This window comes from Pinus tabuliformis, chromosome 6 (assembly GCF_031772625.1).
Source record: "Pinus tabuliformis cultivar Carrire ecotype Pingquan chromosome 6, CPIR1, whole genome shotgun sequence".
Lineage (NCBI taxonomy): Eukaryota > Viridiplantae > Streptophyta > Pinopsida > Pinales > Pinaceae > Pinus > Pinus tabuliformis.
The window spans coordinates 872,078,965-872,151,053 of record NC_142292.1 but is presented as its reverse complement, the minus strand read 5'-3'; the positions used below and the strand labels follow the sequence as shown (position 1 = coordinate 872,151,053).

Genomic DNA, 72,089 nt, shown 5'->3' with positions numbered 1-72,089 from the left:
CGAGGGAGCGATATCCACCAAATTCTTATTTAGAAGCTCCAGCTTTATGCTATCAGCAAGCGAGTCCTTTTTCTTACAGCTTCCCCAGCATTCATCCGAGCTCAATGTTACATTTAAGTCGCCTGCAATTATCAGATGTTCGATATCAAACATATCTGAGGCAAAAAACTTTTCCCAAAAAGGAGCTCTATTTTTATAAGGCGCATAAATGTTTAAAATGTTTATAGGGAAATCTTTGCCCCTAATGGAGGCCGAAATGATGATCCCGACGAAGCACCTGTATGCTTTGGCTCTGATCCGATGAGGATCCCATAGAGTTGCTAAACCCCCTGACAGACCTCTTGCCTCTGTGGCCACCATATACCATGATGGGAACATTTTCCTAAAGTAAGAAATGGAGGCCTGGCAACTGTGCATAGTTTCTTGGATTAGAATTATTCCCGGCCGGGAAGAGTAGAAAAAATTCTTCAGCGTTAGGAATTTAGGGTCAACGCCGAGACCCCTGATATTCATAGAAATAATAAAAGTCATTTGGAAGATTCACCAGCCGCGCTTGCTCTAAGAGGCTGAGAATCCGGCATGCCATAAATAGGAACATCGACCAGAGAAAGGTTCCTAACCCCACTGTCTGTAACAATAGTCCTTCCTCTAAAATGCCTGCTACCTCCTCTACTCTTTTTTCTTACAGTTATATTCTTTGCAGAGTCCGGGCTTATGAAGGGAGAGGCAGGATTCCTAGGTTTGTGGATAGTTAATGGCTCCAATTCGAGAGACTTTCTGCTGAGAAGAAAATCCAGATCACTGTCATATGGATTAATTGGGGATGAAGCAGGGGAATTAACAGGGGTGACAGACACACATGGTTCTTTTCCTTTTATTTGTGATAAAAGATTTTTATCAGGAGTTGGTGAAGAAGACGATATAGGGATGGGAAGAGATCCCAAGGAAAAGTCCTTTACCTGCATGGGAACAGGGGAGGGGACGGCTTTATCATCTCTTGGTTCCCGAATGGGAGAGCAGTGAAAAGCTGTAGGACTACTGATCAAAGGGCCATCAATCTTAACTGGACTGCCAGGTCTGGTTTCTGGAATCTGAGAGAGGTCCTATGACAATATCCGCGAAGGTGTTGATACTTTGGGATGTTGTTCATCCAGCAACTCTGTAGAAGATAAACTGGCCGACGAGAAATGTCTCCTCTCCTTTCGATGAATAAACCTGTTTTTAGGAATCATATGCTGAGGACAATTTTTTATAAGATGGCCGGTTTTATGGCAAGCTGTGCATCTGAACGGGATGCCCCAGAAATCCAATCTTTGCTTGATTATCTGATCTCTCCAGGCAATCTCGATGTGATCTGGATATCCCCCCCTATAGGACTTTTCTATGAGAATCCAAGCTATTCTCTTATCCTTTTCTCCCAAACACCATGGATCTACATAGACAAATCTGCCAATTGAATTGCCTATCTCCTCGAGGGTTTCCTTGGACCACAGCTCCAAAGGAAGATTTGGAAGTTTTACCCAAATGAGATTATTAGAGGGCGTGTTTTTCAGCAGATCATACCCAATGTACCATCTATAAAGAGCGAGGAAACTCCTTCTAAAAACCCACGGACCTTTGAGGATAGCATCAACATCAGCAGCATTTAGAAAGTGAAAGCAATACCATTCCTTCATAAGGTTTGATATAATAGGAGTATATCCTATCACTGGTTTCCAATGGATTGCAAGCCATTTCCTCATCTCAGCGTCATTCATTTCGGGAAATGCCATCTACCTATGAGGGCAAGATTCTGTAAACTTTCAATCCTTTCAGTCAAGTGAACACTATCAAGCTTGATTGCAGAAGGCGGAGCAGTGGTTTTAACAGGATTTTGTGACTTGTTATAGCGGTTCAGGTGCTCGTGTAAGTCCTTTTTCTTCTGTTCCACGCAATCTCCTTTTCGGGATAAATGACGTTCCCTTTCCCTGTCAGCACCCTGGAAAGACGGTTTTACGACCACGTCATCCAAGGTTGATTGCCATCCCCCAGATAGCGTGGCGTTCTCCCAAGCCCTCTCAGCCTCCATGGTGGCCCGGATCAGAGCCTCCGTGGCAGATGCATCGGACCCACCGTCCATGCGCCTCCAAGAAATCTTTCCTTGGATTTCAGTGGGATTTTAGTCAGATATTCGATCCGGATTAGTACAGAAGAATAAAAGCCCTCTGGCTTCTGTCAGAAGGAGGAACCTGGATAATATAAATGCCGGGAGAGGAAAAATGTGGGGATGGAACTATTCTGACACAAGGATAGGCATATAGAATAATCGAGAGATCGATGAGGACGCTGGAAGGACACCTCCAGAAATCAATGCATGTACTAGCTCAGGGAGATCCAGCGAAAAGGTTCAGAATCTTACTTATTGATGACGACAACAGACCGTCAATTAGTCCACAAGAGGGATGATCCTAGAAATTTGTGGATACTCAGGTACATGACAGGTCATTAAAGGACAACACTTTCCAATCCCAATGAAATTTTGAAATTTCATGAGAAAAACCGAAAAAGAAACTGGCCACCGAAAAAATTTTCCGGCGTTGGGAGAAGAGACTGTTCCACACCAAGAGAGATTGAGAGAATTCGAAGCTGAGACTTCTGAGGATAAGCTTAGAATGATGGAGAATCATTGCATGCAAAACAACAACAGTATACCTTGATAATGCACCACCATTCTCCTATTCTGAACCTAATGTCTATGCATGGTTTGTAGACTACTATGAACTTCCTGAGTTTTTGTAAGAAATTCTTAAACATCTTGAAAGTGGTTTCAAGGGATGATACAGACTAAAAAAACCTTCAGGTTTTATAGATTCCTAAACGTAATTGACCAGAGAGAAAGATATACGATTCTAAATATGAACATTCATGGAAATAAAACCATAAAAGTCAATGATTTCTATGATTCCATAATAAGAGGCTTGATACGTGTTCAGGAAGTGGAAACTTACATATTAGGAAGCAGGGTACTAACCTTTACAGAGAGCTTCCACCACGAGCGAGAGCGCCGAAGACCGCATGCGACGAGCATCACCATTCCATCAGCAAGCGGGGAGGAACACTTAGTCTAACATTATGCAGAAGGACAATATTCAGACTAAAGGCAGGATTACAAGCGAGAACCTCCCCTGATCAGAAGCAGGGAGGAAGAAAGGCTGGAGGGGCAGAAGTCGTGCGTGACTGAAAACGGGGCAGTTTTATAAGAGTTGAATGCCCTTATGGGACAGACACAATATCAACCATTTGTCCTCCCTACCAAGCATATGCATGCATGGTCTTTCTGCGTGTGACATGAAGCAAAGCCTCAATGTGGAGCATGGGCCATAATTCCTCCATGCAGAGGCGAAAGGCTGGTGATAGGTGTGGATATAGGTTGATGATGGGTGAGGCCTGAAACGTGGCAGATTCTTCAGGTTGACGAGGCGATGAGAGAAGGATGGTTTAAGGAGCCGAGAAGTCGACCATCATTTGTCGGGAATTCCTGCTGGTGGATGCTGGTTCGCCTCTCTCCAGGCGCTCAGTCAACTGTCATTGGGCAGACATTCCTGCTAGTGGACGCTGGTTCGCTCTCGCTGCCAAACTCAACCTTAAATTTGGATTTTATTAATGTATTGACTTGAAATTCTTTAAAATATAAGGTTTTACCTTTTTAAAATTGTTTTTATTTAAATATAATTAATTTCTAATTTTTAAATGTGTTAGTTTTGGTGTAAAGTTAATAGATATAATATATTTATGTAATGTAATGTATTTAAGAATTGGATTTTACCAAAAAAATAATAATAATTCAATTTTTGTTTTTTTTATTGTTATTTAGATTTATTTAATTATAGAGTGATTGGTCGAAGTATCATTATGTGTTGTTTACTACTTTCCATTTTTATTAGTTATAAATTTTTTGTTTTTAGTTTTATTTCCAATTTATTTAACTTTTTTATTTTTTGTTATTTTTTTCCTATTTTCATGAATTATAATGACTTATTATTATATTAAAAAATGAATTATTATAATATTAAAAACATATTTTAATCGATTTAATTATAAACAATTATGTATATTAATAAAAATAAAAAATACACATAAATATATGTATGCTAATATAAACAATATTTTTTTTTTCTAGGTAAAACTGATCTATTAATAAAGACATAATATACAAAGAGGCTCCAGCCTCAATGGTACTGGGTCAGTTATATGACCATTTTGAACATCAAGCCAGGAAATCGCGACTGCCCCAGTTGGGGAAACCAGTCTGAGAACGAGATTAGGAAAGTTCATTTTACCCTCGCAGGGGTTACAGTTCCAAAATTCAAAAATTGTTACCAAAAGACTGTAAATTTCAGTAATACATCCGTAGTGAAATCCACAGTTTAGCTCAAAATTCTCCACAAAAGCCAGCTCATGAGAACCAATGTTTGTAATCCGAGCTGGAAACAAAATTCAAAAATTGATCCGACATGAAACAAAATTCAAAATTGAGCTGGAAACGTAAAAAGACAAAACCGGACTCAGGACCAGACATGTGACCTGGCATGCAGCTGCAAGGTGGCTTCTGTTGGCTCTTCCTCCACGATCGGACACCAGTCATATTCTTTTGAATCAGTATTCTCTGCATGTCCGCCACCAACAGTGTCCTCCATTTGAATTCCTTTGTCCTTGCGGGTGTCTTCGCCTCCCAGAGTCTTCTGTTGGCTGCTGGACAGGGGCTCCCCTTGAAAGATGTCGGTTTGAGGAGAATCCTGGTTGAGCTTCAGTTCGGGACAGGAGGCAGAGACCTCTCTAAAATCCATTGTGACAGTGGCTATTATGAGCGGCTTGTGCATGGAGCAACGAAACTAGAATAGTGCTTGCTGGGAGGAGCCAGTGGTAGTGGAGTGCTGGGAAAATCCCCTTGAACGTCGAACCTCACTGGTGCCCAATCTGCCACGGCTGCTACTGGTGTCTAGGATTCTGCCAAGGAAGCGGGAATTGGAGGGGCTGGGCAGAGGGGAGGCAGACGGGTAGGTGGATACAAAAGGGGGTAGGGATGAAAGGCGAGGGGCGCCACCCCGACTACCACCGCGCCTGCTCCTCATTCTATGTCGACGTCGCATGATTATGCATCTAGAAAGCTGCAGTGAGCGGTGAATTGCAGAGTCAGGAGGCGGGCCAAGAGTGGCAGAGGGGATGTTCTGGGGATTAGGGGAGCTCAAATCCAGACCAGAGGAAGGGGCCGAGACCCCAAAACAGAGGTGGCAGAGATAGGACTGAGAAAAATGGTGACCATTGCCCAAGTCGATGCAGTAGAGAAGTCTACAACATCTTCCCGTGGCAGTGCGAAGGCTCGGCTCTACTGCAGAGGGATGGCAAGAGCAATTGAGAGGCCAAATAGGGGAATGCGAGGGGCTTTGTTCCATATTTCTGAATTTGCATAGAATTTCTCGAGTTTCCAAACTGATTAATGACGTTGGCCAAAGAGTTAGAACTTGCCATAATTCCCCACAGGGAAAGGCACAGGTTGCCATACGGATTAGCCACCTGCATGTCCAGCTGCCCATGCACATTAATGATTTATCTAACACCTGCATCCAGGAATATAAACAATATTAATTAATCATATTTTTTAATTTTTGTTAATTACATTTAACAATACAATATTTTATTTGTTGTTTCATTTTTGTGATAAATTTTCTATCTTTGTTATTTTTCTATATATTTAATTAAATTATATTTAAGCTAAGCCACAAGTATTAGCTATTATGTAACCTTTGTTATCTATTATATTGAAATTCTTTAAAGCACTAAATTTTTCAATTTTTTATAAATTTTAAAAAGTTTTAAAATTATATTATCTATTGAATTAGAATTTTTTAAAATACAAAATTTCTTTTTTTAAAATTTTAGAAAATCATTCCTCTGAGAAAAAAATAATATCTAACTTTTATATATCTCAATTTTTGTGCAAAATCAATAAATACAATCTATTCTTTTTAATTGCTTTATTGAACTAATCCCCTCACCAATACATGGGATATCTGTACTTAAAATTTGTTTTAAATATAAAAATATATATCTACATATAATTTATATTATAATATTTAAAATATTTTATTTAAAGTATAATTTAAAATATTTTATTTAAAGTGTAATTTCAAATATTTTATTTGTATCTATATTAAAATATATTTTATTATTTATATTTTCTAAATTTTATTTATTAATTTTATATTAAATATGAATAAATTTATATAATATTTCCATTAAAATTATAAAATATATATGTATATAAAATTAAAAATAAATTACTTAAAATAAAATTATATTTTATCGAATAAAAGTTCTACCATACAAAACTTATATTTTCGATTAAACTTTCGAAATGAAAATTATATACAAAATTTGAAGATTATTAACTAACAAACTAAATTTAACGATTTTAAAATACAAATACTTATATTGCACAGTACACTCGTGGCATGCATTTACAAAAGCAGAATGGTCATGGCATGCATTCTAGGTCATCTTCTAGGTTCTACTTACTAAGTGAAAGAGAACAAGCATCCACACGTATGAATAACGCCTAACTAGCCATTATGAGATATTTGACTACATCATCATCTCCTCTATTTCGATGTGCTCACTGGATTTGTAACTCAGCATCCGTTTGTTTTTCCTCCTCGTGAGTGTATTGTGGAATGTGAAGCTAAACTAGACATGTTAGGATTGTATATCATAGTGATCAAATTCCGTTGAACTGAAATTCAAAAAACTTGATTCGATGGGTGAATTATTTCGTTCTAATAGATTTTATTTGTATTTTTTTTATTTATCTATTGTATGGCTAAGGGTATTTTGAAAAAAATATAATTTTTCTAGTCGACTTTGCATTGATATATATATGTTTTTAAATAAAAATAAAATGTAATTTGAAAAAATTATAAATTTTCTAGTATATTTTGAATTGATATATAATTTTTTTAAATAAAAATAAAATGTAATTGGAATAAAGTGCATCGTTAGTTATATATATACAATATTATAAAACATCTTTATATAGACATTTAAGTTTTTTACCATGTTTTATTTATTACTTTATGTTTTTATTTTGTCATCAAATACTTGACACAGAATATTAAAGAACTATAGCCAAAAGGCCACATAATATTTTACTATTTGATTAATAAGTAATTAAGAGTTAAAGTATTTTGACAAGAACTGGAAGAAATAGTTGTTAACCTCCTGAGACAGTTAAAAGTGGTTACTCCTCCTCAAAGGAGGAATTCGAAGAAGGCCTAGGGCGCTGGAGAAGACAGAGAGAAAAGAATATCATATGGATGAAGGGAGCATGACAATGCTACCCTAAATTTTTTAGCTGGGTGGAATAAACAAGTGGGAAAACATTGAGTATGATCTAAAAGGTATGCGACTTGAGGCTAGACTATGAGTCATAATTCCAAAGATACCTGATAGCTCATTTTATTGTTTGGAGGAGGAAGAGCTTGGGGGAGAGTCTAGAAATTAATTCCCAAGATACCTGATTGCAACAGATTCATTTTATTATTTGGAGGAGAAGAGCTCGGGGGAGAGTCTGGATGTAATTTCCAGACTCACGGCTAGGTGGTAAGACCTTTGTGGAAAGGAACCACACAACCATAAGGACGTAAACAGATAAGTAATCAAACCCTTTAACTGAGTGACCATTGAAGGAAATGAATCCATATTGATTGATGGATAAAAATGAGGATTGTGCTTATGCTAGTTAAACCGAAACTGTTATGTATTTCAAGCTAGTAAGGAATAGCTTATAATATTTAACCAGAGATTTATTGTTGGTATGAAGGTAGAACAACGTATGTATTTAAGGAGAACATTAAGCTATATCTAAATAGAGAATTGTTCCTATTACACAGAGAAAAACAAATATTTAAACAAAGAACTGTTAACAATATGTTCAACCAAGAATAGCCTAAATGCTGAGGCGTATTTTTGTTAATATTATGCATATGCATTGGCCTAATGTATGTTTTACACGTTTATAAAATAAATGATAACCTTAAGTAACAACTCAACACAATTATTTCCTAACAGTCATAAAAAGGAGAATTAAATTACATATATGGAGACTGTCAAATGCTAAGAACACAGTTCTTCTAAATTTATTAATTGTAGGGAGAACACTCTTTATCAAATGCAAGGGCTCGAAGTAATACTCGGTTAATTCCAAAAAAATGAGTTAACTCAGTCTATAAATAAAATCATATCTTAACCAGACAAAAATAACAAATCCATGTATAGGCTTCATAAAGTCCACTGAAAACGAAACGACAAGCTTTGATATCGGAAGCCAAACAATTAAAAGAGCTTAAACCATGAAAATTTAACTGCGCTCTCGACACTGTGTTCAAACCCTTGATATATTTACAAACCAAAATCACAGACCTTTCGAGCTAAATTCAAACCCTCGGCAAGGCCAGAGCTACATATGATTACGTTGTGGAGAATTTGTAACAACTCAGTTCACTGAGTAACCAAAACCCTTTTTATACAAAGTATTAAAATGCAAAACTATGGCCGACTCGTAGCCTCTGCCTAAATACACGTTTTCACCCAGAAAATCCAGGATAGCATCTAATGGAGAGATTACAACCATAACCACTATGTACACGAAAATATTTGAGAAATACAAACCATCATTGGGTTCAACAATGAGACCAACTTGAAATGAAGAAGATGGTTACCATGAGTAATGAGGAAGCATTTGAACCCAGCACGTCCACAAGTGGAAGGTTTCGACAAAGTTTAGTACTTGTAAATGCATAAAGATTAATATTAAAAGGAAACCCTTAATATTGAACTTAAATTAGTGCTCAAAAGAATTGTAAGATATCTGAGACATGCCAGTACTGAAATGTCAAAGGCCACTTATGCCAGAAACCCATATATTGAGTTAGCAGCTACTCGAATCAGAGAAAATGGAAAATAGAAAACAAACCCTACTACAACAATTTTTACCTCCTTGAGCTTGATAATATCGCGATTCATCTTCAACTAGATAGGTAAGAAATTTCCCTGCACAGTGGAGCCAATGAACAGAGTAACTTGTCTTGGTACCTTCGAAATAGAGTAGGAAGGTGGAGGCAAGTACCCAAATCAAGGAGGAAAGAAAAAGTCGCAGGGTACCTACAGCGTAGGGTTTGGCGCTGCTCCCCATCGAAATAGGAATGGGGAGACTCAAACCCTCCCTATTGTAGTGAAGGCTTGGTCCAGTTGCAAAGCAGAGAACCGAAGAAAGCACGCAACCGAAATGAAACCACTTGCGACAGGATGTTGAGGGAGAAGTTACAATGTTAAACCGTCGGTGTCGAGGGTCGTTAGTTCACCAAACACGGATCAGAGGGAGCAAGCCAAGCCAGGTGTCTCAATCTACCATATCCTTTTCGTGCTAAACACCATAATATTAAACATATGAGAAACATGTGTTATGTGTTATATTGCCGACTTTATTGGACCCTTTAAAATGACATTAAAGCTATAGTGTGGAGACTACCAAGTCTGATTATAACTTCAATGAATACACGAAAAATAATATCTAAAGGTGTGGTACATATTATCGCATGGTAAAATTATTATATATCATCGCATGATAATATTGTTATCTATTATTGTATGGTAAGTTTGTTACATGTTATCGCATGGTAAAGGTTTGGTAACTGTAAAGTTTTTTTTATAGGTTAATATCTGTTAATGTAATTATGTGTTACAAGTGGGATGAAAGCCCATGTTCGCACACTGAGGCTTCTGGGAGATAGATATAGATATATATATATATATATATATATATATATATATATATATAAAGAACTAGGTAAATGTGAATGTGAACACATATATCAGCACTAAGGAGCAGAACACAGAGGGGCCCCAGAACATCGAACTAGCTAGAAGAAACTTGTGTAGGGGCCAACCCTAACATATGGACACAATTGGGAGAGGAATCTCGACAAGCCAATGCTTCCCCACTCGAAATTATTCAACAGTTACGTACTGAAATGATAAACTTGAGGAGAAATAATGAACGGTTGCGGCAAGAGCAAGAGAGAATCATTAAAGTTTGTCTGACCAACATAATCAACGGGGAGGAGACCCTAGTGTTGGTAATGGGGAGGAAACCATGATGGTACATGAAGGGGAAGATAATACTGAGTCGGGAGAAAGACATGAGGAAGATGAATAAGGACATTCTGATAATGTTTCCAACCAACGGAAAACAAAAAGACATAAATTGGAATTAAAGGGAATTCAAAAATACAAAACCATCACTCTTTGAAGGAGAATCTAAAGAAGCAGTGGAAGCATGGTTAATTGATATGAGCAAATAATTTCATATTTATAACTACAACGATAAACTTAAGGCACGGTTGGAAGTTTATTAATTAAGCGGTGAGGCCACCCTTTGGTGGGAGGAAGTCAAAACTGTGAGAAAAATTGACGAAGAGCAAGTTACATGGAAAGAATTTTAAAATCATTTTAAGGATAAATAGTTAATTGAGCATTATTATGATGAAAAAGCAAAGGAGTTCCATGATTTAAGGTTGGAAGCCTTGACCATGGATGAATATGTGAAACGATTTACCTCCCTATTATGGTATGAATCATATATGCAGGAAAAGAAGGCCAAAATTCAACATTTTATGAGTAGGCTACACAACTTTATGAAGGAAAAGCTGGAATTTGATTACCCAAGAACAATGGATGATGTGGTGTGAAAAGGTTGTATTTGTTATCAACAAATGAAACAGAAGAGTGAAGGATCAAAAGGAGGATTGGGTCGAAGGGGGAGAAATTTGCCCCGAAACAATCAGACAAAAGCTACCAATGGAAGGAATGTACAACAAAGACCTTTTAGTAAATTTCCAGCAAGGAATCAATCAAAGGTCCCAGCATCCACTAAAAATAGACAGTTGGAGGGGACTAAGAAACCTGGTAATGATCAACAACATAAACAATCCCTACAATCTTGGGGATGTGGAGAACCCCATTATTACAAAAACTACTCGCTTAGGTCGAGAACTAAACAAATTTCGAACATGAAAGAAGCTTCCACGGTTGAGGAGGTGGAAAGGAGTATACCAAAAATTAATGTTGCACTTGACCACCATCAAGCAGAGTACCATCCCACCATGATTGAGTGTGAAGGTAGGATCACTAATCAACTGTCACTGTTTTGTTTTATCTGGGTTCTAGCCAAAGCTCTCTTAGTCCTAAGGTTGTAGAGAGATGTCAACTACAAAGTAATAGGTTTCAAAAACCTTGGTTAGTTCAACTAACCACAGGGGCAACGGGAAGGGTAACTGCAAAAATAGAGCATTGTCCTATAACTATTTCAGGACAATTGATTTATGTTTATCTAAATATACTCCCTTTGGGTTCGTAAAATGTACTGATAGGGATGGATTGGTTGGAAGGATGTTGGTCCTTAGTTGATTGCAAGGAAAAATATGTTAGTTACTTAAATGAGTTAGGGCATAGAAAGGAAATACGAGGAATCAAGAAAAATATTAAGTTTCATCCTATTATTGTTAGCTAGCTGGGGAAATGCATCAGAAAGGGTTGTCAAATTTATGTTGTACAAGTACGATACACAAATTCCAAGAGTAAAATGACCACCTTGGAAAATATTCCATTCATTCAATAATGTGTTGATGTGTTTTATGAATCCATTCCTAGATTACCACCTAAACATGATATTGATTTTACGATTGACCTAGTCCCTAGAGTAGATCCTATTTCCAGAACTCCTTATCGCATGAGCATACCTGAGTTATTAGAACTAAAAATGCAGCTTTAAGAACTATTAGATAAAGGTTACATTCGTTCCAATGTGTCCCCCTTGAGAGCGCCCACACTGTCTGTAAGGAAAAAGGGAAAAACTTTGAGGCTATGCATTGATTATCCTCGGTTGAATAGACTGACTATAAAAAATAAAAACCGTTTACCACACATTGATGATTTATTCGATCAAGTTAAAAGAGCGAGTGTGTTCTCAAAAAATGATCTAAGGTATGGCTACCATCAAATAAGGATAAAGGAAGAAGATATTTGTAAAACTATGTTTCGAACTCGTTATGGTCATTATGAGTTCGTAGTATTACCCTTCATTCTTACAAATGCCCCAACTACTTTTATGAGTCTGATGCATGGTATTTTTCAGCCATATTTAGATAAGTTTGTGCTGATTTTTATTGACGACATATTAATTTACTCTAAGAATCAGGTGGAACATGAAAATCATTTGAGAATGGTGTTGCAGACTCTGTGGGACAATCAGTTATATGCTAAGTATAGAAAGTGTGACTTCTACAAAATCCAAATACAGTATCTCGATCATGTCATATCAGCAAAGGGTATAATGGTGGATAAGGAAAAGATTAAAACTATTATGGAATGGGCAACCCTGAAAAATGTTGCTGATATTAGATCATTATTGGGCTTACCTGGTTATTACCGTTGCTTCATTGAAGGATTCTCGAAAATTGCCTTTCCTGTGACCTCGTTACAGAAAAAAGGGGAACTTTCCAATGCAAAACTGAATGGCCCCAAAGCTTTTAACGATTAAAACAATTACTTACTACTTCACTAATAATAAAAGTGGCAGACCAAGAAAATTCTTTCTTGGTTTGCACAAATGCAAGTAAGGAAGGTGTTGGGAGAGTGTTGATGCAAGAAAGGAAAGTTATAGCTTATGAATCCCACAAATTGAAAGAATATGAGAAATGTTATTCTACCTATGATCTTGAATTAACGGTAGTAGTGCATGCACTTAAAATGTGGCGACACTACTTATTGGGAAAGAAATTTATGTTATTAACAGAACATAGTAGTCTTACAAATTTCTTTAACCAATCCAACTTAAACACCTAGCAGGCTAGATGGACATCATTTTGAGTGAATTTGACTTTGAAATGAAGCACGTTAAGGGAAGAGGAAATTGGGTAGCCAACACATTAAGCATAAAATTGCATTATATTTATGAAGTGCAATTCACCTAGGTACAATCAAACCTACTTGATATAATTAAGGATGCATCCCTTAAAGATCCATAGTATGCTTTTCTTTGGCAGTGGGCAATTGAGGCCTAAAGGAAGAGGGAAAATCTGAATATGGTATAAATCTAGATAAAATGTTAGCTTTCAGAAACCAAATTTATGTTTCTAATCAAAATTATATCGAACAATTGATATTGGATGAATTTCATAGGAAAACTTATGTTGCCCACCCAGAGTACCAAAAATTACTTTCCACAATTAGCAAAGGTTACTTTTAGCCAAGTTTAAGAAAAGATATCACCAAGTACCTATCAAAATGTTTGGAGTGTCAGTTGGTGAAGGCACAACATTAGCACCACGATGGGCTATTGTAACCAGTGCCCATTCCTGAGTGGAAATTTGAGATAACTACTCTAGACTTCATCACTAGTTTACCTCGCATGAAGAAGTAACACGACCCAATTATGGTGGTGGTTGACAAGCTAAGAAAAACCTCTCATCTCATACTGGTAAAATCCACTTACAAAACTGTGGAAATTGTAGCCATATTTATGAGGGAAATTTTGCGATTGCACAGAATACCTAAGGTGGTGATTTCTGACACAAATGTAAAATTTGCGTCCACTTTTTGGAAAACACTCTTTTCTGGATTGGGTACTCAAATTCAATTTAGTACCTCTTACCACCCGCAGACGGATGGTCACATGGAGCGAGTGAATCAAATTCTAGAGGATATGCTAAGAATGTTTGTGATGCAACAATCACATAAGTGGGAATATTACCTCCATTTAGTGGAGGTTTCTTATAATAACGAATACCACAAGTGACTGGGCATGAGCCCCTTTGAGGTGTTGTATGGAATAAAGTGCAGGGTTCCCATAGATTGGAATAGTCTTGTCAATACACTAACATTGGGTCCTGATATGTTACCAAAATGGAAGAGAGAGATAAGAAAAACTGTCAGAATTTAAAATCTACTGCAGATAGAAAAAGGGTTTATGCAGATAAAAGAAGAACATATAGATAACTCTATGTAGGAGATCACGTGTACTTGAGAGTAAAGTATTGAAAAAGTACTTTGCAATGGAGGGGTTGTGCTAAGTTAGCACCCCAGTACTATGGACCTTTTCAACTTTTGGAACGCATTGGACCTGTACCGTACAAACTTGCATTACCAAGCCATATCCAAGTTCACAATGTCTTCCATGTCTCCTTGTTAAAAAAATATATGTACAACCCTCAACATATTATTAATTAAGAAAATGTATAGGTAATAGGTTAATAGAACAAATAATGTATAATTTGTTATTTTGAAAAGTTTCTGAGAGCAGGTTGTAAAATACGCATGTCAAATCGGAAGGAGAATTTTTAGCGAAACCTTTTCATATTCTTGATCGGAGAGAAACCACCTTGCGGAAATGAGCCATCACCCAGGTTAAAGTGTAATGGGATCACTTTGTCCGAGAAGAGGCCACATTGGAAGACGAGGATTTTATGTGGAAATCTTATCCAGCATTATTTTCATAAATCAGGAAGAACACCAGGGACATTGTTCCTCACAAGGGGGGAGGATGTAACACCCCACGTTACATAGACACTTAATTTGGCTACCATGTTTTACTCATTACTTTATATTTTTATTTTTTGATCAAATACTTGACACGGAATATTAAAGAACTATAGGTGGAAGGCCAGAACCTATTTTACTATTTCACTTATAAATAATTAAGGGTTAAAGTATTTTGACAAGAACTGAAGGAAACAATTGTTAACTTCCTGAGATAGTTAAAAGTGGTTACTCATCTGTCTCCTCAAAAGATGAATTCAAGGAAGGCCTAGGGGGATGGAGAACATAGAAAGAAAAGAATATCAGATGGGTGAAGGGAGGAGGACAATGCTACCCAAAATTCCTTGAGCTTGGTGGAATAAACCAGTGGGAAAAACTTGAGTACAATTTGAGAGGTATGTGACTTGAGGCTGGACTGTGAGTCCTCATGCCTAAGATACCCGACTGCAATAGACTCATTTTACTATTTCGAGGAGGAAGAGCTCAGGGGAGAGTCTGGACACAATTGCCAGACTCACAGTTGGGTGGTGAAACCTTCCTAAAAAGGAACTACATAACTATAAGGCGGTAAACATATAAGTAATCAAACCCTTTAACTCAGTGATCATTGAAGGAAATGATTCTATATTTATTGATGGATAAAAATCAAGATTGTCCTTATGCTAGTTAAACAAAAGCTTTATGTTATGTATTCTCAGCTAGTAAGAAATAGCCTGTAATATTTAATAAGAGATTTATTGTTGGTCTGAATGTAGAACACCTTATGTATTTAAGCAGAACATTAAGCTATATCTAAATACATAATTGTTCCTATTACACAGAGAACAAAGAGTAAATATAAAAAATATTTAAACAAAGAACTGTTAGCAATATGTTCAACCAAGAATAGCCTAAATGTTGAGACGTAACATTTTTAATATTATGCATATGCATTGGCATACTATATGATGTACACCTTTATAAAATAGATGATAACCTTAAGTAACAACCCGCCATAATTCTTTCCTGACAATCATAAAAAGGAGAACTAAAATTACATATATGGAAATTGTCAAATGCTAAGAACACAATTAGTTCTTCTAAATTTATTAACTGTAGGGAGAATTATCACTATAAAATTCAAAGGCTTGAAGTACTACTTGGTCAATTCTAGAAAAACGAGTTGACTCAATTCATAAACAAAATCATAACTTAACCAAACAAAAATAATAAATCCATGTACATGCTCTGTAGAATCCATTGAAAATCAAATGACAAGCTTCGATATCAGAAGCCGAATAATTAAAAGAACTTAAACCATGAAAAGTTAATTGCACTCTCGACACTGTATGCAAACCCTCGAAATATTTATAAACCAAAATCACAAACCTTTCGAAAATAAACTAAAGTCAAAGCCTCGACAAGGCCATAACTACATATGATTATGTTGTGAAGAATTTGGAACAACTCGGTTTGTCGAGTACCTAAAACCCTTTTTATACAAATTATTCAAATGAAAAACTATGGTAGGCTCGTAGCCTCTACCTAGATACATGCTTTCACCAAGAGAAACCAGGATAACGTCTAATGGAGAGATTACAAGTGTAACCACTATGTACATGAAAATATTTGAGAAATACAAACTATCGTTGGGTTCAACAATGAGACCAACCTGAAACCAAGAAGACGGTAACCATGAGTAATGAGGAAGCATTTGTACCTAGCACATACACAAGTGGATGGTTTCGGAAAAGTTTGATATCTGTAAATGCACAGAGTGTAAGATTAAAAGGACACCCGTAATATTGAATTCAAATTAGTGCTCAGAAGAACTGTAAGATACCTGAGACATGGTAGTATTGAAATGCTGAAGGTTTCCTATGCCAGAAACCCATATATCGAGTTAGCATATGACCGAATCAGAGAAAATGGAAAACCAAAAATAAAATCCGCTACAACAATTTTTACCTCCTCCAGCTCAATAATCTCTAGATTAATATTCAATTGGATGGGCAAGCTAGTGGAAATGTGCATTCCCTGCAAAGTGGACCGAATGAGCAAAGTAACTTGTCTGGGTACCTTCGAAATAGAGTTGGAAGCTAGAAGCAAGTACCCAAATCAAGGAGGAAAGAAAAAATTGCAGGGTACCTGCAAGATAGGGTTTGATGCTGCTCTCCATTGAAATAAGAATGGGGAGACTCAAACCCTCCCTATTGTAGTGAAGGCTTGGTCCAGTTGCAGAGTAGAGAACGAGAAAAATCACACAACCGAAATGAAACTGCTTACAGTAGGATGTTGAGGGAGCAGTTACAACATTAAAACCTCAACATCGAAGGTTGTCAGATCACCAAACCTAGATCGGATGGAGCAAGCCAAGCCAGGTGTCCCGAGCTACAAGATTCTTCTGGTGTCAAACACCATAACATTAAACATATGAGCAACATGTGTTATGTGTTGTATTGTCGACTTTATTTCCCTTAAAAACAACATTAAAGCTCTAGTGTGGAGACTATGAGGTTCGGTTATAACTTCAATGCTGACACGAAAATAATATTTGAAGGTGTGATACATATTATTGTAAAAGTCTTAACTTACAGCCCAAAGATCATCAATACCGAATATTTCACAAACAGAACTTTATATGAGATGACATACCTTGATCAACAGCGGAAGATGTAATGGCTGCCATCTACTTTGATCTGACTCCTGACTGTTCCTCTTCTTCAGAATTCGGTTTCTCTCCTCTTGCCCTCACTTTCTTTATGTGCTTCTTGATGGAGAAGAATGCAACTCTTGTGTGTGGGAGAGAGAGGACCCAATCCTTTATATATTATTTAACTCTAATCTGGTACGTCCATCATATACCAATTCAACGCTTAAGATCTAATGCTTTAGATTAGAAATTGCTTTAGGATAAAATCTAAATGCTTTAAGATTAGATCGGGTCACATTAAGATTAGAAACTGCTTTAACGTTAAAAAGCAATGAGCCTTTTGCTGTTTCTAATAGCAGTTTCTAACATTCTCCCACTTGACCCGACTATTCATAATATTAAGTGTTGAACATCATACTATGATAAATTGCTGAGAGTTATGGCGGTTGTGCACTATTAATTCAATGCATTCCCTTCCATATACTACAATATCAGCAATCCATCAATTCATACTCATAATTTATATAAAACAGCATAATGGTCCACATAATGTCTTATATCATAATGATTAAACATAATATCTTTATAAGACTCTTTCTTGTTTAAAATTACATAAAATACGTATTACTACATTAAAACAAGAAACACATGATTGTATATCAGAAACACATAAAAGAGCTCAGAATGTCACACATCAATTATCATTAATACAACCAAGACCCATTCTTTGAACATGTTCCTTAAATTGTCTTGGTTGTAACCCTTTCGTCAAAGGGTCTGTAATCATAAGTTCTGTCCTGATGTGCATGATTGACATTCTTTGTTTCTGAACCTCATCTTTCACAACAAGATACTTCAGTTCCATATGTTTGGCACCTTTAGAGTACTTGTCGTTCTTTGAGAAAAATACTGCTGCGGAGTTATCACAATAAATTTTCAGCGGTTTGCTAATGGTGTCGACAACCGCAAGTCCTGAAATAAAGTTCCGCAACCATAATGCATGAATTGTGGCTTCAAAACATGCCACAAATTCTGCCTCCATAGTGGATGAAGCAACGATAGTCTGTTTCGCACTTTTCCATGATATGGCACCTTGAGCAAACATAAACAGGTAACCAAAAGTCGATTTTCTAGTATCGATGCATCTAGCAAAATCTGAATCGCTATATCCAATCACTTCCAATTCATTGGATGAGCATGTAATCTTTCGTTGAGAGAAATTCCTTAGTCTCATGCAATATACTTAAATTATTTGCAGCAAGCAAGACGTCATCAACATAAAGGACCAGATAAATAAACTTGCTCCCACTGATCTTTCGGTATATACAGTGATCAACCGTATTTTCCTTAAAACCAAAAGATGTAATAATGGTATTGAACTTAATATACCACTGCCGGGATCCTTGTTTAAGCCCATATATTGACTTCTTAAGTTTACACACCAATTGTTCTTTACTTTCTACAGAAAAACCCTCAGGTTGATCCATATAAACATCCTCATCAAGATCTCCATTTAGAAAAGTTGTTTTCACATCCATTGGATGCAACTCCAAATCATAATGAGCTACTAATGTCATTATTATTCTTAGTGAGTCCTTTTTCGAAACAGGAGAAAATGTCTCCTTGTAATCAACACCATCTTTCTTAGTGTAACCCTCAGCAACAAGTCTAGCTTTATACCGTTCGATATTACCACTAGAGTCGTGTTTGGTTTTAAAAACCCATTTGCTTCCGACTCTTTTACAGCCATGTGGTAACTCAACGAGATCCCAAACTTCATTCTGTTGCATGGATTTCAGTTCTTCTTTCATGGCATTAATCCATTCCTTTGACTCTTTACTTTCTATAGCATGTGAAAACGAAACTGGATCCTTATTGATTCCAATATCATAATCTGATTCTTGCATATAAACCACATAATCATTAGAAATAGCTGACCTACGATTTCTTTGAGGTCTTCTTAATGCTACTTGTTGTGGTTCATGTATATCAGCATTATGTATGTCATTTCCTTCATGAAGTACTTCTTCATTTATATGTTGTTCATTATCATCATGCTATTCTACAACAGCTGGAACAACATTTGGAGTAATAGTAGATGGAGGAACTATTCTAGGCAATGTAACATTTACCCTTGTTTCCTTTATTTCTACTATTTCTCTTCGAGTACTCCCACTGACTTCACCATTCTCAATGAATCTTGCATTACCAGTTTCTACAATTCTTGGACTATGATTAGGACAGTAAAACACGTACCCTTTAGATTTCTCAGGGTATCCTAAAAATACCCACTGATCGTTCGAGAATCTAATTTCTTTTCATGTGGATTATAAATTCTCGCTTCCGCTGGACAACCCCAAACATGCAGGTGTCTTAAGCTAGGTTTCCTATTAGTCCATAACTCAAAAGGAGTCTTTTGAACAGCTTTACTAGGAACCCTATTCAATAAATAGTTAGCGGTTTTGAGAGCATACGACCACAAATTCTTAGGTAGTGTAGAATCTGACATCATACTCCTAATCATATCCATTAACGTCCTATTGCGCCTTTCTGCTACACCATTTTTCTTTGGTGTACCTGGCATTGTCTATTGCGCACATATGCCATGACTTTCGAGGAATTTTGCAAATGGACCTGGACACTGGCCTGACTCATTATATTTACCATAATATTCACCACCTCTATCAGACCTTATGATTTTCACCTTTTTATCTAATTGCCTCTCAACTTCCTTTACAAACGTCTCAAGGACATTCACAGATTGAGATTTTTCATGAAACAAATAGACATAACCATAACGGGAAAAATCGTCAATGAAAGTGATGAAATACTTTTCTCCATTAAAGGCTGGAGTGTCCATAGGTCCGCAAATATCAGTGTGTATTATTTCAAGAAGCTGGCTGCTTCTAGTGGCTCCTTTCTTATTATGTTTGGTTTGTTTACCTTTAATACAATCCACACATAATTCTAGATCACTAAAGTCCAAATTTGACAAAATTTCATTACTTACTAATCTCATCATTCTTTCTTTGGATATATGACCTAGTCGTTTATGCCACAAGAAAGCAGAATTTTCATTCAACCTGCTACGTTTACATCCAACATTATTTACTACATTCAACAAGGAATTCACATAAGTGTCATTCAGTTTCAATTTATATAAACCATCAATTAGAATACCAGAACCAACATTATCAGTATTCTTATATAAATTAAAACAACCAGATCCAAACATACATCTAAAACCAGAATTATCCAACTTACTTACGGAAATAAGGTTTCTAGATAATTAAGGTACATAAAGGGTACTGTATAAGTCTAATACGTATTCACTTTCCAGAATTAGACGATAAGTCCCAATGCCTTCAATTGAAGATTTCATTCCGTTTCCCATAAAGAGAAAACGATCTTCATTTGGATTTATAGTTTGGATCGTAAGAAATCCCTGCATATTGTTGGAAACATGAGTTGTAGCACCAGTATCAAGCCACCATGTATTAATGGGAACTTCAACTAAATTTGATTCAAAACATATGAAAGAATCATGTGTATTCATGGGAACTCCTTGATTAAAAAATGAAATAACTATAAGCTCATAACTAACGCGATTCAGATGTAGACATAATAGTATAATATAGCACTCCTTTGGGTAGATACTATCTTATACTTAACATAATTAAATACCAAAACATAAGTAGGTAATAAATATATTCAATTAAATAGAACTGACATCTTTGGATGATCAATATTTATTTAATCAAAATATCTATCAAACCTCATCATGTCAACTAGTTATAGAACAAGACTTTCCTTTGGGTAAGTTCTAAGGTTCTATCATTAGTGACGCTAGTTCTTAATTGGTATTATTATAACTGGCAATTTCTATCAATAATCATTATGTCACTTATGCACTAAATGATTATTCTGATTTTGACCACTTTGGTGATTAACAAAATCATAAATCTCATGTGCATAAATAACTTATAACACATATCTTATGCAAAACAACATTCTGATTTTGACCATTTTGGTGATTAACAAAATCATAAATTTCATATGCATAAACAATCATTAATGTATGCAAAACAATCAGTCACAGAAGGAGACCTTCAATAGCCGTCCACAAATGCTATTATAAAGTCATTATTTCTATGTTAGAGATTTCGTCATAAAATCTAAACGCATGACATAAGTCACCGTAACAATCATATTAAATGCGATTGCTATATGTGTCATGAACGACGTCTTAACTAGGCCATCTTAAAATAAACTTGTTCAACAGTCTACAATCCCCGAAAATAAAAGGGAAATGGAACCTATTTATTCTACTTTGGAGGCTATCGTTATGAAATGCAACATTAAGCTTTGCAAACTATAGTAGAAGAGGCGCCGGCGTTCAGAAAGTTTGCATACAAGATGTCATTCATGTCATTACTGTATTTTCATGGGCATCGCAAGAGGGCTTGGCCTAATCGGAATGAGAGGAGTGGGAAAGAATACCGCTGTCCAAAATCGTAAGAAAAGAGAGTACTCTATGGCTACGCATTGTTCTGCGTTGATAGCTGATCTGGTCGGTTGGGGGGACTATACAATGTTAGAAAGGATCACGAATCTTAACCCACGATGGGCTCAGAAATGCACATAACAACCCCAGCCTCCCGAGGTATCAAGGCTTGGCCGTGAAGGCCATGCGAATGGTCAGACATGCACATAACAACCAAAATTTTTCCTTAGATAAGATTCGTAACAACAACGTGAGGCATGTGCAGGATTTGACTCGAGTCATCAGCAACGTTATGTGCGAGTCTAATGATTCCATGGATCAAAACTCATCCACGATGCATGCTTCAGATATTGGAATGAAGTCCGACTCAAATTGCCCCAAGTACACAAAAACTCAGGAAGCAATGATCACTTAAAAAAAATACCCATTATTCCCAGAACTCTGTTAGTGACGCCAAATGGGAATGTCGTAGATGAGAAATATGAGCTCTTTGAAAAAAGATTAATCTCGATCAGTAGAAAACAATCCAACAAAGCATGATTATATAGCCAGCAAGAGGGATTTAATCTTGAAAACAGAGTATAAGCAAAGGGCAATCACTCTCAACATCATGAGTAAAGCACAGAACAGATCAATTGCAATCATAGGAAATATTCAGTTATTGATTGGTGGCTCTGATACCAAATGTAAAAGTCTTAACTTACAGCCCAAAGATCATCAATACCGAATATTTCACAAACAGAACTTTATATGAGATGACATACCTTGATCAACAGCGGAAGATGTAATGGCTGCCATCTACTTTGATCTGACTCCTGACTGTTCCTCTTCTTCAGAATTCGGTTTCTCTCCTCTTGCCCTCACTTTCTTTATGTGCTTCTTGATGGAGAAGAATGCAACTCTTGTGTGTGGGAGAGAGAGGACCCAATCCTTTATATATTATTTAACTCTAATCTGGTACGTCCATCATATAGCAATTCAACGCTTAAGATCTAATGCTTTAGATTAGAAACTGCTTTAGGATAAAATCTAAATGCTTTAAGATTAGATCGGGTCACATTAAGATTAGAAACTGCTTTAACGTTAAAAAGCAATGAGCCTTTTGCTGTTTCTAATAGCAGTTTCTAACAATTATCACATGGTAATATTATTATATATCATCGCATGGTAAAATTGTTATGTATTATTGTATTGTAAGTTTGTTACATGTTATCTCCTGGTAAAGGTTTGGTAATCGTAAAGTTTTTATATAGGTTAATATTTGTTAATGTAATTACGTGTTACACATTCTAATATAATTTAAAAATAATTTGAAAATATTTTAATGTCTATGTTAAGTAACATAATTTTATATCAATTTTAGAGAACTAAAATAATTAAAAATTAAGAGAAAAAACATATTGTATTTTGTTTATAAATATTTGAATATATGTCTCAATATTTGTTTAAATATATATATATATATATATATATATATATATAAATATAATTGTGTTTTTTATGTGTTTATCATAGTAAAATATATTAATGTCTAAAAATAAAAAGTAATGAGAAGTAATAATTAAAAGCAAAATGGCACAGTTACATCTTAATAAATAATAAATAAGAGGAAGATGTGTAATTCATTCAAAAAATTCATATTCAATTATTGATATAATTTTGATATATATTATTCAAAAAAATACTAATTTTAAAAAATATTCACTATAGATTATAAATAAAAAATATTAAATAATAAAGATCACAAATAAAATATTAAATGATAGAGACTTGGATTAAAGACTTGGATTTAATTTTTTTTTTAAGCAAATATAAATTTACATTTAAAAATGTATTAATCATACAAAATAACATTTTAACACCCCCGATACTGTAAATATTTATGAGTTATGAGTTACTTAATTTTTTTTTAAGCAAATATAGATTTACATTTAAAAATGTATTAATCATACAAAATAACATTTTAACACCCCCGATACTATAAATATTTATGAGTTATATTTTTCACAGTTGTGGACTCAGTAACTTATTAAGTAGAGGAAACGATAGATTATGAAATGGTTTGGAAATGATTCACTATACAAAACTAAGCGATATGGACTTGCATTTAAAAATGTCTTGTAAGCAATATGCACTTGCATTTAAAAAGTCATAAAAAATAACATTCTCACACCCCAGATACTGTAAATATTTGAGTTATTTTCTACTGTTGTGGCTTAGTAACTTATTAAGTAGAGGAAATGATAGATTATGAAATGGTTTGGAAATGATAATGAGTTATTTTTCTGTTATCAGAAATTATTCTCTCTATGTGAAGTCCTAGGATTTAGGGGAGGAGCTTGAGTATCAGTTATTGGAGGAGCTTGAGTATCAGTTATTAATTTAGGGGAGGAGCTTGAGTATCAGTTATTTTTTAGTTATTTTCTACTATTGTGGCTTAGTAACTTATTAAGTAGAGGAAATGATAGATTATGAAATGGTTTGGAAATGATAATGAGTTATTTTTCTGTTATCAGAAATTATTCTCTCTATGTGAAGTCCTAGAATTTAGGGGAGGAGCTTGAGTATGAGTTATTAATTTAGGGGAGGAGCTTGAGTATCAGTTATTTTTTATGTCAAGTCCTAGAATTTAGTGGAGGAGCTTGAGTATCAGTTATTTTTTAATGTGGTGGAGGAGCTTGAGTATCAGTTATTTTTTAATGTGGTGGAGGAGCTTGAGTATCAGTTATTAATTTAGGGAAGGAGCTTGAGTATCAGTTATTTTTTAATCTGGTGGAGGAGCTTGAGTATCAGTTATTAATTTAGGGGAGGAGGGGAGGAGCTTGATTATCAGTTATTAATTTAGGGGAGAAGCTTGAGTATCAGTTATTTTTTAATGTGGTGGACTGAGTGACTAAGTAGAGGAAATGATAGATTATGAAATGGTTTGGAAATGATAATTAGTTTTTTTTAAGAAATTATTATCTCTATGTAAAGTCTTAGAATTTGGGGGAGGATCTTCAGTAATTCTCTTTTATTCAGAGAGTTAAAGCAGTTAAGAGCACTTATGGAGAGCAGAAATTATTCTCTCTATGTGAAGTCCTAGAGAGCAGAAATTATTCTCTCTATGTGAAGTCCTAGAATTTAGGGGAGGAGCTGAAATTATTCTCTCTATGTGAAGTCCTAGAATTTAGGGGAGGAGCTTGAGTATCAGTTATTTTTTAATGTGGTGGACTCAGTGACTTATTAAGTAGAGGAAATGATAGATTATGAAATGGTTTGGAAATGATAATTAGTGTTTTTTAAAGAAATTATTATCTCTATGTAAAGTCCTAGAATTTGGGGGAGGAACTTGAGTAATTCTCTTTTACTCAGAGAGTTAAAGCTGTTAGGAGTACTTATCGAGAGAGTTAAGCAGTTAGGAGCATTTATCTCTTTATCTTTCATTCCTCTATGTAAAGTCCTAGAATTGGGGGAGGAACTTGAATAATTCTCTTTTACTCAGAGAGTCGGAGAGTTAAAGCTGTTAGGAGCACTTATCGAGAGAGTTAAAGCTGTTAGGAGCACTTATCGAGAGAGTTAAGCAGTTAGGAGCATTTATCTCTTTATCTTTCATTCCTCCAAAATGATGAAATGAAAGGAAAGGGAGGGAAATTTGGAGGAAAGGGAAAAGAAAGGAAAGGGAGGGAAAAGATACTTGCAAAAATAAGAGGAATAATTCCTTGAGTTGGACTAGAGAGCCAGTGGGAAACGACGAATAATTCCTTGAGTTGGACCAGAGAGCCAGTGGGAAACGACTTCTGAGATAGATCTATATTCTACTCAGTGTATAGGAGTGAAATTCTAGGCTGGACTTGGAGGTCGAATTGAGTGAAGTGTAGGTCTTGATTCCATCGAATTGAGTTAAGGGTATAGAAGTGAAATTCTAGGCTGGACTTGGAGGTCTTAATGCCAGAGATTTCACTGAAGTGAATAGGAGTGAAATTCTAGGGTAGACTTGGAAGTTTTGATGCTAGTGAATTGAGTGAAGTATATAGGAGTGAAATTCTACGCTGGAGATGGAAGTCTTGATGCCAGTGAATTTAAAGACTGCTGACTAAGTTACTGTACTAAAATTGTGGAGCACGGGGTGGAATTGTGGAGTTGGAGGTCTTAATGCCAGTGGTTTGAGTGAAGTGTATAGGAGTGAAATTCTAGGCTGGAGGTTTTGATGCCAGTGAATTGAGTGACTTCGAGGTCTTATGCCAGTGAATTTAGACGTAATGGCCAACTTCTCATTGTTTGGGTGGTGTGGACCTGGTTGTAGAGTCTGGAACTTCACTATAGCAGATAAGAGTCTAAACAATTAGACTACATGTTCTTGTTTTCTTAAAGAATATATATAATTACATATATATGTTGAGTGTATATATATATAATATATGTATATGTTGAGTAGAGATGCTGCAAAGTACTTTGATATGAATTAAAGTCTTATGTTGTTAAAAGTCAGGTAGGGAATGTTGTAAGGTAGGTTACAGAAGGACTTCAACACTGTTAATCGCAAAACTGGTTTTTCTGTGGAAATTGATTTTGTATTTTGCGGTTAATTAACTTCATCCAAGGTATTAGAAACAGAGGAAAAGAGGCAAATGTAATCGATTTGTGGTTACAAATGTTTTGGAAAATTTCTGGGTATCAACTTGGGAATGACAACACTCTGTACCATCATTCTAACTCTGAGAAGACAATCCTGTTGCTACTACAATAACTACACCGAATATGCTGTATTAAAAATAAGGAATTTCTAAAGCACAATTTTTTATTTTTTTTCTCCTAAAGAAAAATTAGATCATTTAACAAGGTAAGGACTGTTAATGTCTATAGCAGTGTCTCGACCTAGATATACTACTCATGGCCGGTCATTAAATGACAACCGAGAAGCGGTTCTGGGGTGGGAAATCCTGTTGGGTATTCTTTTAAGTGTGACTACGGTTCTTACCTCTTCTGCGAACAAACATAAAAATTCTTAGTAAAGATTTGTTGAACAAGCGACTTCTCTTCTCAGCAAAAAGGAAGAAAACGAAAACAAAATCCATTTCAATAAAATCCTATGAACAAAGCAAGGAAGGGGCCGCATGCATAACAGTAGAGACATAGTTAACATACAAATCAAGACCTTCCTGCTGGCAATTTGGATTACTGTATTATTTAAACAAAACGAGATTCTGTTCATAATTCCAAAACTAAACAACAAGATAAAAGACCCTTCGTCGGTAAGGATTTCATGGGCAAATAGGGACCCAGAGGAATTGAAACCAGGAAGAAAATCACCAAATTGTTAAGATAACAAAATATAGTCCATCTTTACAAACACATCAAAAGGAAAAGAGTCGTAGTTAGTTAACCGAGCAGGGCTCGAAATAAATAAACACAGCTATATTTTCTGTGGTGGTGGTATAAACCCAATTCCTCAAAACATCATGGTATCCCTTGAGAAAGGAGTTAAAGCCGAGTGCACTTGTAAAGCAAGCAACCCAGGTAGTTCGGGTAGGCGCATGTTGGAACCAGCTAAATTACGCCTCAGGGGATCAGGAGGCCGACTAATAATTCTACCCGCCTCACTTATTTAACCCTGCAATGAGTAGATCTCTAACTTAGTGCAAGGAAAAGCTATTCCATAAATAAAGGAAATGTACGAGAGCAAGGGTTTTCGAACCAATTACCTGTTAAAGTTAGCTGAGAACGTCGTATGTTGTTCCTGTAATCGCAGAGAAGCGGAAGATTAGTTGAATGAAGAATGAACCATAATATAAAAACAAAAACAATTATGAAACAACAGTCGCTCTCGCCCATTACCTTGTTTCAAACTACTTGCTCACGCTCGATGCTTAGCCAAGGACTGGACAGATATCACAGTGAGGAACCAGTGGATCATGATAGCCAGGGAAGGAGGAGCCATCGTGCTTTTCCGATGTGTTTTGCATAAACCCTAGAGGAGCTAGGGTTTGGCGGAGCTGTAATCCTCCCTTTCCCCAACCTCCAAATGACTGACAGAGGCAAGGACAAAACTGCTTGGTTACCCATAACCCCCAGGAAACCCCGAGCACACCTGGATGCAAGAGACCGACGATCAACGGATGAGGCAGCTCCAGGTGGTGTTTCGACCGTTCTGGAACCCGGGCAGCTGGCGGAAAAATAAGACATCCAAACTCCACTTCCATTTTAATTTGACCTTTCCAATGTCTAAAGTATAAGAGTCAATCAACCTTTGTAGTAAAACCTTAGATGAGTTCACATATGTGTTATGTGTGCCCATCCAAGGCTACAACAAGTAATAAGAAACATTAAACCAAGGAGTGGTTATTGATTAATATCCTTAGAGATGCTACACTTAGAATTAAAGCAAAACATAAGATGGAAAGTGAAAACCTTCCTATGTAATTTTTTTTTTGTTGTAGTAGTGTCGGTCTCATCATGTTATTCATAAATAACGTATTTCAATATTCATATTAAATAAGAAAATCTAATATAATATTTCATGTATATAGGAATATAATATAAATTAAATAATTTTTTTTTATGGTTAAAATGTTATAAAACATTTTAAGTAATGTTACTATTTTACATTTTGGGTATAATTTTTGGTTTTTTTAATTTATTAACAATTTATTGGAATTATAAATTTATATATAATTTTTTTTTTTAAATCTATTTATATATTCAAATATATAATTTAAAAAAATAAATTATATATATATACTAGTCATAGTATAAAAAATTATTTATTTATTAATTTTATTAATAATTTTAATATTGTAGAAATGTGATAAGTCTATAGTAAAAATAACTTATACTAATATTGTAGAAATTTGATAAATCTGTGATAAAAATAAATTATATTAATATTGTAGAAATTTGAATCATTCGTAAAAATGAATTATACTAATATTGTAGAAATTTGAATCATTTCAATTTAAATAATGTTATTTTCAATGAAGTGTTTTGAAATATGGTTTGATATGTTTCTGGACTTTCTTTCCAACGGATTTATTTATGCAAGAATACTTCGATGGATTTTTGGCCACATATGGCTAAATCTAAACGTCTTTGTGTATGGATCCACAACGCTAAAATAAGTCATCCTAACTGGGATGGGATGTGTAACGCCCTGCGGCTCTGCCTAGGCACGCGCTCCTCCAACTCGTGAAAACAGCTAAGTGTGGGTGCGAGCGATCCATGAAACGCGATGAACGTATGTGAAATATGCGCGTAGTAATGGAGGAGCTCGTCTACTTATAAGGCAGCTTGCCTTATGTTTAAAGCCGACCATGAAAGCAAGTCAAGCCGACGGTTGATGGAGCGAATGGTGGCGAGTTATTACACTTTGTAGCGTCAGCTAGGAGGAGATATGCACAACTTGGAGGCGTATAAGTTCAGGCGACTTGCGGTTCATTTGGACATCGGTCAATCGATCAACAAGCTCTTCGCTCTCATCGCACTAAGGAGTAGTGCGCACTTGGACAAGCGTAGCTAGTCGCAGCGGATGAGCCCGCTGAGCTGGGCGAAGGACGGGCGAAGGACGAGTTGATGTTTTCGGTGGTGCGCCCAGCACCCGCATTCGGTATCGCACTTAGACCGGGTTGCGGCTGGGTAGGGTCGTGCATGGTGTGCCCGCTCGCCCAACGCCGAGTTGGTGTGGTGATTATCTCGGGTGTGTTGACAGAGGGTTCGTGCACGGGCATGCCCGCCCGTCCAAACAACACAGCTGTATATTATATCGGTTCGCACTTAGTTTTGGGTTGAGGCGGAGGCGAGGTCGTGCACGGGGTGCGCCTGCCCGCCCAACGCCTAGTTTGTGCGGTTGTGTATTGTATTGACTCGTTGTGTGTTGGCGGTGGGCTCGTGCACGGTGCGCCCGCCTGCCCGACGACACAAGAGTTGGGTACTATATGTTGTAACTTGGTTTCGGTGGAGATTTGGCAAGACCGCCGTGCGGTCGTGCACGGGCGGGCGCCCTCCCGACTTTGTAAACATTACAAATATAATAAAAGAAGATTATTATTATGTTGTCGTGTTGATTATTATTGTTGTGTTGAATTATTATTGTGTATTCTGCACGTTAATAATATAATTGTTATGAATTGTTAAGGCGTAGTCCGCAAAGTCTATTAACGATGGAACATCTTAATAACTTAGGCGGTGCCGCACCCGCCCAATTAAACAAAAAAAGAATTGGGGGCGTGACAGGTGGTATCAGAGCAAAGGTTGCTCGTGACAAAGATGATATGATGAAGCCTGATAGAGCAGGGTTGCTCAAGACAGGTGAAGCTGATAAGGTTATGGAGAAATCATGGATGAACCGTCTAGGTTTCGTGGACTTGATGGTTCATGGCAAGACCATTCAAGCTCTGGTAGACACGGGTGCCACACATAACTTTATGACGACACGGTTAGCAAAAGAGGCTGGGCTGATGATCACCCCATCGAATATGGAGGTCAAGGCAGTGAACTCTAGAGCTAAGGTGGCCGGTTTGGTACACGATGTACCTGTGTAGATAAAAGACTGGAAAGGTCAGTTGGACTTCACGGTGATGGAGATGAATGACTTTGATATGATACTCGGACAGGATTTCTTGAAAGGCAACAAGGCTATTGTTGTCCCTTTCTGTGATGAGGTGGTGCTGGTTGGACAGTCACAAACTTGGACTTTGCCCACTCATGGGCAAAGGAGGGAAGTCAAGGTGTAGCATGTTTCGGCACTAAGTTTGGAGAAGGCTATGTAGGACTCAAATATGGAGACATATGCGGTGATGTTCAAGGATGTTGAAGGTGATGGAGTAGGGACGCCTGTTCCAGCTGAAATATCTGAGGTGCTTACCAAGTATGCGGATTTGATGCCTGATGAGCTTCCGAAGAAACTTCCACCGAGGCGTGCAGTGGACCATAGCATTGATCTTGAGCCAGGGAAGCAGCCCCCGGCCAAAGCAGCTTATCAATTGTCGGGACCTGAATTGGAGGAATTGAAACGCCAGTTAAAAGAGTTAACTGAGGCAGGTTTCATTAGACCTTCGAGGTCCCCTTATGGAGCTCTGGTATTGTTCCAGCAGAAGAAGGATTCGAATGAACTACGGATGTGTTGTGATTACTGTGCATTGAACAAGGAGACGGTAAGGAACAAGTATCCGTTGCCATTGGCTGCTGATTGCTTCGACAAGCTTGCGAAAGCCCGAGTGTTTTCCAAGCTGGACTTGAGGCACGGATATTATCAGGTGCGGATAGCTGAAGGAGACGAGAAGAAGACCGCGATAGTAACAAGGTATGGTAGCTTTGAGTTCCTTGTTATGCCATTCGGTTTGTGCAATGCTCCTGCTACGTTTTGCACTTTGATGAATGATGTCCTACGACCATACTTGGATTCATTCGTAGTAGTATACTTGGACGATATAGTGGTGTTCAGTGACAACATGGAGGATCATAAGAAACACTTAGCTATGGTATTCAAGGCACTGAGGACAAATCAGTTGTTCTTGAAGAAGTCTAAGTGTGTTTTCGCTCAGACTGAGATTCCGTTCCTTGGGCATATTGTTGGTCAAGGGTACATACGGATGGAGCCAAGCAGAGTGAAGGCGATTGAGGACTGGGTCGAACCAAAGAATGTCCATGAGATGAGGGTGTTTTTGGGCATGACCAACTACCAACGGAAGTTCGTAGAAGGGTACTCCAAGGTGACATCGGCACTGACAGACCTATTGAAGAAAGACAAGAGGTGGAGTTGGATGAGCAAATGTCAAGAGGCATTTGATGACTTGAAAAAGAGGATGGTTACAGCACCAGTACTGAAGTTGCCTGACTTCGAGAGACCGTTTGAGGTACACACTGATGCTTCAGATTTTGCCATAGGAGGGGTTCTTATGCAGGATGGGCATCTGGTGGCGTATGAGAGTCGGAAGTTGCAGGATAGAGAACAAAGGTATCCGGTTCATGAGAAGGAGATGACTGCCATCATCCATTGTCTTGATGTGTGGAGACATTACCTGATTGGGAAGCCGTTTGTTGTCAAGACTGACAACGTTGCAGCAAGTTATTTTGCATCACAACCGAAGCTTTCTGCGAAGCAAGCTCGTTGGCAGGACTTCTTGGCAGAATTCGACATGACTATCAAGTATAGGCCGGGTGGACACAATGCGGTAGCAGATGCCCTTAGCAAGAAAGGACAACTTGCAGCATTGCAGGAGGAAGAAGACCGGGCGGCAAGGAGTAGGAGTCGAGTTCAAATGTCAGAAGAGATGCAGAATAAGATCAAGGAAAGTGTTGAAACCGACACTTTGGCACAAAATATAGTGAAGCAGGTAAGGGAAGGGAAGATACGAAAGTTCTTTCTACGAGACAGGTTCTTATTCTTTGGGAACCGACTCTATGTTCCAAAGTCATCTGGACTCAGGAGACACCTCTTAAAGGAGTGCCACGACTCTCCGTGGGCTGGTCACCCAGGGCAGCGTCGTTCTTTGGCCTTGTTGGAGAGAGGATTCTTTTGGGAGAAGATGAGAGAGGATGTGGAGGAGTATGTGCATATGTGCATCATTTGTCAGTAGGACAAATCGGATACTCAGAGACAGGGAGGACTGTTGCAGCCTTTACCGATTCCAGAGAGACCGTGGATGAGTGTCTCGATGGACTTCATCACTCAGCTACCACAGGTTCAGGGGTATAATGGGATTATGGTCGTGGTTGACCGTTTTTCCAAGTATGCTGTCTTTGTTCCTACAAAGATACCTTGTGGAGCCGAGCGGACAGCAGAGTTGTTCTTTAAGAACATAGTGAAGTATTGGGGGATGCCATTGAGTATTGTGTAAGATAGGGATCTGCGATTTACAGGGAGATTTTGGACCACATTGTTCAAGTTGGTCGGGACAGAGTTGTTGATGAGTTTGAGTTACCATCCGCAGACAGATGGGCAGACTGAGAGGATCAACGCATTGCTGGAAGACTACTTGCGACATTATGTGACGGTTGATCAGAAGAATTGGCCCGAACTCTTGGATATTGCTCAGTTTAGCTACAATATTCAAAAGAGTTCTGCAACAGGGTATAGTCCATTTGAGTTGGTAAATGGGCAGATGTCAGTTGCACCACATACCGTAGTGACGAGAGGCTTCTTGAGAAGCCCTCATGCGAAGAGGTTCATGAAGGCTTGGGAGGAGACCTTGGAGTGAGCACGGTTACGCTTGCATGAAGCTGCAAGGAGGATGAAAAAGTATGCTGATCGTGGAAGACGGGAAGCACACTTCGATATAGGGGATATGGTGTTTCTCAGGATTACCGGAGAGCAGTTTCAGCCAGCCAAGGGGACGACGAGCAAACTGACACGGAAGTATGAGGGACCATTCCGAGTGAAGAAGAGAGTGGGGGAAGCTGCTTACGAGCTGGAGCTTCCACGCCATATGAACATGAAACACCCAGTTTTTCATGTGAGTCAGTTGAAGAGATGTCGACTTGATTCAGACCATCCAGAGAGAGTCGAACCGACGAGAGGACCAGCTGGGATTGTGGATAGACCAGGACTAGAGTTGGAGAAGATTGTGAGTCTCAGAACTACAGGTGTTGATTGCCACCAACGACGGGAATTTCTTTGCAGATGGAAGGATGCACCGGAGGAAGAGAGCTGGGAAACAGAAGATTCACTTTGGAGATGGAAGGACAAGATCGCGAAGTATGACAGGAAGTTGAAGAGGAGAGCAAGAATTGTCAGGATGACAATGACTTCGGGTGGGGGAGGATGTAATGCCCTGCTGCTTTGCCCAGGCGCGCGCTCCTCCAACTCGTGAAAACAGCTAAGTGTGGGTGCGAGCGATCCATGAAACGCGATGAACGTATGTGAAATATGCGCGTAGTAATGGGGGAGCTCGTCTACTTATAAGGCAGCTTGCCTTATGTTTAAAGCCGACCATGAAAGCGAGTCAAGCCGACGGTTGATGGAGCGAATGGTGGCGAGTTATTACACTTTGTAGCGTCGGCCAGGAGGAGATACGCACAGCTTGGAGGCGTATAAGTTCAGGTGACCTGCGGTTCATTTGGACATCGGTCAATCGATCAACAAGCTCTTCGCTCTCATCGCACTAAGGAGTAGTGCGCACTTGGACAGGCGTAGCTAGTCGCAGCGGATGAGCCCGCCGAGCCGGGCGAAGGACGGGCGAAGGACGAGTTGATGTTTTCAGTGGTGCGCCCAGCACCCGCGTTCGGTATCGTACTTAGACCGGGTTGTGGCTGGGTAGGGTCGTGCACGGTGTGCCCGCCCGCCCAATGCCAAGTTGGTGTGGTGATTATCTCGGGTGTGTTGACGGAGGGTTCGTGCACGGGCACGCCCGCCCGTCCAAACAACATGGCTGTATATTATATCGGTTCGCACTTAGTTTTGGGTTGAGGCGGAGGCGTGGTCGTGCACGGGGTGTGCCCGCCCGCCCAACGCCTAGTTCGTGCGGTTGTGTATTGTATTGACTCGTTGTGTGTTGGCGGTGGGCTCGTGCACGGTGCGCCCGCCTGCCCAACGACACAAGAGTTGGATACTATATGTTGTAACTTGGTTTCGGTGGAGATTTGGCAAGACCGCCGTGCGGTCGTGCACGGGCGGGCGCCCTCCCGACTTTGTAAACATTACGAATATAATAAAAGAAGATTATTATTATGTTGTCGTGTTGATTATTATTGTTGTGTTGAATTATTATTGTGTATTCTGCACGTTAATAATATAATTGTTATGAATTGTTAAGGCGTAGTTCGCAGAGTCTATTAACGATGGAATATCTTAATAACTTAGGCGGTGCCGCACCCGCCCAATTAAACAAAAAAAGAATTGGGGGCGTGATAGGATGGGTCCGATGGGTAGTGTGGAACGGAATGTCCGATAGAAATGGTCAAATTTGATTTATTTTTATTTTTTTACTTATAAAAGTAAAATTCATTTACCAATTTTGCAAATTTACCTTATGGACTTTAACTAGTGTCTCTTCCAGCACTGCACCCTCTTAATGCATATGTCTACATAGGCAATGATGCTTGATCTGTACTCACTATCTAGTTGATAGAGATGTTTATCCGTGATATTTCAATTTTATTCCTTACTCACCAACTCAGACACAAGCAGATCTGACTGCATCATTGCTAGAGGTACATGTAGGTCATCTTAGTAGGGCTGGATTTTTTCATTGTCATATGAGGTAGAGGGATCATAACTTTTCTAGAAGTCAAATTCGTATATGTAGCATTATGCGGGAAAGTCCATAGAATTATAAAAACATATAATTTTTAAAGCGGAAAAATATGCTGAGGCTTTGATAAATATGGACAAATTTCACATACAAATTTTAATGCAAGACAAATAATATGAAAGTATGATAAGTATTGACCGATTTTAGTTAAAGTGTGATGGTAAATTTTTTTTCCAATTTTTAATGAAAATTTTCGTATGTTATATTTCATATAATTTGAATTTGTATTACAGACTATTAATATTTTTATATTTCTATTTGATCTCTTTATCTACTTTGTGTTTGGAGGTAAATCAAAGTATAGCTAGCTTAACTCTCAATCGACATATAAAATGCTAACGTATGTGAAAACTTCTATGCGCAATCCATGGAAAAGGACAAAGGCATCAAATATGCTAAATTTCGATTTGTACTTGCTGGTAAGAAAAACGGAATATGATACGAAACATATCAAAACATAAAAAAAGCAAGAAGAAGTTAAACTAGATATTAAATTTATTGCAATATAGTTATATTTAAAATTATCAAATTACTATTATGTTATATTTATGGCAATCTCTCTGCATTATAACACTCGCTAGGGGTGACTGAATTCGCTTTTGCCGGGGTTGAGTGTTGATAAAGATCAATTGAACAAAGATTATTTTTGTTGTTGTAATATGTTCTCCATGTAACCATTAAGGGAGGGTGTTTGAAGTAATGCTTCCATGTGTTGTTCTGAGTCTTTAGGTGTGATTCTAGAAGTAGTTATTTCCCTATGTGTGTGAGTTGTCTATGAGCCATAGATCCACCTTCTTCGGATCATATCATCTAGAACTGGGTGATCTAATTCTTATATATGTAATTGTTTTATGTGATCAATAATGAGGGTGTGTCTTGTGTTGTGTGTAATCACTCTTTGATCTCTCTCTATTTTATAACATGGTATCAGAGCCTGTTCTAGCTTGACTCCCTCAAGAGAGGGTCAGGAAGATGACAGATCCTTGAATTTTATTCCTCTGTAAATAAATTAGGGTAGGAGACTATATTGTGTGGAGCATTTATGGGGGTAATTTTTTTTTTTATTTGTAGATCTACTCACTATGTTTAATCATTCTCTCACTCTCTTCAAGTTTTTAATAACTTCTTCTTCACAAAAATAAAAAAGGGAATGTCAATGGCTACAATGTACCAAGAAGGGAAAGGTGAGTTAGCAACTCCAAACTTAACCATGATACAAGCTAGCGGCAAAACAATTGATGTTGTCAATATAGACAAGGCAACGGAAGCAGATTTTAACATGGAAAAATTAGAATCGAGTAAGAACTCTGTGGAGAAAGAGAGAGATTCAAAACAATTGTGAAATGAAACATCTAATCCATAGAGGGGGAGAAAATGGAGATGGGAAAGTGGGTCTCGGAAATAGGATAGACAAGGAAGAAATCTCATATATAGCTCCTTCCTCACACCAAAAATGGAAACTCGAGCACATGACGTGTCCACTCTGTGTTTAAAATGCCACTCGACTATTCTCGATTTCACGACAATTCTTTATCACCTTCTCTATCATTCTTCTTCAACGAAAGACATAGGTGACTCCACTATAAGTCCCAGCATGTTATAGATTTGATCTGAAAATATAAGACAATGCAAATAAACCCAAGAAATAAGAAGATAGAAATAGATAGAAATGCTTCTTTATTAATTCAACCCTTAAGATAGGGCAACACCATACATTCACTCCTAGAGGAAGGAGAACACTCCACAAGCCATATGCCTGTTCATACAATAATCCTTCACACCTTTCAACGGGGAGTCTCTAGCCTCTATATAGGCCTCATACATCCAATACCATCGGTCATTACCATGGTTCCCTCAATACCATCTATCTAATACCATGGGCTTATTACATAATTGTTAAATACTTTTGGTCCCTTACACGATATGGGTTAACCACCTTATTTATTACTATGGCACATTCCATTATTACATTATTCCCTTGGGTACCTCCCTTTGTACCCCGTATTATCCCCCCAGGTATACTATATTCCACCCCCCTTAACATGTTTGGTCCCCAAAACATGGGAAGAACACAAATAATAAGATCTACTCAATAGAGCAGTCCACTAGTACCATGCACGTGCATCTAGCCATCTAAGAGATAGGTGAACCCTTGATCCAGCTGGGGCCTCGCTCGCTTGATATGGAAGTTGACCCTAGCGGCTCTTTTGTGTTGATGTGTAGTAGGTGGATCATCGCTCCTCTCGATCTGTCATGCGGTGGTTGTTGTCCTTATCGCTGATTTGTTGCCATCTTGTTGGTTGCTTTCTTGCCTAGTGATGTGGGTCATGATATGCTGAAATTTTAGCCCACGGTGTCTTTTTCTTTAATTCACCACCTAATGGATCTTGATTGGTAGCTGGTACATGTTGTGGCGTCTTTTGTTGTTGTTTATTTTCCAATATTACTTCAACCACTGAGTCATCATCTGATGTATCAGTACCTGTAACCTTTTCTACTTCAACCTCTGTTTGTGTTAGATTGTTGATCATCAAAGGCTCATCATCTGATGTGTAAGTGTCATTAGAGCTTTATGCTTCTACCTCCACAGTCTCTGCTTGGTTCTTAATGGAAATATTTTGCAATGTAATTTTCTTCTTTTTATACCAGAGCTTCATGAATTTCTTTTGCCCATTAATATCTATAGTACCCACTGATTCCATCCATGGGTATCTCAAAACAACATCCTCATTAGCCATATTTGAAGCATAAAAATTAGAATGCAATACATACTTGTCCATAGAAATCTTCAAATCTTTATAAACTTGCACCTGCTCCATGTGTTTCGTTGGAACTTGCAATTTTTTTGCCAAATTGACATTTATAAGATTTTGTTTGCAACTAGGATTTATAGACATATTGACTTTCTCATTCTGAATACATCCATGAACCTACAATAAGGAGATATCAGTAGAAAATAACCCCTTACATGTCTCATTCCTCTGTTTTCTAACATGAGAGCATTTGTCCAAAAGAAGTTTTTCAAATTCTTTATCTGAAAGTTCCGACAACTGTTTGTTGTAAATTGAGTTCCACCATATGTAAGCCTCATCTTGGAAACCAAGCGATAATAAAATTTCCATTGTTTCCCATATGTGAACTTTTGACTCTGTATGAATTTTTCAATAGTAGGGCTATCATCTTTTCCTGTAAAAAACATCTTGTTAGAGGGCACGAAAAAATTCACTCACTTGGTGAAAATTTAGAGTGGTCGCAGTTTAGTCAATATTTCTCAGAATCTTTATTACGATGTGTTTTAAAAAATGGAATGACGATTCTGCATCTTCCCATGTGATAGAATTCCCGATCGAGGCACTGGAATTTCAGATCCGCGCTGCAACTCTCTTGTCGTCACCAAAAATTCTGAAAAAAGAGTTGATTTTAAAGCAGCGATATCTCCCTCATCTGAACTCCGATTCGATTGATTTTTTTTCTTGAATTTGGGTATTTTTTCACAAGCAATCCAGATATACAATTAGATTTCACAGATTTTCCACAAATCATACAAATCTGATTTGCAAACACGTCTCCCCGAAAAATGTCTGCAATACCACTGATTTTTAAATAAGCAATATCTCCTTCATTTGGACTCCAATTTGGCTGATTTTTTTTTGTACTTGGGTATTATTTTACAAAGATTCTAGATCTATAATTAGATTGTGCATATTTTTCCCCAAATAATATAGATCTAATCTGCGAATTCGTTGCCCCGAAAAGTGTTTGCAACACCATTGATTTTTAAATCAGTGATATCTCCTCCATCCGGACTCTGATTTCGCTGATTTTTTTTTTTTTTGAACTTGGGTATTTTTTCACAAATAATCTAGATCTGCAATTAAATTTTGTATATTTTGCCACAAAATGTACATATCGGATCTGTAAACTCACCGACACAAAAAATTCCTGCAAAAAATAAAAAAAATTCTCCCCTTTTGCCCAAGAAAGTGCTCTGATACCACTTGTTATAGATTTGATCTGAAAATATAAGACAATGCAAATAAACCCAAGAAATAAGAATATAGAAATAAATAGAAATGCTTCTTTATTAATTCAACCCTTAAGGTAGGGCAACACCATACATTCACTCCTTAAGGAAGGAGAACACTCCATAAGCCATATGTCTGTTCATACAATAATCTTTCACATCTCTCAACGGGGAGTCTCTAGCTGCTATATAGGCCTCATACATACAATACCATGGGTCATTACCATGGTTCCCTCAATACTATCTATCTAATACCATGGGCATATTACATTATTGTTAACTACTTGTGGTCCCTTACATGATATGGGTTAACCACCTTATTTATTACTATGGCCCATCTCATTATTACATTATTCCCTTGGGTACCTCCCTTTGTACCACATATTATCCCCCCTAAGTATACTACACAACATTTGATAATGCCCTCGTTACCCACCTTCTCCATCTTTTTTGTTGAATGAAAGATATAGGCGACTCCACTAATAGTTCTAGAATTTGACAATCTCCCCATTACCCATCAGAGTTTTCATTAGTATGTGGATTTATAGGAGAAGACAACAGTTACTGAGATGTATTGTAAGGAGAGGATCGATGGATTTATGAATTTTCTTATTTTATTTTTACCTATATGACTATACAAAGTGTAGTTTTCTATATTTTGATAGATGGGATTTTATCCATAGGATGGTCTAGTATTGAGGTTGCGCGTACTCTAACGAGGCAGAGGAGTTTCTTGGAAAGTTATGGAAATTTCGGTCATATTTAGAGAAAATATGGTAAGGATTTTTGTAAATCCAATTTATAGTTGTTAAACTTTAAAATTTTAGGTGTCGTACATGTTTTTGATGTTGCTAAATCCATTTCCACCATAAAAAAGCGATTCAAACACTGCCTTTACAAGATTTTTTGAAATTTTTTTACCCAGATTCTAGCCACTTTTGGCCGTCTGGGCAATTCCTCTGCCTCGTTAGATGAATCCTTGAGGTTGTCCCTTGGGAGAATGAGAAGTGTCAATTATATAAAGTTCATCAAATATGGTTAGAGGTGTTTATGTTTTAAATGGAGGTCAAGTGACAACTCAAAGATGTGGTGGTGAAAGAGCAGTGTTAATGAAGACCAGTGAGACAAAGATTATTCTTGTTGTGGTAATATGTTTTGCATGCAAGCATTAAGGGAAGGTGTTGGAAGTAATGCTTCCATGTGTTGTTGTAAGTTGTCATTGTGAGTCTCTAGGTATTATTGTAGAAGTAGTTATTCCCCTATGTGTGTGAGTTGTCTATGAGTCGTACATTCACCTTCTTTGGATCTTTTCATCTAGAAGTCGGTGATCTAATTCTTATTTATGTAACTGCTTTATGTGATCAGTAATGGTGGTGTGTTTTACGCTTTGTGTAAACCCTCTTTTATCTCTCTCTATTTTCTAACATGGTATCAGAGCTTGTTCTAGCTTAGCTCCCTCAAGGGAAGGCTAGGAAGATGAGAGATCCTTGAATTTTATTCGTATGTAAATAAATTAGGGCAGGAGATTTTTTTGTGTGGAGTGTTTGTGGGACTAATTTTTTTATTTATTTGTAGATCCAGTCACTGTGTTTAATCAATATCTCACTCTCTTCAAGTTTTTAATACCTCATTATTCAGAAAACTCAAAGACGGAATATCAGTGGTTGCAACGTACCAAGAAGGGAAAGATGTGGCAATAACTCCAAACTTAGCCACGATACAAGTTAGTAGAAACATAACAGAACTGATGTTGTTAACATAGAGGAGGCAACTGAAGAATATTGTAACATGCAATAATTAGAATCAAGTGAGAATACTTTGGAGAAAGAGAGAGATTCAAAATGGTGGTGAAATGAAACATTCAGTCCATATGGGGGGAGAAAACGAATATGGGAAAGTGGGTCTCAAAAAGAAGAGAGTTGAGGAAGGAATCTCATATATGGCTCCTTTCTCACACCAAAAGTGGAAACTCGAGTACAAGACGTGTTAGTTTTCTGTTTAAAAAGTCATTCCACTATTCTCAATTTTTCGAAAACTATCCGTCAACATCTCCATCTTTATTCTTCAACAAAAGGTATAGGTGACTACACTACCAATTGCATAATTCAACAATCTCCCGATTACTCATCATAGTTCTCATTAGTTTTTGGATCTATAGGAGAATGCAATGGTTACTAAGAAGTATAGTAAGCAGAGGCTTGATTTCTTTGTGAGAAACATACAATTCACCTATATGACTATCAAAAGTGTAACTTGCTTCATTTTGATAGATGGGAGTTTGTCCATAGGATGGTAGAGTATTGAGGTTGTCCTTTAAGAGAACGAGAAGTGTCAATTATATAAAGTTTGTCAAATATGGTCATAGGTATTTATTTTTTAAATGGAGGTCCATTGATAGGTTGAAGATGTGGTGCGGAAAGGGTGGTGCTTGTGAGATTCTAGAGTGGATGTGAGTGTTGATTAAGACCAGTTAGAAAATGATTATTCTTTTTGTTTATCATAACTTTTCCATGTAAGCATTAAGGGAGGGTGTTGGAAGTAATGCTTCCATTTGTTTTTGTGAGTTGCCATTGTGAGTCTCTAGGTGTGATTCTAGAAGTAGTAATTTCCCTATGTGTGTGATTTGTCTATGAGTCATAGATCCACCTCCTTCGGATCTTATCATCTAGAAATGGTGATGCAATTCTTATATATGTCATTTCTTTATGTTATCATTAATGACAGTTTGTTTTGTGTTGTTTGTATTTTCTCTTTGATCTCTCTCTATTTTCTAACACCTAGTACGATCTCTCAAGGTCATGGTTCCACCAAAGGTATGTCAAAATTTGATATGCAATTTTCATGCTCATGAAACTTTGACATACATTTCGTGGAACTATGAACTGACATCTCCCCTTTAAGATGAATCTATCAAAATTTTATATCCAATGTTCATGCTCATGAAACCTTGACATACCTTTCACGGAACTATGAACTGACATCTCCCTTTTAAGATGAATCTATCAAAAGTTCACATGCAATGTTCATGATCATGAAATCTTGACATACCTTTGGCGGAACTATGAACTAACATCTCCCTTTTAAAGAAAATCTGTATAATATATTCACCTTGACTGATATTTATGGCATGATGGTATATAAAGAGATTGAGAGATTGTGTGTGTTGACCGTAATTATAGGAGATCTGTAGGTAGTTAGGAAACAACCTAGAATTGGAGAACTCATAGAGTTTGGTTGTGTTGAAGAAGAAAATCAAGGCCACTTCCGCATCATACACGATTAACAACTTTGATGCGCTATTTGAAAAGTTGACCTTGCCACATCTAGAAAAGTCACTTACGATTACAAGTACTTTCAATCTCTTTTTCTGTCACTCTCTCTCACTGAGAGAAGGCACAAATAGGTCTCTAAAGTGACACTTTACACATGCAGTAATGTCGTATGTGCCCTTTTCAATCTTGATCATCCTACTGGGTATTTCTATGACGAATAACAAACTAAGGTATGTAGTGTTTGTCGAGTTGAGGGCTTGTGATTTTTTTCGAGAGAAAAATGCTAAGGGATAAAAGAGGGATAAAGGGCACTAATAGGGCCATATTTGGGTTTGCTGAATTTTCACCTTCAAATATTTTCTCATTTTTGTGGAGGGGGAAAACCATTATGGAAATGCACATGAAATAACATATTGACATGTAAAATAGTTGTTCGTAATATTTTTGTAACATTCCACGTGACCTAATATGGGAATGTCTCTAACCCATGGGATCCAGCGTGTAGTCTAACAAGGTGGAGGGGTTTTTCGAAAAGTTATGGAAATTCCAGTCATATTTAGAGAAAATCCAGCAAGGATTTTTGTAAATGCAAGTTATAGTTGTTAAACTTCAAAATTTAGGTGTCTTAGATGTTTTTTATGGTTCTGAATCCATTTCCACCATTAAAAACATGATTCAAACCCTACGTCTACAATATTTTTTGAATTTTTTTTACCCAGATTCCGACCACTTTTAGCTGTCTCGGAAATTCGACTTCTATGATCCGGTGTCATCTCACCACATATATTTATTCAAATATGAATTATATTATGAGGTTGTTGTTGGTGAAACTGTTGAGAATCATCATCCTGAACATGTGTCACGAATCTCAACAATGTCACTTCCCGTTGACTAATTCTCACAAGCATGCTTTGGGAAAATGTGAATGCTTCACGGGATGCTTCATTAAGTTGCTACCGCTGGGAAGGTGTCTCCCATCATAGAATGAATGACCATGTTGTTTTTACAAATTTAAATAATCAAAATTTAAGTGGTTCCCTCCATCCTGAAGCACTGTTTGAGATAAATATTTTAAAAAATTTAAATGTTTCCTTTAATATTTTTACACCACAACCTCTTCCGTGGGAGCTGGGAATGTTCAAAACATCGAAATCCCTTAACCTATCCATAATGGGATTTGCTAGCATTATTCTAGCTCATCTCGAAAATATGTTAGACTTGGGACTTCTTGATATCTCTTCTTCCAAGGCATTGACAAGTCACAAACTTTCTTGACTCCTAAATCTTACAACGTTGAAACACCTTCACCTTCACGGAATCAATTTTTTAGCAACGTCCAAGTCATGGCAACAAAAACTAAGTCATCTTTCTCAGCTCACATATCTTTCAATGGAAAGTTGCAAGAAGAATGGTTTTCTTCATGCCTCTCTACAAAATCTTACATCCCTAGAGAATCTTCATTTGGGTCGAAACAATTTTCACGTTGAAATCCCTACATGGCTAGCGAATATGACTAGTTTAGTCTCTCTAGAGCTCTCCCATGCAAACCTCATTAGATCTCTTCCATTCCAGTGCCTCTCTCAGATTATTTTTTTTAGCAAATGAGAATGCACCTTTAATATAAACAACATAATAATGGCTTGGCAAAACAATGGTTGCCTAGATTTTCTTGTAATCAGATCTGCATAGTATAAAATACACACTGAAACCAACTCAGAATCACTGACATGACCAAAAATAAATGCAAACATAAATCTCACATATTATGAGGTTGAATTAACCAATTATTTTTAGAGTGTTTTCCACAGATCCCCTAGGTAGTCAAACCTTTCCTTGCCTGAGCAATACCAACCATTAAACCACCCCTATTGCACTTAATTATGCCAAGACAAATTTTGACATTTAGTGAAGGAAATAAGTATATCCCACAAGTAATGAAAAGAGATTTATGCACAAAATTGTGACATAATTATCCAGATGTTGTGGTTTCTTGTGCACAAGTATCAAATTGATCTTCGGGGATTCTAGCACAACCCTCGTTGTATCAATAACAATTTGTCCATTTACATAATGTCGTCGGCACACTGGCATGTAAATGTCTGCACCACCAACAACTTTAGTTTTTCTTTCTCCTGTTTTAAGAAATGTAAATGATGTTTCCTTACCACATAACTCAGAGTGTGATTTTAATTTGACCACAAAATAAGCTATAGGTATCATTTCAAGAGTTGATCCAAAGATCTTCCTCAAATAATCCCCATCAAGGCCAACAACAATGACAATTCCCCATCTTTATCAGTTGCTATTGGAAAAATATATATAGGGCATCGAAGAACTTTTCTTCATTAATCTCAATCACATCTACCTTCTTGTAAGCATCCTATCCTAATTTTCACTTGAAAGATGCAAGATCTGCAACAACCTAACAAGGCATTTTTTCACCATCATGAGAGATAAATGAGCTCAATCCATATCTTTTATCTTTTTCAAAGTTCACAAGCAACACTTTTCTTCCCATATCAATATCTACTCGCATTTTACAAATAAGGGAAGTTATCTTGCCTGCAAACATAGGCCCCAAGATAAGATGAATTTCTCCACTTGTGTATACACCCAAGTCATCCATGGTTGTCAGATGATGTTGGATCTTATTTTCAAACACTAAATTGACCTATTTTTGTGTCTCTTCCTCATCATGTTCTTCTTCTCCTTCTATTTCTTTATAACTTTCATTGAATTTGATTCTCACATATACATGAAAGTGCATGTGACCAAGGGAATATTCCCCTGGGCTCCTTAGCAGGGAAAGGTAAAAGTGCCTCCCACAAAGGGTTTCATAATAGGGTCATATGAATGCCAATATAATCTTAAGATTCCTCAAAATATACAAGGAATTGGATCGAGCCTGAGCATGAATGAAGAGAGAAGGGACCAAATTGGAAGCTTTGGGGAGTGATAAAGATGAAATTGTGGAAAGAATGGTCTTCAAATTTGTAGTTCTATTCATCTGAAACCTTGATAACATATATACATATAATATAATGCTTATTTAATTTCACATACCCAAAATTCTTGGGCTTCTTTCCCTCCACAATATCAATACATTAATGGATATCATACAATCTACGTAGTAGGAGTGGGGAAAACAAAATGGAATGGAATTAAAATTCACGTGATCCGAGTAGCCATGAAGATAACCAAGGCTATTTTGACATTGATTTGCACTTAGGCATTTCCCATATGAAGTTGTGTTGGGAATCCTTAGTAGAATGAGTGGAATCGTTTAGTGTGATAGAGAAAGTGTCGAGCCATTGAAAGGACAAGAACCCTCGTAAAACCCTACACATGCAACGACCTCATGTGATCACCATGACCATGGAATCTGCAATACATGATTCGAGGTCCTACTTTCTTAGTGTCCTTTCCTATAGCATATTTGTTTGGGAAGTAATAAAAAATCTGGCATTATTTGTCTTATTTTCTAATAAAAATGGAAAACTATGACTATTTTCATCATGCCAAACAACAGATTGTATGGCTCTATTCCATCTTCTATCATAAATGTATCATCTCTTAATGAAGCACTCTGCGAAGAATTCAAGTTTTCCTAAAGCCACAAATTCTAATTAGATACTAGCACATAATCCACTTGTTTCCCATCCAAAATCACAACATGATCAAAATAGTAGGGGATGCTGTAAATTTTAGGAGAGAAGGACTTCAATTAGATACTAGCACATAATCCACTTGTTTCCCATCCAAAATCACAACATGAACAAAATACTAGGGGATGCCGTAAATTGTAGGAGAGAAGGACATCAATTCAATTCGTTAAGGTTTTTAAGCACCCTATGAAATGTGTGTTTGTTTGTTTGTTTTGTTTTTTTTTGTTTTTGTTTTTTTTGTTTTTTTTTTGTTTTTTGTTTTTGTTTTGTTTTGTTTTGTTTTTTGGTTCAATTTTTGTTTTTGTTTTTTGTTTTTTGTTTTTGTTTTTGTTTTGTTTTGTTTTGTTTTCTTTTTTTTTTCTCTCTGCCCCATCAAAACAAATTCTCATCATAATCTCTAGGATGTTGTTTATAGAAGATGGTAGAATATCACAATGGTGTCTCCTTGAAGATTTCTTCTACATAAATCTGATATATTTCACATTCTTTAATGCACTTTTACCTACTTGGAAAGATCTACTTTACCAATAATTTAGTCTCCTAATTCCTCATGCCTTACATGTCCACATACTTCTTCCCTACAATGCTACCTCTACATTGCTCTACATTCATCTAGACTTCTATGGACATGTATTTCCACCCTTATGGTGCAAATCCTAGTCATATTATTATGGCATGCTTTAATTCCTTTGGCTTTTCGCAATTTTATCATAATCCATGAATAAAAATGTCTAAAAAATAATTGTTTTGAAATTTAAAAGCCATTATAAATGTATTAAGCAGTGTTGTCATTGATGACAATCATTTTCATTGATGTCAAAAGAGGTATGATATTCTCAATATTATTGAGAAGTTGCTGAAGTAAGGATGACGAAATGAGTATATAGAAGGTGTGGTTGGATAGTTCTCTCCAAGAACTTTCCTACGATATACTAAACTTGGCCAAAGCCCTCCAAGATAAGAGGAAAAGACATATCATTGAACATTATGATAGTCTAAATATTATTGTGCATTTATTAGAGTTATTTTGATCAAACAAGTTTGCAATATGGTTTGGTTGGATAGTGCACTCTGAGAGCCTTTTGCTGATATGTGACACTTGGTCAAACTCCCATCGGATGGGGAGTAACACCACTTTGAAAACAAGTAAGTTCATAATGGAGAAAAAAGGGTCAAAACCCAAATTCACTAACTAGTGTGCATCTTTGTTGGTAGATTAGTCTAGTTCAAGTGATCAGGGATGGTGTTTCCTTGAATATGAACAAGCTTTAACTCAAGGATTTGGTTAGGTTGTATTATATTTGCATATGGAAATCATGAGGGTGTGACCCACATTCCACAGGGCCTACCAAATACAGAAAGGGGTAGTATATATTGTTAACCAACGATAACATATATATGTGACAGGTATAACATTTCACGTGCCAGGTTCATTGTCATGGTCGATCTAGGGATTCTGTGTGATATACATTGACATGGCATGTCCAATATAATATGTGTTTTACATGCTAGGTTTGATGTCATGTTTAATATGGTGGATCTCACGTAAGATGTGTTTTCATGTAGTGGGATGAATTTTTGACATCAATGAATAACAAACAGACACATCATCTACACAATGCATAGTATAACCCATACACATGGCATGAATGATGTGGCATAATTGGTAGCTTGTCAACCTAGGGCCCAGTAGGGCCAATTTTGGGTGACACATGGCACAACCCAAAGGGTGCCACATGGCACAATGATGTCATGCTAACATGAGCGATCGGTTGAATATGGACACTTAGGCCTAGGTTATATGGCAAAATCACATGAGAATTGATGAGTTTCAATCACATCATCTAGTCATATTGGTTAGCTTTATTAACGATTAATGGCATGTGCCGACCTCGTAAGCCCCTTCCCCTCCCCTTCACATATATATGTGTGTGTTTTTAGATCAATGGAATAATACAAAAAAGGAAATCATTGGACATGTGTGAAACAATATATGTATGGCTTCATGGTTTTGAAGTGGCATTATGGTTATATGTTGTCTTGATCGATCTTGAGATTTATTTTCATGGTCTGTGGTTTGATGTCACACACACAAATACACATATTTTTCAGGGCCTGGCTATGTGAACAGAGGGCATAGTCAAGTGAGTGTCGAGTTTGTTTAGATCTACGGTGGAAATTAGTGCATGAACATGGGAATTTTGTCCAACCTAAATAGTGCATTATGTCAAAATGGTGGGGTGCATTCTGTTAAATATGAATTGAGAAGTGCATTCTATAGACGATGGATAAAAAATTTACATTTTCTCGACCCATTAAGGTCATTTTCTTGAGCTATTAATTTTTATAATGCTTAGTGAGTAATTTCGAGGCTAAAATTGATTTTGAAAAAGGGGAAATGGCAATATTTTTTTGTGATCTATAAAAGAGACATGAAAAGTCATGAAGGGATATTATTGAGGGTAAGAGGTGTTAAATTTTTAGAATTTTCAATGATGTATCAGTTACATTAGCCCAATTTATCTATTCATTAACAATGCATCCAATTTGTTAGCAATATAATCAATCATAAACAGTATTGCAGAAAGAACAACATATGTAGTAATAGAGAAGATAACAACACAACCATAAGAGATAACAGATTTGTCCAAGTCTAGGGGAAAATCCCACTAGGGGAAACCCTTTCAAATATTCTTCTTCAGTAGATCGCCATGAAAATTTTAAAACAAATAGTATAAAGATCCCAATACATATAATTTGTAGTAGAAAAAAATAGATTAGTTCTACATATCTAGAAATCTATAATAGCAACATAGAAACATAGATCTAATGGATCATTGAAGATAGCTAAAGCTGAGATGCCAAAAACTTAGATTTAGACTAGGTAACCCTCATAAACATTTTTTGCAGGCGACTTAAACTTTAGTGTTTCTCTCATGAAGGTTGTATGTGTGCAACTGTAACTGCACAGTCACTCTCACGAGGTCATTGTTCATGTGACCTCGACCCCAAACTATAAAAACTCATAGTTGCACACTTAAGGATTTGTGTGAACATCCAGAAGGGCCAAAGTTTCTCTCTAGATGAGTTGTGCCAGAGACTACAGTATGAGAGTTGCTCCGAGGGTCTGCTGGTGTGAATGACTAGGGACAAAACCCTTCAGAATCAGATTTTCTCCCTCTGAACCATGTCCATGTGACAGGAGAGCCAAATTCACTCTCTTTACCACTCAGTGCCTATAGTCGTGGATAAAAACTTCTAATCTATGACAACAACCAAGATGCAGATTGCCCAAACCCACAATAAACCTTACGTCTGTACATTTAGACCCAATACAGACTTTTGTCAATGAGCTTGTGCAATCCAAAACACAATAGAAGGACAAAATATGTATTTATTGAGTGTGTCCAAATGAGCTTGAGGTCTCTTCCTTTTATACTTTTTATTGAGGGTTTACTTGGGGCTATGATCGACCCACTCAGTTACATTGGAGCCACTACTTTCTCCCCAAAAGTACTAGGTTATGTCCCTTATGATTTATAGGAGAAGCCAAGGTTAGAATTCCTTTCCATGAGAAATGAAGATATATTTATAACTTGAGTAGTGACCTTTCATATTCTCACGACTCTTGAGTTTATATCTTCTAATGACCTTTGGATGTCTACAATATTTGAAGTTCCAAATGAATTTTGGAACTACATATGACTTTTTGTATTACATGTCCTTTAGAGTTCCATGACATGATTTCACACATAACTCCTGGACTTCTACTTTTTCATTGTTTATGGTGATTGCAATAATACATCTTTTTTTTCAACATCACCAAATGATGAAACTAGACACATCACTATCTTCGATGATTGGGATTGACAGTGACTCATGACATGGACTTGCTCGAGTGGTGACATAGTTTCCACTGCATCTACTCTTATTTTGTCTTCTAGTCATAGCACTTCCACCCTCCAAATGGTATTCAATTTTCGAATCACTAGGGTGACTTGACCATGAAGCTTCGGGTGTGTTCTTGGTTATTTTTTTTCTTCATTTGTTTATTGTCTCTATTGATCTTCCTCGTATGTTCTTTCCATGAGTTCTGTGGAATACATGTTTCTGCAATAAATCATGATGAATAGCTCTTAGTTTGAAAATCTCCTAGAATACCAAGTTTTTATCCAGATTTTCCTATTCATGCATTTCTGATGCACTTAAAATGGTCAAAAGAGCTTCTAGGTGCAAGGGACCACTCTGAAAGTTGGAAGGACTATGGAAGCATAGCATCAAGGATTCAACATGAACTCATGCACTCTAAGGAAGAAAGCAATGAAGTATGGGCGCATGTCACAAGTCTAAAGGATGAAGGGGAAGGCTTCGGGCTTCCCAAGTGCACTATGCGCTCAAGGGAGAGAGGGAGGGTGCAAGGTGCACTCCCAAAAGCTGAAGGTTCAGGCTTACTGCATTCGTGGTGCACTCATGTGCCTAGGAGGCCTCAAGAAGGGCGTAAGGAAGATTAATATAGGTTGAAGGTTGGGGCTTCATTACTTCAAGGTGCGCGAGTGTACTCAACCATTTTAGGAGGGTGCATGGCACATAAGCAAAGGCTAAAGGGTTGAGCTTTGACTCTTTAGGATGCCATAGTGTGGTCAAGGAAGACATATTCATTCTTGGAGGCCATAGATTGGTACAATGAAGGGGATTAATTCTTTTGGTGTGTGACTAACTCTCAAGGAGAATGTAGGATGCACTTATGAATAGCGAAGGGTATTCCATAAAGGATTTAGAGTGTGTTTATGTGCTCTTCACCTTAATGGGCTCGATGGACAACATAAATTTTGATGAGTCTGGGTGATTGGTCAAGGGGTGAGAAGGATGAATTCTAGGCATAAAACAATGTGCGACACATGCTAACTCATCGATAAACATAGAAAATCTTGATAAAAATGACTATACATTAAAACGTCACTTTATCCATGTTCCCCAAGTAAAAATAGCAAAGTTTGTGTGACTACAACCTGGAAGTGTTGTCTTACGAGAAGAAAGATGTTATTATCATGAAACACATATAGAGATGTTCTAATCACTGCGAAGACACTAGAGAATAGTATAGAAAACTTAAGACATGAAACAATAAAAAACGACACTAGAAGACTAAGGCGACACTTGATGCAACCATGAAGTAGGCTTCAAAGTTAGAATTTAGTGAAATTTTGGAGGGTGTTATAGAAATGATAATGCTTGGAGACAGAGTGGGAAGACTTCAGCTTCTCTCTACGGGAATTATCTTTCTGTTAAAGGTCAAGCCTTCAGGACTTATTGATTTCCCCAAGTTCCCCCTTTCAACCTCGTTTCATGCATAACATCTTCTCTTTTCTCTACTTGGTTGAAATGGCACAAAGATACAATGGATAATAATCGGATGATTTAGAAAATGGTAATTGGCATGATGAGTTTATGATATTCAGATTATAGAGTTTTCATCTCTGGTGTTTCTCTGCTACCAACAGGCCTGGATAGTATCCTCACAAAGCCACTTCAGGAGCACAAATGTTGCTTCACTGCCCATGAGACTAGACAATACCTCGATGAAGTCATTTTATTCACCTCCATGCATAGGAAACCTTTCTCTTCTTTCACTCTTCATTTATTTATTTAATAGAACTATGCATCGACACTTATTATTTTTCAATGGGTGAAAGAGGGATCCCACCTTATTGAGAGTAGAGGAGGTTTCCCCTTTACAGAAGTATATTAAGAACTTTGTTTTGATGTTTGCTTGCTTTAGATTTTCCCCTTATTGCTTCTCTAGTACATGGGAGAAGCATTGACACATAAGTAGACATATACCAAGTTGAGAAGTTCGGGCACTAGCATAAGCATGGATCTAATAGGTTCCGTCAAGGTTTTCCTATTGAACGAATCATATTTTCCATTTGGACATACCTTGACCTATGGAATTTTTCCAAACAAAGAAGGAGAATAAATAAAGAGCCAAGCATTGTAGTTGTCACACTTCTATTTGATTTCAACATGGAGTCTTTGGGCCCTACACTTTACACAAATGTCTTATTTATGTACAATGACCAATAATACGACATCATATGACATGATTACATAACAAAAACATAAATAAAAATAAAAAAAACGAAAAAAATATGTACTGGAAGTGCATCTCGGAGTTGCCACTAAAGATATTACTTAAGGTATCGACCATTTATGGGAAGGGTTTCAATCCTCCCATCCAAATATTTCATCTTAAAGGTGTTGTGGTTAAGCCTCTCTTCGATCATGAATGGTCCAATCGATAATGGATGAAACTTAATGTTTTTAGTTTTGTCTTCATGGAATTTATCCCATTTCGAATATAGGTTGTCCACATCAAACCTCTTTAGCCTACCTATTTTCTGTCAAAACAATGCTTTAAAAATTTTTGATGTATGAGATATTGGTCTTTGGCTTTGAGCCTATCTTCCTTGAGTTTGAGTAAAGTGCCCATCCTGCTCTGAACTAGTATGAAAGGGTTGCCTTGTGACTGTTGAGAGAGATGCAAGGCTGGGAGATACAATTTTTTGGGTAGGATAAATTATTTAACGTACGTCAGAAAGTATGATGAGGTTTTCAAGGAAGTATTCAGAATTACATGGTCAGCCCAAAGTGCATTTGTCAAATTAGTATGCTAGTTGTTTTGTTCAAAAATATGGTCTTCTTAATTATGCGAATAAGGTTTTTATTTGTTGATTTAGCAAGATCATTTCCCTAGGGATGGTAATTAGATGCGTGTTTTAAGACAATTCCATTCTCCAATGAAAAATCATCAAGTCTTAATGATGAAAAGTATCTTGCATTGTCAAAGAAAAGTGATGTAGGAGCAAAAACCTAGTTATGATGTTTCGTTGCAGAAAATCAATGAAATCCTTATCATTTACTTGTGTGAGAGGAACTACCTCTAACCACTAGGTGAAGTAATCTGTCACTGTGAGGATGTATCAGTGCTACTTTGAATAGTGTGGGAAAGTATCTCCGATAAAAGCATAGCCCCACTCTTGGAATGGTTCTTCAACTTGCACTTAGAGCAATGGGGCAACTCACCTTTTATCTCGTTCACCAATTTTTTTATAAGCTTGGAACTTGCGGACATAAGCATGAGCATATTGGAAAAGAGTGGGCCAATAATAATAGACCCTCATAGCTTTATGTGTTGTAGTCCCACCCATGTAGTGCTCACCTTTCGTCCCATCATGTATTTACTTAACGAACTTCTCTGTATCTTGAGGCTCAAGGCACCTTAGAAGAACACAATTGTGGTGATTTTGAAAATTCACTCCATGGGTCAATTGATATGATAGAGCCTTTAAATGGACTACCCTTTTTTGTTTATTTTATAAGTGCGAGGGCAAGGTGCCATGTTGCAAACATTGTTATAGATCTACATACCAAGATGTTGTGGATGTGGAATGATGAACATGACCAATATTGTACATTTTTATTTCCCGCTCTCATTGTGAAACATCTTGCTCAAGAGTTTCCTTTTCTTTAGCTGCTAGTCTGCATAGATTGTGATTCTTTACAGTATGAATTGGTTTGAATTCCATACTATATTCTTGAAGACAAATTTTCCAACTAGACATTTTCTCACCCAAATCTTGTTGTATGAGTGAGGTTATCACTATCAGATGAGGTATGAACAAAGTTCTATGTGATTTAAGTAAATAGGGCCTAAAATACTTCATTCCTTTGTATAATGCATATGCTTGTTTGTCAATGGCAGGGTCATTTAATTTTTGGCCTTGTAGACTAGTACTCATAAAAGTGATAAGCACCTCATTTTGTTCACTCTCTTTATGAGTTAGTATAGAGACAATTGACAAATACAAAGCAAACATATGGGGTAATAAATATTGTCCATATTTTGGACTTAATAGTAAAGGTGCATCAACGATAACTTTTTTGATATGATCAAAAGTGTCTTTCTCTTAGTAGCGAAAACATTTCAGATCGATATACTATCTAGAGTATTTGTTCCATGGATGGCACCGAATAGTTAAAGATGTCAAAATCTAGGTTAAGATTCCATAAATCAACACATAAGATTATTTCACCAAAATTATTTCTAACTAGGACAAATTTGAAACCCATGTGGAATGTCTAACTTTGAAAATGATTTGGGAATCCAACAACTTTCTCAATTCTTTTTGGATGAGAGATTCCAATGTTGGATGAACTTTCTGTAGTTTCTGTTAGAATGATTTCACCCCTTCTTTTATAGGAATCACATGCTGGATGATACAAGTGTCATATTTTCTCAGAACATTGTATGTCCAAGAGAACACATCTTTATACTGCTTGAATAGGAAAATAAATGCTTGTCATTCTTGTAGGGAACAACATGTACAAAGGTTCACACACTTCGGATCTTGTCGGGTTCCAAGGTTGACTTGTTTAGATGCAAGCTTCAATCTCTAATTCTTTGTTTTAGTAGGCCCTCTAAATTAGTTTTTTAACTCATATAATCTCTCCATGGACACCACACCTTTGGCATAGTGTTTCCATTCAGTGCTTGGGATAATTCTTGCAGAGCCCGCTAATGCTCATCGTCCTCTATGATGACATCTATGAATACATCAACATTTGTGATAAAGTGTAGTATCTGTTGGTCATCATTGAAAATGTTTAAATTAGTAAAATTGTTAGGTATAAATGGGTTATATAAAATTTCAATAGAGAAACCATTTTTCAATGGAAACATCGTAGCAATAGCATTTGCTAATGCATCTCCTATCACATTTCTAACTCCTAGAACAAAAAATATTGAAATCTCTGAAATGATTTATCAAATGCCATACCTCCTGTTGATATTTTTTGTGATGAGGTGAAACAAAGTGAATAACATCTCAAACCTGACGAGTGACTACCTCTGAGTGACTGATTACCTTTAGGAGTTATACCTTCAAGTCTATAACTTTCTTCAATCCAAGTATGAGTGCTTCGTATCCTGCAATATTATAGTGCACTCAAACTCCAGATGACCTGAAAGCATATATTTCTTGTTATGTGGGTCTGTGAGGATACAACCATCTCTAGAACCATCCTACATCTTAGAACCATGAAAATAAAGTGTCTAAAAATTGCAGGCTACTAAGATATTTCATGTATTATTATTTCTACTGATACTAGAATTACTACTATTATGTACATATGTATTACATATTTCATTTGCACCAACTGGAGAAGGAAGGAGTTCCAATTTTGTATCTCGTGGAATGGGTGATGGTTGTGCAAGGTAGCATCTGAGGTCAGATTCTAGAAATCAGTTCCCAAAAATTAAATCTGCGAAAGCAACATGCTCACTTCTCCCTTCAAAAGGTCTAACCTTGTGTTTCATGTAAGGTTCTTCTTCCACCCAGATTTGGTTATTTTTTCCCCTGTACAAAATCCATAAATGTGACCAATCAGTAGCCATCCGCTACTTAACAATACACTGTAGGCTTCTGGGATGTGCACCATTACACTATTTAGACATCGGTGAAATCGTTCATCATACGATAACTAAATAAGAATGTTTTTGAGTTCACAAATAGCTTGGAAAAGAGACCTATCCAACTCAATAATCTGTCAATTGGTCTTATCCCATTTGGAATTGGTTTTCTTAGTAATATAAAATGGAATTAGGTTTATGGATGCACCATAATCAACTAAAAAATTATGAACATTTTAATTAAAAATTTCAAAATTCAATAGGAAAGAAGGGGAAAGAGTATTAGTTTATAACATCAGAGTGTTAGCAACAGATTCCAGGCACCCAAAGGACTTACCAAGATCCTTTTAGGAAGAAGAAGAATTACCACCTAATGAAGATTGGACAAGCGATTGCGGAAGCACTTTCCACTAGCTTGCTATTATTGTGAGCTCTAAGATAGAAATATTTGCATGAGGTTTATTCATATATTCCACTATGTTATATTCTAGCATAGTAGGCATCATCGAAGTGTATGGAGGGGTAAATTTGTTTGTCACTTTTGGAATGGTACACCTGCTTTTACTACGGGCGTAAGTCCTCTTTGTTGTGGCAGCATCTCCATACTTGTTTTGAGCTTGGTTGATGTGTGGTGTGATTTTACTTAATAGATGTTCCTTCAACCTTTGCTCATTAGCTCTTATTCAAGAATAGGAGATTGACACATAAACTTGTATCAATTTTTTTTCTTTTTCACTTGGGCCTCATTCAATGGTGGTTCCTCAATGTTTTTCTTTTTCACATTGAATACACAACTGAAAGTATTTATTGCGTGCTAAACATCCGCAGCTTCTTCAACCGCAAAAAATTCTTCCTTTTTCTTCTGTTTGCTCAGTCTTCTTATTTGAAAGTAGTAAGTCAATAATGTGCACAACCAGAGAATTCATGTTGTGATTCCACTATGGGAATGCCTTTCTGAGTGATGTTCTTGATGAAAATAATAGTATTGGTCCATTTCCCATGCTTTCACATTGAACATGACATTCGAACCCTGTGCCAACTTAGATGACTAATTACTATTAATGTTGTTGTTGTTGTTGTTAGTCCTTCTCAGGAAGATAAATTTTGGTGCTTATTTCTAACAGTGGTATCTCTTGTCCTTTTTTTTTTAATTCAGCCAACTCATTGGATAAAGTCTTGATAGTCTAGGTCAAGATTTTTAGATCAGTGGCTTCTTTATATTTGGCCTTACTTGAAAAGTCCTGTAACATTTTTCATGTATTCTTGATGTCTTTGGATGACTCATCATCAATAATGACTCCAATTGTGCATAATTATTTTAAGAAACAATGGCTTCTTCAAAATTCAGTGCCAAAGTTTCTTTCAGAGTTCTCTTCAAAAATTGTGCAGTGCTTTTCGGCAAGGCAAAAGTGTCATAATCAATTGTGATCGAGTCATGATGTTTTGTATTTGTGGGAAATTTCTTCAATGTGTGATTGAGGATTTTATTAAAATATTTAACCTTTTCTTTCTTCTCCAGCTTTAGATTACCTAACTCCTTTAATAACATGGTTGGGGTATTTTTATTGGAAATTTTTTCAAGAAACAACATTTTAAGCCCATTCCAATTATAAATTGAATTTGCAGGAAGACTATGGTACCAAACAACTATTATAACATCTAAGATACAAGGAATGAGTTTACATTCAACATCATCATAACGTACATTTATAATTTCTAGGTGTATATATAAGTTATCTAAATGGTCTTTTGCTTTTATTTCCTTGTCAAGGTCATACTTCATTAGCATCTTTCGGGAGTTTCTTGGAAGATTGATCCACGTGGATGTTGGTGGCCACCCACCTATCCCATTTGGACTCCCACAACTATCTCTTTCAGTTTTTCTGTTTCCTTAATTATAGCACAGTTTACTATTTTTAGCAGATTTTTAGGTCCTAAACTTCCAGAGCCGTTTTGAGGCCCTAAATGACACTTTTTGGGAAATCCACCCCAGCGATTATTTTATCTAAAAATCGTCTTTTCCGTCGTAGTCCTTGGAGAGCTCTTTCCAATGGGCTATCATGCGCATCAGACGGAGATAGTACGACCAATTCGCGACCCCGGGAAGTTGATGTACCAACGTACCCAAAAACGGGGCCCACAATCTGGCGTTTCATCTTCTAGGGTTAGGTTTTGGAATGTGAAGGGTTTTCTATTGTTTCTCAACAATACATAGGCCCTCGAGCCTCATTGTAACACAATTTTTGGAGAACAATTCAGAGGCATGTAGCCGACATATCTCTTCTCAGAGATAAGCTACCATCGCCCTAGCTGGGTTATTTCCATTTCTATTTGTAAGCATATTTCAGTATTTTACAGTAATGAAATGAAGTATTATTTCCACTGCATATTTGTCTTTATGGTTATCTCTGTATTTTATTGCGTTCCTGTTTAAATCCGGATGAGTGGTATCAGAACGGTCTTCTTTTTCTCTGTTTTTCTTTGCATGTCCCCAAAAAGGTCGGGATATAAGGAGTTAGGTCTGGAACTAGTCGAACCTTTGCAAGACCAGCCTCGCAAATCTCAACGACCTCCCATGGCGGATGAGAAGAAAATGAGGGGGCAGGAGATCCTATCAAAATCTTGCTCGAAGAAGCCCTCGAGCGACAAAGGAACGTGATGATGGAGAGCTTTGCCCAAATCCTTCAGCGGCTACCTAGAGGCGACGCATCGGCTTCCAACAACTACTCTGGAAATGCCACACCATTTAAGATACGAGCTAATTTTGAAATCCCCATCTTCGAGGGTCAAATAGATGCAGATGCCGTAGATAAATGGTTAAATCTGCTCGATGGGTATTTTTCTGTTCATGAATTTTCAAGTCGGGAAAAGATTGTTTTCGCTCTTCTCAAAGCAGCCCCCCACGTCAAGGACTGGTGGGAAACATACTGCAAATGGAAGGATGAAAGTACAAGCTCACTATTTTCAGCCGCACTTACTTGGAATGACTTCCGGGATGCCATCAAGGAGCAGTACTACCCTGTCAAAAGCTATGAGGACAAATACATCAAATGGACCACACTGCGGCAGGGACGAGACCAAGATGTGCCGGAGTTCACAAACATTTTTCATACCCTTCGCACACAATTGGGTATCAAAGATTCGGAACTGCATCTGGTACTCAAATACTGCCGCTGCCTACACAGATACATCCAGGAAGAGATGGAGTTCTTGAACATCTCCTCACTCGGCACAACATACTGATACGCTGTCAAAATCGAGCAAAAGTTCAAACAGAAGAAGCGAGACTTTGGATCTGCAAATCCAAAGCCCAAAGGACAAAGCCAAGGTGGGGTGACCCAAGACAACCTGTCGAAGCCGCAAGAAAAGAACAACACCACGAAGCCGAAGAAGGACACAGGAAAGTGGTGTGAGTTCCACAGGAGCCCCACTCATAACACAAGTGAGTGTCGGACTAAGCAGTCGCTAGTGGCCGAGTTGAAGGCTTCCGAATCAGATGCATGTTCCGACTCTGAGTCAGAACCCGACAAGCGGAATGACAAAGGGAAGCAGATCATTGATGTGGATCCCAGTGCCACTGTTGCTACTGTTACACAGTAATTTGTCACTGCCTTCCTGTCAGTCACCCTGCTGTGCCAATCACTAAGTTCATGCCTTCTGAACTGGCCCAAAAACCCATTTTTCTAAAGTTCTATTCATCAGCGCGTCTGTTTGCAAAATACCGGCGATGACTGGCGCTCCATAGTGTATTTCGCGCGCTGCCAGCTCGGAAGGACATCACTTTTCCGCGCTGGTCGCCAGCGCACCTTTCCCGTGTTCTTCCGCGCTGACATGACTGTCCTAGTTATGTAGACGCGGCGACATCGCGTCAGTTGCCTCACAATCCGCGCTGATCCAGTTTGGGCGAATTTGTTCAAACGACCAGCCTTCCAGATAACTCCAGGCTTGGTTGTTAGCTTTTGGAATGTCGACTCCCTTCTATGGCATGTCTGTTTGACCCTTTGCAACCATTTCCCTCAAGGATAAGCTCATCCTTCCACCCTTTTAGGAGGCTCCTTCTCCTACATATACTTCCACCATTACCATGAGCAGCTAGTTAGACATAGCTTGGATTCTATAGAGCTTATAGTGCTCAGATCGCTGCTACTATAGGTATTTGGTGTGCTAGGTGTGGAAGTGATTGATTGCTTAGGGGAGGTTGTTTTGTGTTGCTTGTGTGTGAGAGAGAGTTGTTTGTCTTGGGAGAATCATCCTCAAAGGTGAATGCTTGAGATACATGCTGACTGGCCCCTCCTGAGAAGGTTACCGACGTCAGAACATTTGGTTGTACTCTTCTCTATTCTGATTAATAATAGATGACTGCTATTATTGTTCCATTCTCATTTGTACTTGCAATGGTTAAATGTGAATTACATCTTTTCTGACCGATGTATGGTTGCTTTTACTAGATTTCACGCTTGCGTTTGTTTCCTCTTTGTGTGTGCAAGTATCTATTCGCGGAGATCGTGGAGGATCGTGATCAGCCAAAATGAAGGAGCGAAGGCAACATCTCTTCGTCAAACGACAGCGCTGGAATCCAAGTAGGTGCTCTTTACCTCTTGTTTAATTGTAATTAGGAACATGCATAGCAGCATTGTTTGATTGTTGCTAGACCCTTGCTGGGCTAGTAGGGATCGCCTCTATCCGTAGAGGGGATTTACCTCGGCGTCAACCAGCTATCCAGCCAGCTCAGTCATCCATTCCGCAAAGACCACCCTTGGTGGCGCATGGACAACCTGGTGCCCAGCAAGTTTATCCTGCTGGCCAACCAGGCCCATCTCAAATCCAACCAAGTCAACCTTCGGGACAGATGGTTCAACCCCAGCTAGTTCAAGGACATTACCCTGGGCCTCAAACTCAAACAGGTTATCAACCTCCTTACCAAACGTAGCCTGCCTATCAGGCTCCGTATGGGGCCCAGCAACCATATGGCTACCAACAACCCCAGGGGCAGAATCAGTTTGCTCCTTATCAAAATTATCAGCAACCACAGGTCACTCCTTACCAAAACTATCAATATGGTGCACCTACGGACCAAGCTGCTAATACATGGGGTGCTGGGGGGCAGTATCAGGGTCAATCGTCTGCATATGGACAAAATCCGTATGGACAGAACCCCTCTGGACAAGGACCCTACGCGCCCGGCCGTTTTGGGCTAGGCCCGTCGGGACAAGGTCCTTATGCGCCTGGCCCTTTTGGGCCAGGCCCGTCGGGACAAAGTTCTTATGCTCCAGGCCCTTTCGGGCCAGGTCCATCTGGACAAGATCCCTGGGGGCAACCACCATCTGGTTGGAACCCTAATACTGCTTCGAACCCTCAGCCTCGGATGTCCTTTAATCCTCAGCTGCCATTTTTAGCGACGTTGGAACTTCCGGATGTGTCCAAGTTAACAAATGATCCCATTTTGCATAATCCATATTGGCCGGCGGTTCCAACTAAAATACCTGGTGATTGTCCAAAGTTTGACGGTAAGGTAGGAGAGGATCCTCAAGCACATGTTATGACTTATCATCTTTGGTGTTCATCGAACTCATGGCTTGATGACTCTATCCGGCTTCGCCTCTTTCAGAGGACTCTCACCGGTGCAGCTGCCAAATGGTATATTGAGCTGAATCGCGGTATGTTTCAAGACTTCAACTCGTTAGCTATGGCATTTTTAACCCATTTTCAGTTGCCCATTCGGTACGAGACTGGGACTAATCTCCTCACGTCTTTGAAACAGGACACGGCTACGCACATCTCTGATCATATACATGAATGGAGAAGGTGTCGTCGTTTGATCAAATTCTGGATTCCTGATCAACTCCTGACCGACTGGTTTACAACCTCCTTTGTGCCCAAAATTGCAAAAGATATTGCCATGGGAGCGTGTGTAACTGAAGAGCAAGCGATCGCGCGAGCTCAGTACCTAGACTTAGTCTATTCTCAGTCAGGTACTCTATATGAGTATTTGCCAGATGCTCCGAGGCCTGGGCAGACCAAGGCTCCGCCGGAACCATCAGTAGATGGAGTCATTGGCTCTGTCAATTCGTTGTCGAAGAAATCCGACGCAAACCCTGGAAAGCAAAAGCAAAATGCTTCCAATGAAAATGCTTCTCAGGGCCCATCGAATTCTATTAGTACCTCAGAGGTTAACGCCGTTCAGTCCACTGCGGCGGACAAATCCTCGAAAGGGAAAGGGAAGGGGAAAGGAAAATCGAAAAATGAGAATAAACAACCCAAGCAGGAACCTTCTAAAAATTCATCTGAAGATGGAGCCAAGCGAAAACCTAAGTACCCTTGCCTCATCTGTGAGGAGGATCACTATACCAAAGACTGCCCTAGGCGGTCCGAGGTTAGTCGGTTATTGAAAGGCGCTCCTGGACCTCCTGTCGTGTTGAAAGAACCTTTCCCTTCCCAACAGACGCATCAGGTGGCTGACCCCTCTCAGTCCTCTTCCTCGTTCGGTTCTCAAGTGTTCATGGCTGGCACCATTCCCATCCATGTTTCGACTCGAGCAAAAGATTATCCTTCTTCAGCCAGGAAAGAGCCAGAGATTCCCTCCAGCGCTCCTCCGTCCAGTTCTGGTCCCCTTCACATCGAACGGCCCAGCGCTGAGACGATCCCCCGACCCCCTCCTAAAGGTGTACTCAGGAAGTCATCCTATAACCCCAATGCCCGTGCCGCCCAACACTATAGCATTGTCGAGGACTTAGCTCAGGCTCCGTCTGCTATGTCCGCATCAGAAGTCCTCCAGAGCTGCCCCTCACAGAGGAAGTCCTTGCTATCAGCCATTGGTGGCATCGACCCGGCAGATTCGGATTTGATTACTTTTGACCTCGAGGGTTTTTCCCAGAGGTTGCCTCACCAAGTAGCATTCCTTATCCAGGTCATCATTAATAGCAAAACGATTCATCGTACCGTTATTGATGAAGGTGCCTCAACCTGTATCATGTCAGTCGCTTGCTGGAAGGCTATTGGTTCCCCCACTCTGAGTCAGTCTCCTACGACCCTAGAAGCGTTCGATGGAAGAGAATCTCGCCCTTACGGTATTCTCCAACATTTACCCATTTCCTTAGAAGGCAAGACAGTCGAAATAGAGGTAGAGGTCGTTGACATAAATCTCACGTACAACCTCCTCCTCGGCCGCAGCTGGACATATGCCATGCAGGCCGTAGCGTCCTCCTTATTTTTTGTCATTCGTTTCCCTCACCAAGGAAAGATTGTCACGGTGGACCAGCTCTCTTTCTTCGCCTCTTCCTCCGAAGGTAATGTGCCATTTGTGGAGCATACCTCCAAGTCCTTAGAAAGTGTGGTAGCCGGACTTTTCAAAGATCCTGCTTTGATGGGAGTCTTTCCCCTCCCACCTCCCAATTTCGCCTCTGTCAATATGATCTCTGTACGTTCAGATCCATGGGTTCTTCCTTCCCCGAATCAGGAAGACTCTTGGGGCGAGATGATGCCATTGAGTCCCACCGAGCTCAATTACGTCGAGATTGTCGCTGCATCGGCTCCACCCCCTGAACCTGCTTTTCCAAGCAGTGTTCCTGATTCATATGATCATTTCCCATGGTTAGGAGATGAGCCTACTTCGAACCCTTTGAAAGAGATTTTCCCGTCCGATGAGGCCATTATAGAGATTATGTCTCTAGAAGAGCTCCCTTGGTCAGATCACCACCATCGCTCTTCGTTTCTCCCTCCCCATCCGGAAATGGCCGCATGTCTCGAGCGGTTTGCTTCATGTGTCCCATCTCCGCCTCTCCAAACACCTATCCAGTTATATCAAGTGTCATCGGAGGGCAATTTGGGAAATATAACGCAAACCCAGCCAATCGACATCTCTGTCAAACCAGGGATTGTCGAGAATATTTTCATTGGAGTCACATGCACTCCTGAGGAAGTTCAACTTTATACCGCTTTATTTCGTGAATTCCGGGATGTCTTTGCATGGTCTTACGAGGAAATGCCCGGCATCGACCCTAGTATTGTGGTGCACGAAATTCCTACTTACCCAGGCGCTAGGCCTGTCCGTCAGCACTTACGTCCGATGCACCATCGAAAGGCTGCAGCCATCAAGGCCAAAGTTGAAAAGCTTCTTCGAGCTGGTTTCATTTATGCCATTCCCCTCACGGAATGGGTATCCAATATAGTCCCTGTAAATAAAAAGCAGGGTACTATTCGGGTCTGTGTTGACTACCGCGATATCAATCGCGCCTGTCCAAAAGATAACTTTCCTACGCCTTTTATTGATCAGCTTATTGATGACTGCGCGGGAAGCGAGATTTATTCCTTTATGGACGGCTTCTCTGGTTACAACCAGATCAACATAGCCCCAGCAGACCAGCACAAGACAGCTTTCATTTGTCCTTGGGGTACCTTTGCTTATAAAAAGCTCCCTTTCGGTCTCAAAAATGCCGGTGCCACTTTCCAGCGTGCGATGTCGTATGCTTTTCATGATATCCGACACATCGTACAGCCTTACCTGGATGACCTCCCAGCTCATTCAGCTAAACGTTAAGACCATCCGTCTCATTTACGCGAAATCTTCCTCCGCTGTCGACACTACCGTATTCGACTTAATCCGCACAAGTGTGTCTTCTGCGTGGAAGCTGGCCGACTACTCAGGTTCATCGTCTCCCGAGAAGGCATCCGCTTGGATCCCCTCAAAGTTGAGGCCATTTTGAATCTTCCTCCCCCTGCCTCTTTGTAGCAATTGCAGAGCTTGCAGGGAAAAGCTAATTTTCTCAAACGATTTATCCCGAATTATGCCGAGGTGGCTAAAGGCTTCACGCGATTATTAAAGCGAGACACACCCTTTCGTTGGGATGCCATCGCCCAGGAATCTTTTGAGCGCCTTAAAGACCTTCTTGTCTCAGCTCCGCTCTTAAGACCTCCGAACTATCACCGCGACTATATTCTCTATTTAGCTGCCGCTGACACCACCATCGGTATGGTTCTAGTGCAGGACGATGATGCTGGCACCGAGCATGTTATCTATTATCTTAGCCGCAACCTTTTGCATACGGAAACTCGCTACGCATACGTCGAAAAGTTGGCATTGGCAGCTGTCTGTGCCGTCCAATGATTCCGGCATTATATCCTATTGCGCACAACGACCGTGATCTCTGATTGCAACCCCATGACCTACATTTTGTCACGTCAGCTGCTGGGGGGCAAATACTCGAAGTGGATTGTAATCCTCCAAGAGTTCGACTTGGAATTCACTGCAGCCAAGTCTAAGAAATCTCTGGTCTTTGCTGAACTGCTCTGTTCCTTACCATCTCACTCTGCACCATCCCCCTCAGAGGAGCATATTCCGGATGAAACTTTGTTTCTCATCAGCACCCTCGACCCGTGGTATGGAGATATTATCGTATATTTACAGACGTCTTCGTTCCGTCCCAACGTATCGAAAGATGCTCGACGACGAATTCGTCACCAAGCTCAACCATATCGTATCTTGGGCGATACCCTGTACCGCCTCAGCGTCGATTCTGTTCTTCGCCGATGCTTAACTCTCGAGGAGGCTGAGTGAGTCTTGAATGACTGCCACTCCAGCGCTTGTGGCGGCCATATGTCTGGATATGCTACCGCCCAGAAGATCCTCCGGGCTGGTTATTTCTGGCCTTCCATCTTCAAGGATTGCATCCTTGCTGTACGTGCATGTCACGAATGCCAGGTTTACCACCAGAAGATGCGTGCACCTGTTGCACCACTGCACCCTGTTGTAACCGTAGGTCCATTTGCCAAATGGGGCATCAATTATACATCCTGTAACCCTCGTTCGGCCGGGGGGCATGGGTACATTATCGTTGCTGTGGATTATTTCACCAAGTGGGCCGAAGCGATGCCTACATTGAACGAAGACGGTCACACAACGACGCAGTTTTTATTCAATCATGTTATCACTCGTTTCGGAGTCCCTCAGGCTATCGTTACAGATCATGGAAAGCATTTCCGAAATCATATGATGACGGAGCTAACGACCCAACTAGGCTTGCGCCAAGATAGTTCGTCACCGTACTATCCACAATCTAACGGTCAAGTTGAAGCCGTGAACAAAGTTTTGATCACTATGCTTCAGCGCACTGTCAATACGCACAAGTCTAACTGGCACCTTATGCTTTTCCCAGCCTTGTGGGCCTACCGGACTTCTGTGAAGGATGCCACCGGTTTCACTCCTTTCCAGTTGGTTTATGGACTGGAGGCTACCCTTCCCATCGAATGCGAGATTCCTTCATTAAAATTAGCTGTCGAGTTACTTCCCAACACCACTCCGGTGGAGGAACGGCGTCTTTACCTAGAACGGTTAGACGAGACTCGTCGTTTGGCTTCTCTGGCTATCGAAGCGCAGAAAAAGAGAGTCAAGGCTCACTTCGACCAGAATATTCATCCTCATTCCTTTGTTGAGGGAGATTTAGTACTGCTCTACGATCAAGCTAAGGATAAGCTGGGGGCAGGGAAAATCGAATCTATGTGGTTAGGTCCCTACATCGTGAAAAGAGTTTTACAAAAGGGCGCATATGAGTTGATTGATTATGAAGGAAATCCTCTTGACAAGCCCTGCAACGGGCTGTATCTGAAGAAATATTATGCATGACTTCGCGCACTCACTTTGTATATACGTGTGTTTTGTGTGTTGTGCATGATTCCGTTTTTGCTTTGGTGTGAAGGCGTGTTTTGCCTCTTATTGTGCTCTCTTTTTCTTGTGCAGATGTCTAGTGCACCCTATGTTGGTTTCGCTGATGGCGCCTGCCGCAGCACTTGCAATTTGTCATCTGCGGCGTGGGTGATCTACGATCCTCACGGAGAATTGTTAGACCTTCAGGGTGTCTGCCTAGGTCGTACCACTAACAACGTTGCCGAGTACAGCGCTGTAATTGAATTACTTGCCGAAGCAGTTGACCTCGGCATCCGAGAATTAGTGGTGAACCTGGACTCCCAGCTGGTCGTCCATCAGCTTAACGGGCGATATTCCGTCAGAGACCAACGCATACTAAGGTTGTACCTACGTGTAAGATTGTTGGAACGGAACTTTGATTACATTACTTATCAACACATTCCAAGATGATTGAATACGTTGACTGATGCATTGGCAAATCATGTGTTAGATAGACATTTGCGTAACAGATAACATCATACAAGAAGACATAGAAAGCATAATAGAGTAAAGCATATGTAAATATTTTCTCAAGCATAGTTTGCATGTGTGTGTGTGTTTTTAAGCTTGTTTAAAAATATAAAATACATGGGTCATGTGTCATGCAAATTCATACACAAGATCACAGTTGTACTGAACAATTGCATAACATAAACAAAACATCATCACATGTAACAATGATCCATCCAAAAAGCCGGTATGTATATATATATCGTGTGGCGCACTAAGGCGCTCAAAAATAAGTGTATATGTCCAAAAAAAATCAGTGCATCTGAGTCATGTATCTCAAAATAACAGTGGGAATAAAACCTAGGTAACTATTGAGCCGGGTGATGCTCTTTGTAGTACACAGCTACTCGTGCTACCCGCCTCAGAAGGCGGTGCACCCTGGGTTCCACCCCCACTGTATGGATCTGGTGCTCTAAGGGGACCTCCTCGACCCCCTGGTAGTCAAGCACTCCCTCCAGCAACCCCTCAAGGTTGCGAGCTACAGTCTCTGACGTGTCAACCCCTGGAGGGACTATGGCCAGGGCTCCAGCTCCCTGTCCCTCTCTCCGTGCCTCGGCAGCCAGGCCAATCGGTCTAGTGGGCCCCACATCTGCATACCATGACATTTATTAGGACATGTACACGAAAAATTCAAAAACATTACAAAACTCAAAAAGTCAGGTGTTATACCTGCATCATCCCACTGTTCCCCTGGGGGTAGCACCATATCAGGGTCATTGCGGAAATCCATACCCGCGTATGGCCAGTCCTCCACGAAGATAACCTGCTGATCCAGCCAGTCCCGGAAGAATGCTCCCCAGGAATGCAGCCGGCCACCGCCTCCGCGTGGCATGATGCGATCCCATCGCGTGGCCCTCATCTCCCGAGGATCCCTGGGAGCATCCACGGCCATCGTCTGCAGCCGCATGGCTGGCACTCGCTCTAGGATAAGCGGGACTAAGATAGACCCGTAGCCGAACTGCTTCGTCTCTCCGCGATGACAGTTGCTGAGCTGCCTCTTCATGTTGTCGGTCACCGCTGTGGCCCAATCAAACGCAGTAGGCTCAAGGCAATCGAGAGCTAGCATAAGGTGAGTCTTCGAGGCCTCGTGGTTGGCCATGCTTCCCGCTGCTCGGGTCACCATGAATAGGATGGTGCGAAGGACTATGTTTCTCACCGTGGGGATTGCCACTTTCCCACTCCGCGTCTTCTTGGCTTCTGGACATACTCGAGCCATGAGATCATCTAGAGGACCGCCGCCAGGTCGTTGTCCCTCTATGATGGGCCTCGCACCCCGGCGTGACAACCCAGTCAGAAAGAAAATGTCCATATGGTCGAATTCAATGTCTTGGCCCCGGATGGTGAATTTCCCATCCACCAGGTTCCATGCCCTGATCAGTAGCTCGAGGAGATCATGCTGGGCCCTTAGGCGCGGTGTGAGGAAGAACTTCATGAACCCGCATGCCCGCATGGCATTGCAGCACTCCACACTTGCAAATGCAGCTATGTCCTCAACCTCGTGCACTCTTTCCTGCCATTGGAAAGCCATTGCGTCCTGCACAAGCCATGAAAAGAAATTAGAAGTGCTGGCATGAAATTTTTCACGTTCAAATTGAAACAAAAAAAAAATTCCGCGCCAGCGCGGCTGTTTTAAAAACAGCCGCGCTGGCCATGACAGCCCTGTGTTATTTTTCAAGGTCAGCGCGGAAGAACACGGGTTTTCCGCGCTGACCCGAAGTTGGGTGCGTTTTGTCCTAATTCGGCCAGCGCGGACCCGCGTGGGAAATCCGCGCTGACCGAGAGCGCATCCATGCGCCAAGAATTTGTCCAATTGGGCAAATTCGACCGTTAAAATCCTATAAAATATGATCGAAATGCAGGGCAAGGAGAGGAGAACCTACCTGGAAGAAACGGTTCGAAGAATGGTGTCCGTACGAGCTGGAAATCACTCCGTCAACTTTCTGGCTTCTCCACGTCCTTCACGTCCCAAAATGGTAAAAATAATTTTTCACCCCCCCCTATTTATAGTAAAAACTCATAAATGACCATATTTTTGGGTTTCTACCATCTTTTGCCATGGATTTAGCCCTAGCCTTATTGAATCCATGTTTTAATATGTTTTTTACACATATCGAATGGATTTATGCGGGTAGTGTTCCTGTGCAGGTTCGAATAGACGGTGAAAATCATCATGGTCCTAAAATCACTTGGTCCCAACAATGTCGTCTTTGAGCTCTTTTCCAACATAAAACGAGAAAAGATGGCCGAGCCTCCTTTCAGCTCGTTACAGGGAATGAGAGGCGGTCATTTTAAGATCTTTTTCCGACCGTATAACTTAAAAAGATTGCCGGGTGTTTATCGTTTCGCACTCGTTATCGGCTCTAAAACGACGTGTTTTCGACCGCTTTTTTACTTTTTCGGGTCAAGAACACTATTTATGAAAAGTACTCCTCGATCGTAATGGTCGGGCGGTTCTTTCGAGCATTGTTTTATACTTTTTCGGACTCGAGAGACACAACTGTACGAAAAAGGACCCCCTGGAGTCTTCTTTTCTGCTGTCTTTTCAGGCTCTCTAAACAAGAAAAGACGCCGAGTTTTTCCTTTGTCAGGCTCATTAAACACTTGATGACATCGGACATTGTCAAAATGACACTCTTCAAGCATATGCTATCCCCGTCAAGCTTGTCATCCAAAAATAACCGGGGTACCTGCCAGAAATGGTGGGGAAAATGGAACTGTAATCATAGTCGTGTCGGCAGTATGTCGCTCTTGAACATGGCACTCTTCTGCTTCGTGTCTGGGTGGGACCATCTCATCTTGTTTTTCACTGGCCTCCGTGGGTTTGGGTTATCCTATTCGACCTCTCATCTGCCCATCGCCATCATCACTATACCCTTTGCTCATTTGATGTCAAATACTGCCAAACCCGCTACAGTGCCGCCGATATGTTCAAGAGAAGTTGACCTCTGCAATAATACAACCTCATCTGCTATCTCACACAAATCATTTTTCCTCTGTCTCGCGTCGATGATGTGGGAAACATTATGGCCCACCTTCGATCAAGGTCACTTCCTGTCGACTTCAGCTCATTATCCGAGAAGGTGACTTAAAGACTCCCTTCAGGTGCCTTAGAGCCTGCATGCCTCAATGGCAGGTTCTTCGTGTTCGACGCGAGGTTTACATCATTACCCTCCAATCGAATGATTCCGTGGATGTTCGACACCAGCTCATTAACTCACATGCCGCAGATTGTACCTATAGTACCTTGAGGGCCATTGTCATTATTGGTGGTGCCTCTCGCATCTGTTAACAGTTTTCATCATTGACTGGTAATCAGACGATGTTCATACATGTTCGACTTCAACCCATATATTCACATGCTTGAACTTGTACTTTGTTCGGATCAGGACGGAGCGCAAGACCCTGGATCCCTGTCTGTTATGGTCCAGGTTGCGATTTTGTGGATGATAATTACATGACTCATTGATGGATGGCTGCGCCCATACCTGAGTCGTCATGGATGGCTGCGACCATACCTTATCATTATTATGGTCTCTTTAGCTGGGTGGCTGCGTCCATTCCAACAGACCTTTTCGCATGTCTTTTTGGATGGCTGCGCCCATGCCTAGACTGCATGTACTTGATTATCAGAGATATTTCGGTCCTTCCTGGTGATGTTCCAGTTCGGCGTGTGTTGTAAAGCATTTCACCCCTCCCACTCTCTCGGTCTTCATGCTTTAGGGGGCATCTGTTACACAGTAATTTGTCACTGCCTTCCTGTCAGTCACCCTGCTGTGCCAATCACTAAGTTCAGGCCTTCTGAACTGGCCCAAAAACCCATTTTTCTAAAGTTCTATTCATCAGCGTGTCTGTTTGCAAAATACCCGCGATGACTGGCACTCCATAGTGTATTCCGCGCGCTGCCAGCTCGGAAGGACATCACTTTTCCGCACTGGTCGCCAGCGCGCCTTTCCTGTGTTCTTCCGCGCTGACATGACTGTCCTAGTTATGTAGACGCGGCGACATCGCGTCAGTTGCCTCACAATCCGCGCTGATCCAGTTTGGGCGAATTTGTTCAAACGACCAGCCTTCCAGATAACTCCAGGCTTGGTTGTTAGCTTTGTGAATGTCGACTCCCTTCTATGGCATGTCTGTTCGACCCTTTGCAACCATTTCCCTCAAGGATAAGCTCATCCTTCCACCCTTTTAGGAGGCTCCTTCTCCTACATATACTTCCACCATTACCATGAGCAGCTAGTTAGACATAGCTTGGATTCTATAGAGCTTATAGTGCTCAGATCGCTGCTACTATAGGTATTTGGTGTGCTAGGTGTGGAAGTGATTGATTGCTTAGGGAAGGTTGTTTTGTGTTGCTTGTGTGTGAGAGAGAGTTGTTTGTCTTGGGAGAATCATCCTCAAAGGTGAATGCTTGAGATACATGCTGACTGGCCCCTCCTGAGAAGGTTACTGACGTCAGAACATTTGGTTGTACTCTTCTCTATTCTGATTAATAATAGATGACTTCTATTATTGTTCCATTCTCATTTGTACTTGCAATGGTTAAATGTGAATTACATCTTTTCTGACCGATGTATGGTTGCTTTTACTAGATTTCACGCTTGCGTTTGTTTCCTCTTCGTGTGTGCAGGTATCTATTCGCGGAGATCGCGGAGGATCGTGATCAACCAAAACGAAGTAGCGAAGGCAACATCTCTTCGTCAAACGACAGCGCTGGAATCCAAGTAGGTGCTCTTTACCTCTTGTTTAATTGTAATTAGGAACATGCATAGCAACATTGTTTGATTGCTGCTAGACCCTTGCTGGGCTAGTAGGGATTGCCTCTATCCGTAGAGGGTATTTACCTCTCCAACAGCTACTGCCAAGATCCAGAAAAATGAGCCCGAAGATCCAGAGGAGGGGGAACGTCTTTTCCACTCGCAGATGTGGGTGAAGGGTTCTCCGCTGCAATTCATTGTCGACAATGGTAGCCAAAAGAACCTCATTTCAGCAGAGGTCGTGAAGCAGTTGGGCCTACCAACTACACCACACCCACAGCCGTACAGTATCGGTTGGCTTCACAAAGGACAAGATCTCAAAGTTCACCAGCAGTGCCGCCTTCCCTACAACATCAAGCCCTTCACAGATGAGGTATTGTGTGATGTTACACCTCTAGATGTTTGTGATGTACTATTAGGCCAACCATACTTGTGGAGGCGACATGCTGTGTATGAGTCAAGGTCTCGTGCTGTCATCATTTCTTTGGATAATTAATTATACAGGATACTGGAGGTAGCCCCACCTACTGCCACCTCTTTGATCATTGCTAAGAAAGGCAGCAAGCTCATCTCACAGACTAGGAAATTTATTTTCTGTCTGGTTCGCTCCCAAAGTAAGGGAAAGATCGTTACTACATCCATGTCCCCCGCGAAGGGTTCCTCCACACAGCAGTAGCAACAGAGGGATACAGTCGTGACAAAACATAGGAACAACTTCTCCTTACCC

General features: G+C 39.1%; 1 long non-coding RNA gene and 1 pseudogene across 5 annotated transcripts; both read right to left on the bottom strand.

Annotated features, from left to right (window-relative positions):
* Nucleotides 1–16,203: 16,203 nt before the first annotated feature.
* On the bottom strand, nucleotides 16,204–27,815 carry LOC149261659 (uncharacterized). Of its 5 annotated transcripts, none has more exons than XR_016258479.1 (7): nucleotides 27,582–27,815; nucleotides 27,449–27,483; nucleotides 16,756–17,011; nucleotides 16,576–16,644; nucleotides 16,451–16,485; nucleotides 16,328–16,369; nucleotides 16,204–16,279 (listed from the first exon to the last, which is right to left on the bottom strand). It is a non-coding gene; the product is annotated as an uncharacterized LOC149261659 (long non-coding RNA). The 5 variants fall into 5 exon arrangements; XR_016258483.1 differs by having other exon boundaries at nucleotides 16,451–16,474; nucleotides 27,582–27,813; XR_016258484.1 differs by lacking the exon at nucleotides 16,451–16,485 and having other exon boundaries at nucleotides 27,582–27,813.
* Nucleotides 27,816–44,255: 16,440 nt separating this feature from the next.
* Nucleotides 44,256–44,912, bottom strand: LOC149261658 (thymidine kinase pseudogene; annotated as a pseudogene).
* Between the last annotated feature and the right edge of the window lie 27,177 nt (nucleotides 44,913–72,089).